Raw genomic sequence first — 72,089 nt, forward strand, 5'->3', positions numbered from 1 at the left:
ATGGAGGAATTCATTGTAAAAGTCGCTGTTTAGGCAACTCCTCGCTGAGGACACACAAGTCGCAGTCGGGGTATGTTGAAGCTGGATTTTGTTATCAATAACCCGCAAAAAATTGGTGAGTCAACTTGAATTAAGTTATAACGGCTTGAAACTCAATTTAGGGAGTGGAAATACCGATTTATGAAATATTGAACCAAAATCGCACTATCGACTTATTAAAACGACTTTAGCACACCGCCTAAAAGTGTGTTTAAAATCAGAGAGATCTTGTTGACATATAATTTTACTTTTAAATGGCATTCCATTTGGATTATTATGAGCTGAAAAAAAACGATAGTGGTATAAAATGCTATCGCTTAGTTCTACTAACTTAACTATTTTCATACATAATAGCTACTGTTTGATTGTAAATAACATTAGAGAATAAACGGCAATGACAAGTTCATTTGCTGACCTGTGAAAAGAAGGGACAAAGAGTTTGTCTCTTTATGTTTATTTATGTTACGCTTATATTGAAAAAGACTTTTACTATGTTCAGAGTAGTCATTAGCAATTCATTGTTACATATAGGTTGAACATCTGATTAATTGAAAACTTATAGTGGCATTTAAATATTGTCCATCAAGTTAAATATAAAGTTCAACATAATTAAATACCGTCAGTGACTCTGTGTTGTGGGTTGAAAGATCTCAAATAAGCTGGGAAATAAATTTGGTAATTAAATATAAAAAAAGTATAAGTCTTGACTTTTGAAACCTTCATTCAATAGAAAATATAACATCTTTGAAGGAGAAGAAACATTAAATTGTTAACATAGTAAGTTAGTCATTTTCAGGTTATGTATTAGAAAAAGAAAATTACCATTGACTATTCCATAATATAGGGACAGAACATTCTTATTGATGCGTGGGTGGCTTCATCTGTCTGTCTGTCTATCTGACCTTCTTTCAAGCGGGAACTGCTGGGCCAATTTGGTTGAGGTTTGGTACATTGATGGATAGGAGCCTGGGACCATTGTCATGGACTGATTTTGATGTTTTGGAATATGTGAATTTTGTGCGAGTGGGTTTAATATGTTTCAGTATAAAACTTAGTAATATTAAGTGATTAGCCTAAGTGATTGAAATGCTATCCAAGTCAGTATTTCGTGCGAGCGAAGTATCGGGCACAGTTACATCAGTTACAGCTTTTGGTGTTCCAACCAACTAGTACTGTGTCTACGGTGGATAACATTCATAGTAGAGAGTAAAATTTTATTATTACTACTAGCGTAAATTATCACGTCTAGGATACATTCAAACTGTTAAGTACTTTTAAGTACTGTTAATTATTGAACATATCTTTTTAGCAAAATATTTGGCTTCGACATTAATAATTTACACAAAGATAACAAAGTAAGCGTCAATTAAAATCCTGCTTCCCATACGGTAGAGACAGGTATTGATGGCGATATTGAAGTTTATTTAAAAAGAATTGAGGGACACTGGCGCGTTCTAAATAACAAATGGAAGGAAGTAGAGCATATATAGAAGGAAGAAATAATGGAAACATGGAAGATAAGTATAGGATGGTAACAAATATCTATGCAGTTGTTGTGAAAATAATTAGTAAGTGAATTTATAGAAAATTGTTATTGAATCTAAGTTTATTAAACTTACAAAATGGATATACATGTAGAAGTGTAGAGAAACTAAGGATATCGAATTTCATGTATACTTGTATTCCATTATTGATAGTTTTAGAATACAAGTACCTATACTTATCAATATTAAAAATATTAAAAAAGGAAGGGATGTAGTGTATGCGTAAACGTAGTGTTGTTTGTCTCGAGCGTACACGCCATAAGTACATGCCGGAGAGAGGGGACGTCAGTCGATGTCAGACCTTTGAGCCGGCAACACGTGTCGGTACGTGAACGAGCCAAATATAGCACAACGAATGCTACAGAGACGAAGCAAGTGGGTGGTTTTCAATGGAATAAATAGATTTACAATACGTTATTCATAAGATTTACGTCCTATTTATGTTCAATTGAGTCATTTTTGTGTGTATTATGTACTTATTTTCGAAACGTTTCTTCAATAGACCAGACAGATGTGATATTCTATTGAATTTTATATTTAACAAGAAGTCGCATCGCGGATGACTGTTATCAAAAAATCTTATTTTCTCTTAGTTTCAATATTTTATAAACACACAGTAAGAAAATTTCCTTATTTTCCTTTATGAACAATTTTGCACAAATCTTAAAACTTGAGATAAGTCTTAAGAGACTACCAGTGCTTAATTAAATTACAAAGTTATGTAAACAAAATTCGAATGAAGCTGCGTGTACCTAAGTAATTAAAGTTTTAACTTATGACGTTGACCACATACCGCGGAAGGGTTGTGGAAAACTTTTAAGTGATTCCAAGAAATTTCCGCCTGGAATGTACTACATATACATGCCGGGCTCAATTAAGCTGTTCTACTTTCGCAAATTGGTGGCACCGAAGCGTTGTCCCCACGCAATACAGCGCGGTATAAATTTAAGCAAGCGTAAACTAAAGTGTCATTACAATATATTTTAACCAACGTCGTTTCACGCCTGTAACGCAACTTACAACTTTGCCCGTCTAGACTGAAACTATTCTGATATAACCCTCAATTACTTCAACTTTATCGCGTGTCCCTCTCTCGCTAGTTATAGTGTCGTAAGTTCGAAAGGGACGTATAGTTTTAGTGTAAAGGGTGCGCTGCTGAAATCCAGCCGATTTTCCATGCAATTGAATAGAATACGTTACGGTGTGTTGACGTCACAATGGGGTTTTTGACGTCCCTTTTAAATAATGATGTATAGTCACTTTTCAATTTACTATATCTCCTTAAATGAGCTTAAATGAACTAAGCTCCTACTTTTTTCTTAGAGCAACTCTTTTTGTTATATAATGAGGTCAATCATATTTTAAATTGACTCCTTTTATGTAATAAGTTATTGAATACCGTCAATATATCTTACCCAGACATACTTGGAATATCTTATAGGTAACTTACTATGCCCTCGACTGCCCTTATTTTGCATATATCTTGTTCATTTTTTACGGCAGCGACGAGATTTCGTTAGATTCTGTTACGTCATGGCTACATACAATTTAAATTTACATCAAGCATGTTGAACAAAGTACAAGCATATGCGGGAATACAAAACATGTAATTCAATTCGCTCATAAACACGTAGCGAGGGGAAATGGACAAGTGAAATATATTCCTGATTCAATTTCTTAAGAGCTGAATGCGAAAGAGTGAACACGGTACTTGGATGGACCGTTCATTTAATTTATTACATTACACTCAGATTGATTTCGTTTTTTTTAGTGTAAATTTTTATTTCTTTACCGTACTAGAAAAAAATCTTGTAAAATTATATTATTTAAGTTGGAATATACTAGATTTGAACATCTTTTACTGTAATGAAAATTTATTTGTTTAAAAACATATGTTGTAATTTTTCCAACAATAAACAGAGAGAACAGCACAACGATAAATGAAATTAAAGAGCAGGCACTATGCGTACGGCAGTGTACAATGTACCCGAAAGCTTTCAAGAGTCGAAAGCTCCGCCGAATTTTCGGTAATGACGTCTGAAATGAGCTTCATCGCCGTAAACCGACGAAATTTGCATTATCGCGATATTAATACTAGGGCAACACAAAAATTCCGAGCTTTTTGTAACGCCCGCGAAATGTATGCGGGGTTACTTCCCTTTGAGGGAGCTTTGGAAAAATTGCTCACGCCGTATGATAGCTTTAACAATGAAATAGAGAATATGTAAAATATGTTTTTAATGTTATTTTTATAAGTACTTTGCAGCAAAATTGATTTAGATGTCTGTCTGTCTAGTGTTTATTGAAAATGTACTTGACAAAGCTACCTAGTATAAGATCAAATTATTTTTATCGCTTAGTTTCTTATACCAAGTGTTTTAATATAGGTTATAAAATAAATTCTTGAAACAATTAATTTTAGCATATTTATGGGCTATTAGATTGTCGCTGCTATTCGAAATTTAATTAGCAACTCTTCTAATTAGCATTCAAAATGGAAGCTCACGCAGACGCTTATATAAATACTGTCTATAGCGCAGCAGAGAGCCGTCCGAATACACCGTTATTTTAATACCCTTATCAAAAAACAAGGCACATTACAAAATGGCCGCCATTTTCATGAGTTTGCGCGGGAAAACGCTCGTGAGGCAGCCTGGAAAATTATAACAAAAGGCATCTACCGCTATCTTTGTAATTATAGTAAATCACCTTGCTACAGGCGAGATAAGGCTGTATCTTTTCGGTCCTGAAAAGTCCTATAAGCTGCAACCAGACCGCGACTTGTGACGTTTCTCTTTCACCAATGGAGATTTTCCTAAACCAAAAGCAAAAAGGGTTTTAAGGAATTGTTGTTCATAGCAAATACTAACATATTCTAAGACTTTTTAAGGTTTATATTCCTCCACAAGTTATACCCTCATGTTACGTTTTAGTTCTGAATTTGGGACGCGTTCGATGAACGGACCCTTGTTCCGTACAATCCGACCGAAAAGTTGTTAAATTAATGGTTGTTTTATATGTAGATAAATAAGAAGGTGTTTATGTGTCTATCGTGATGCTTACCTTGCAGATTATATTCAATCAGATAAGAACAACAAATCTTGTCGTACTTTAGGCTTATAAAAACTTTTCGAAAATTACACAGTTAATATCAAATCTTAAAAAAGTTTTTGTTTCCTCATGAATCGTTTGTTCCAAAATTGTGTTTCAGCGGGATTTGGTTATACCATGTACAGTCGAGTACCGAGCGTTTTGACATGTAGTTTACTCAGGAATGGGGCATTTCGCGGCGACTGTACGCGTATTTGCCGCCAGTACTGTACCGGGATGTACCAGCGGACATGAGGGAACGAGCTGGCTAGTCGTAACTTGGCCCGGGATAGTTAAATGTACGAATAACGTCCGATATTGCGCCCGCGGCTCCGACAAACGATCTGCCACGTAACACGATCCAATTAAATTGGTACGAATTTATGAGAACACGTCTGGCTACGGGAGGCGTCTTTAATTTGTTTGCTTTAAGAATAAACGAGACTCTAATTGTATATACGTTGCAACAAATCGATAGTTCACAGTTCTGTTGGGAAGTTGTTTGACGTAATAGTCTTCATTTACTGTTGCTTTAGATAATATTTCAATTAACTTTACGTAAGTAAAACATTGTTAAAGTGTGATCATACAGATCGTTTGTACGGTAAAGTAAAACAAGTAATATGTTTTTAAATTTTAATTAACTGTTCGTCACCAACCAGTACAATTGTTGATGACTAAAAATCTTTTAAGTTTAGCGTTTGGTTTTCCTTAGGTTTATCAAGGAATTACTTTCAGTGCCTGTTCAATTAATATTTAAAAAAATATGTTTGTAGTATTCATTAAAACAAATGCGTTTTTATAATAAATGTATATAATTCAATAAAATGTAAAAATATGTAAATAAATATTATTATTTCTCAAGTAACAAGAAAAAAAATTAAAAGGTGACTCTTGAAGATTATTCTTGACTCTAATATAGCTCGTAATTTTCTGTTCGTTGAATTTGAATTCATTTCACATAACGTGAATTGAGTATAAAAGTACTTTATAAACTATATTCTCGAGTTAACCCACTCAGAATTTCTATTTGGCGGGGCTTAGTAAACAGTTTTGATCAGGTAAGGTTAGTATTGGAATGGACCATTGTTCGCCGTCTATAGCCTCAGTGAAAGCGTAATGAAAGTGTGGATAGAAGTTTAAAAACCCTTTGACTGTAAATGGCTTTCTCGCTCGAGTATAAAAGAAATTAGATTATTTATTTAGAAATTTTACAATTGCAAAATATGTTTTGAAGATAAAGTAAGCTTTAACTATTACATTAAGTTAAGAATAAGCTACGCTAATTAAGCTATGGTAAGAAAAGTTGCACCAGGTTTTTAGGCACATAAAATATTTAGCGAATTAAAAATGTACGATAAATAACTTAGATTTTACAAAGGTGTACAAATATTATAACGAATTAAACATCATAAAAAGTACACTACAATGGAAATTTTAGATCTAGGTTAGGAATTTAGCTTTCACGTAAAGTAAATAATAATATCAAAAGTATAAAGTAAGTAGCTTATCTTGAACATGTTTCGGGCTATTTGAATTGTGTTCGACGATAACAATTCCGTTTTTCCTGTGGCAAATCGTCGCCACCAGCGTAAAGTATAAAAGACAGCTTGATACGAATAGGCTATAATGATATGGTTATTATTATACTTATACTATTGTCTGTCCCTGAATCGAAAATTGTATTATAGTTATGTTTTTCATGCAATACTTACAATGCCGGTCGTGTACCGTGTACATTGAGTTCAGGCTATAGTCAACGTTCATTGGATTTAATGTAAGCGAAGTTGTACTGGGGGTTGGTAGGTAGGTACGCTCGCTCCCAACCTGGCTTCTATCTGCAAAATCAATGTGGCTATTAGCAGGGTTTCGCGCAGTCGCAAAACGCTACCGGTCAACTGCGATCCGGTTGGAACTCGTTTTATATGGAGATGCTATTCACATTTGAATTTAGAACAACTGTTTTCACTGTTATATGTATAATTTTAAACGATTAATTTTTGTTTTTTATATATGATTTCTTCTATATCATGTTACTAGGAAATTAATTTGCAATTTTAAATAAAATAAGATTGATGACATAATTACATAGCTATTGATGTACTATATCGTTAATATGCTTTGGAAATGTTATACGTATCAAAACATTAATTTGAAATGTAAATGCAAAATATACATTTATGTATAACTTAACCTTTAGCAATCGTGTAATGTCATGTAAATCATTACATCTTTACATGAATTTAAGTCGAAACATTGTCAAGAAAGTCTAAATTCGCAGATGAGTGGCGTGGTTCGCAAAAATCGATACTGCAATTGCTAACTATTTGGAACGGAGCTCCGTAGCATTTTAAATAATCCTGGTGAACGATGCGATTTACTGAAGAATTGTAAATTGGTTTCAGGTGATTTAAAATCGAAGTTAAATACATGAAAATTTATTAAAAAATCATAGAAGAAAGGTAATAAATTGCTTAGGACGAATGATATATTAAAAACATACTTTATTTTTTGTGTATATTTTTAAAACAAACATCCAAAAGTTCATTTTGCTGATCACTCATAGTCAGTATTTCTGAGAGGTCAACTTTATAAATTAGGTTTCGTAAAATAGCAGTATTTAATATAAGCACGACTAAGGCAGGTCATAAGTATGTTAACGTATATAATTATAACAATAGAATGTAGAACTAACATAAAATAGAAAATCATCCTCTTAGTAATATTTCAATGGTTTTTAACTTTCTCTTTAAGTTTTTGTTTGGTCGTATGTATCATTACCACGAGAATGTTTTACGATGCTCAAAGTTATAGCATGTTCTCTAATACAAACTGCCCATAAACAAAAGAGCCCTAGGATTGGTCTAACATATATTTTAAGACCATAAAACTTGAAGACGATCGTGCGAAATTGTAAAGACTATGTATTGAATACCATTGATTATGTCGGAATGTTGCAGACATAAATTTTTACGATTAAACACTGACATAAACGTTTAAAGTATTGCCAGGTATGTAATGTACTCTTATACATAATGATCTTCATATTTTTTTCTCATCAATGACAATGTCAGTCAGTCAACATTTTGACATACATTATCTATATAAAATATATTATGTTATGTACTTAATATCTTTATATATTTGATATTTCCGATTCTACTCCTAAGTCATTCAAAAATATTCACGTATTTTATATAAATGAAAATTGGTACACCTTATATATTAGTTATATGATGTTAAAAGTAAGTCCTAGTACGGGCAGGTTTTGTAATGCCATGGGTACGATACAATAGCTAGAGGATTTGAATATATATATTTGTAGGTGTACATAAAATTCGTCGTTTCTCAATTCCCAATCAAAACTTTACATAGAGAAACGAAACAATTTCCTCGAAAGAATAAAAACAAAACCGAAATAAAATAAAAGGATGGAGTTTTCTATCGTATCCGGGATAGTTTGCGAGCGGTTTGCAGTCGCCATGTTCAATTCAGACGGATTCAATTACGTATTATATTCTTTTACCAGAATATTACTTTTAAGCTTAATAAAGGTTTTAACTATTTTCCATTTCAATTATTGAAACTAACTACTAAAATTATGTAGAGGTGATGTAATTATCTACAAGAAACGATTAAATTATCTTGGAACTACATTCTGAGGAAATGGTATGAGGTAGAGCGGAGTACCTTAACCGAATAGTATTGCTTTAAGGAAGAGCAGTCATTACCATTTGTTTGAAGTGACTTATCTATCAAATAATTGAAAAGGCTTTAATTACGTACTCTGTTATTTCAAAGGAACTCTATCTCTTAAGTAATAATAAGTATCTCCTAACAATAGCAATAGGAATAGACTTTGGAAAATGTTTGTTACGTATTAAGGCATTCGAGTGCAGGGCGGGAGCGTCAGACCATGAAATTGGCTCGGGCTATGGCATTGGAACAATGCATCGCCGCTTAATAGTTGACACGCAAATGGGATTTTTACTGTAGATATAAATTAACAAACTTTTGTGAAATGAAAATTCAAATTTTATTGTAGAGAAGTATATGACATTGAAGTTTTGTATCTTTTAAGGGCAAAATGATTAAACTTTACGTACAGTAAACGATTCTTGTTTCTGTCATATTTTGCTATTTCCAAAAGGCTTTTGAAGCTTTTTTCGCTATGGGATTACCCCGCTATGTACTCTAGACTATGGGTACCAAATGTTTTCTTTTTAGTATGTAGGTAGGTATATTGGACCCTTCATAAACATAATTTTACTTACGTATGGAGATTCTGAACATGTAAGACTGACGATTCAACATTTTACAATATTTGTAGGTACTTAAGTACGTTTACTATGTAGTTAGGAAACGGGAGAAGCAAAATGAAAAATTAAATGTCTGACCACTAAATCATAAGACTGTCTGGACAACAATAGTACTAAATTAGCAAAATATGTATACAGGTAAAATGTATGCGCTTTACACTTTAAGACGATCAATGTGAATCACCACTCGTGCATTTTATGAGCTATAAATACTAGGTGGTCTTGAGTAATGGAAATTTACTAGGTATAAGTAAAACTTGTGCTACTTCAATATAAGAAATGAGAATGAAACTAGAAACTACTGACTTTTAATTGAATTTGTTTTGCCTCTAAAATAAATATTAACAACTTATAACGGCCATTCGATAACTCTGTGAGATATCAGGCGCCATAAAGGTAATGTCAAACGATGGGGGATACTCAAAAAAACTATCAACAAAAAATATAAGCCAAAAAGTATTAGACGAAAGGTCGAAACAAAAAATTGTTTATAGATTTAAGTGCAAAACCGCTTGGGGCGTTCGATCGTTTCGTATACATTTTGCTTTAAGGGCGAGCAGGTTTGCTGAGCGATTTTCAGTTTAATGTCGTATAAGACTTCCTATTGTGAATTCCGTACGAGTGAAATTTATTAGACAGCGCCAGTGTCTGTGGAGAATGGAAAATGGCGGAATGGCAGAATACATTATTTTTTGAATATAACTCATGGTTTGTTTTTGGCGGGGATCCGACAAACGTTATTGGTATTTAGGGACATTTAACTATTAGGGGCAATGGCTTTTTCTTTTTTATCATGATATATGAGACAGTGAACGCAATAAGAATGACTTGCCGACAGTGAGGTCGTTAGTCACGGTGGGAATTAATATTATTTTAAATATGTTCGGGCATGTAGCTCATGTAAAAAATATGCTTATCAGGAGTCAAGTGTGATGCCACTTTTCGTAAATATTGAAAAAAGTTGGTACTAAAGTGTAAAAATTAGATGCTGATTTATATTGCGACTTAGTTTTTTTTATATATTTGATATAATAATAGAGTTAGTTGTTTTATAATATGGAAATAGGATATAACGGCACTTTGATATGTTTTCCAGTGGCCGTAGATGGCTATTATATAAATTATAAGATTTGATATTTAAAGCCTTATTATTAACTTCTTCGACACGAGTCTCTTTATCTTTTAAAACTCTATATACTAGAAAAACAATAGAATTAGATTTATTTGACACGGTAGCATATATTAGTCTTACTTCGTGCTTTCAATACCCAGCATAAGGTTGTGAGTAATTATTTCATGGAAAAGTAAATTGTCCTCGATTCAAATTTAATTAGTCGACATAAAGATGTCAATTTTAAGTGTCATTAAAACATTATATACATAAAAATAAATTTAATTTTAATTAATGAATGCCCATTAACATATTTTTTTAAAAACAAAATAGATTCTCATAATATTATATCTCAACATATAATATTATATAGCTATGATGCTAACCTTTACAATGGTATATTAATGTCTCTTACCTCATACCCTGTCAACATTTTTCGCCTCTTTTTTCTTGAAGATTTCTGTCACTAAAATTTCTTTGCTTTCGGCAATGTATCTTTTTTTGCAAGAATAATGTATAAATAAATTAAGACTGTTTATTTATTCTTTACTATTGAGTCTTTTCTCTTATTTAAGTTATGCTGTTCTTGAGACTAATCTATAAAATCAATCGATGACTGCTTTAAATTTATTAAACAAATAAGCTCATGTTTTGAAGTCTTGTGTATATTATAATATTTAATTTTCATCATCATCATCATCAGCTCACTATACGTCCCCACCGAATTTCGTCTTTGAATTTCTTCTCAGATATGTGCAGTTTGCATCACGATGTTTTCCTTCACCGTAAGAACGTCGGATAAATGTAGATATGTAAATCGGAAATCGAAAAACACATTGGTACATGGCGGGATTCGAACCCAGGACCGTGCAGATTACAAGCCAAGTGCTGAAACCACTGAGCCCACCCACGCTCTAATAATAAATAATAATTTATCGTTGTTAATAAATGAAAATTAAGTTGAATCAGTATTCAGTTTATTATTGTATTTTAAAAGTAAAGGATAACTTAGAAGACGATGTCGATGTCTCATCTTGCAAACAAACGATTCATTAGAATATATATGCTAAGAGTATAAATTAGTTATTAACCGCTTACAATCTTATCACGTACACAAACTCACCCTCTTATCATTCATCAGAGCATTCAGTATTGCGCAGGAAGTAAAAGCTACGAAGCACTTGAATTGTACTGTATTATAACAAACTAATAGATAAAATCATTCAAATTTTTACGTTAGTAAAGTTTTAATGCAGCATTAAATATTTCATTGTTTGTGTTGAAATTGATTAAATGAGGGAAATTGAAATGAAGGAGTTTATTTCATTTTTTTTAAACTACGACCCTTTGTTGAAGTTTAAGTAAATCTTTATTTTATTTCTAGAACAGATTAGGATAACATGTCATTAGGATGGAATGCTGAGAATCACAAAGTTTAAATCCTTTTTAGTATTTTTTTTTATATCGATAGTTACCACTCCAGTGCAAAAGGAAGGACCGTGGATTTTGTGACCAAATTATATGTAAAACTTATTTAATATAAGACGGAATAATATCTAATAATTAAATGTACAATTTCAAAACATACTGTATACTATGAAATTGTATATTTAATTATAATAAGCAGGGTAGACAATAAAAAATAACTATAATAGCCTTAGTATTATTAACTCTTTATTCTCTTGAATTGTCAAAATTAATATTACAATATTGAATGCGGGCTTCATATACAATCACCCAACTATTTTGCTTAACTTTACCACGACACAGTCACATTAGCCGAATACGGTAACGCGATCGATACCATGGACACATTGCACAAACAGCTTGAAAGGTACAGATTAAAAAGAAATTGAATAAAAATATTTTTTAAAATTATTTGATTTGTAACATTGATTTACTTTGTAAAACCAAAGCTAAAATATATGTATTAAAAAGTGTCCAATACACGTCACGTTTACCGTAATACGACATCTCGATACATAAATACATAACGTGAAAACAAAAAAAATAATATAAACAAAATAATGCGCCACATAAATTTTCCACGACTATTTACAGTTGCTTATTTAAAGACAATTTAATTTCTATCTTCAAAAATATAGATATACGTACATACATACAATAGCTACATTTATATTAAGATAAAAATTGATCGTTTTTTTTTTAACGACGTAACCTAAAAGAACTGAAGTCTTATATGCATAATGTTAGCACATTAAAATAATGGCCAGGTTTTTGATTAATCAATGAATATAAACAAACTTATATGGCAATATTTGACGGATAATTATTACTATTTAGTGTTTAATATAAAAAAAAATCATGATTATTGAATAAATATGGATGAATATTTAGGTGTTTAGTACCTTTAGTCTACAAAATACTAGCAATATGGCAAGACAGCGTTGCAAAATGGAAAATGTTTATAATATATTTAGCAAATTGCTCATTGTTTCATTTGATTTATCTATGGTTGTTACAGACAGGGGAATAATTATGAAAACATGACATAAATCAATAGGTGTGCTTACGCTGAACTACAAACAATAAAGAAAAATCGTTTACAAATTAAACAAGAAAAAAATAAATTCAACAATGAAAATCATATTTGATTTGCACAGACCCATATTAAAAAAATGTCGTCGATAACAAAACATTAAAACGAAATTAATTAATTGAATTCAAATAACAATTAAATTTCGTATACACACATAAATTTTAACATTACACCTTAATGCAATAGAGTGTGTGTGTTCTAATTTCATGAACATCTTCAATTCATTTTCCCATAGACAATAATCACGAACAATACTAATTAAGCGTTTCCAAACAAATACTTTATCGGATTTAACACGCTTAACTTTTCTCTACGTTTATTTATTACCTACGCATTATAATTTATAAAGTCTACTTACACCGATTACTTAAGTACATTTTGTTCGATTATCTTTATTCTCGATTCGTATTTAAAAATTAAGATGGGATTAATAATTTATTACTAGAGACAACCTTATTCCGTAAGCATTCTACGACCATTATGTAGATTTTCTTTATGAAGACATCTAATTTATTATTGCACATACCAGACGGTAGCCGATACATTCAATGTAAAGTTACGTGACACCGTATCATCATAAATAAACATAATATATTTTTAATTTTATTTTTTCATTCCAATCAAAGAGAATTGAGAAATGTGTTGTTGATAGAATAAAAATTGTGTATTACAAAAAATTATAATATGTAAAATTTTCGTGTTTGAATGAGTTAGCGATGAAAACTATTTCAAAGATTTGATTAACTGCCGATGAAATATTAAGCACGCTTATAAATTTATACTCATACTTTCACTCTCTCGCTTCATGACTGGACCTTTATGGATTATTAATGTAAAGAATTTGTTTACTTTGATGACAACAATAAAAAATTGTCACTCTTAAATCTATTCACTCTCTTATGATATCCCGACATTAACTTTTATAAACATTACGATGCTAGTTTTGTATGACGCGAGTAAAATAATGGACAGAAAGTCTATTGCGATTGTCTTATTAAAAATCAAGCGAAGTTTCCAATTTTATATACGAGTTTTAATTAATTTTCCAATTACTCTACCCTGACATTAATTTACGTATAATGGGTGACTATCAACACTAATATTAGAATACTAATTTTTTTTGTTTAGAAATTACGTATAAAAGAAAATACCTTGCACAAAGAACTGCTTTAGTCTGACGCAATACTATTAATACCAGTGTTTATAAATTATAATTTTCATTTATAATGCTAAATTATTATTTTTAAACATATTTTGGCACAACATTGCATTGAAAGCGAATTGAAATTCCAGACGCGTTTACCAATCGATTCTGTAAAGTGAAAAGAAATGTCGTGTGAGCGGCATCGACTTGAAATTAAGAAACATATTTTGATGACAACAGGTTAAAGTTTTAATTTGTAGCACTTACAATATAAGAAAGAATATTATAAATAAGCATTTGTTTATTCTTAGAATTTGTCTCATAAAGCTATAAGATTCGAAGCATTGAAACGATAGAGGTGATACAAGCAAATGATCAAGTTAAAACTATTCGAAGGTACACAAAGTGTAACTAATTTCTTAGGAAATACTTCATACAAAGTCCATTTTATATTACCTATAATGTATATTACACTTAAACTACTCAATGTTTAAAATTACTTGTAAAATTTAAAATTTAGTCACATTATTGTTTATTATATGTATTGTTACGTATATAATTTTTGAACATCGGATGTTTTAAGAACTTTTGAACGACGCACCGTTCACGTTTTGCACAAAATGCATCAAATATGTTCAAATCCATTTGCAGTTTTTCGATCATTATATGTATAACTGGACATGGTGCTATTAATCTAGAATTGATATCAAAAAATATCGAGTAATTTTAAATATTTACCATTTGTTCTGAAGACAGAAATACAAAATTAAGATTTGTTTAAAACGTAGACTTATCAGCGATTGTACTTCGATACGTATTTTTGTTACAAATATACATTTAACGTTCTTATGGAATAATTATGTAATGTCTCATTCATGTATGTTTCGATACAAAAAAAAATTATAATTAAAACTAAAATGTGTAAAGCGAATCAACAATTTATGAAATTAACGTCGGAAGGAAATCACTGATGAAAATAATAAAGCAACTCTTTCGAAATCAACGGACAATAATACAACAAACTTTACAATCATAAAAAATGTGACCCTTCAAAACATAACTGGTCCGCTAACAGCAGACAAATAATAAAATATACATCAAAATGTACATAATATAATAATAATAATCTAATAGTAAAAAAAATATAACGTAATGAATTAGAGTAAGTGGTAGCAATAAATACTATGAGATTCACAGATTTAAAATCTTAACTAACAATACCGAAATCCACTCGGAATTTATACGTAATCCTTAGGGCGACACTAACGCGTTTGTATATTTTAGATAAAATATTATTGCAATACATAGTGTGGTTATGGCAACAAAATAAATGCTTAAAGCACATCACCAGCCGTCCACTAGCGAACACAGAGGCGAGTCTTTCGCACTAAAGGAACATTTATACGAAGTCAAAATGCCTCCACAACGAGACGACACTCAAATTAAACCAGCCGCAAAACATAAAGAACTAGTGGATACGAAACGACAACCGTTGCGCGCTGCTCCACGTGGACGCAACACTTCAGGTAATCACACTATGATACAGTATCAGTCAAGATTGCCTAGTGCTTTGGCCAGACGGCTTACGTCGGCACCTTATTCACTTTCAGAAGGTCGTTGGAGCCCTTATCGATGGGCATCTTCATTGGGTCGTGATGGTGGGTCACGTGGTGGCCGTGATGCTGCCCCTCCAGCTTCGCCTGCTTCTCTTGCTGCTGTTGCTTCATTCTGTCCTGTTCCTCGCGCTCCCTGCGCGCCTGCTCGTTGATCTCTTTCACTGCGCGCAACTCTTTCTTGAGTTTCATGCGTCGATTTTGGAACCAAATCTTGATCTGCCTCTCTGTGAGGCACAAGGCGTGCGCGATCTCTATCCTGCGTCGACGCGTCAGGTAGTGGTTGAAATGGAATTCCTTTTCCAGTTCTAATGTCTGGAACCTTGTGTACGTTTGTCGGCCTCGTCGTCGTGGGCAGCCATTCGGACCTGAAAGCAAAAAATAAATTTAATTAAATTACCATTCAAATATTTAATATGAATTAAACTTAATGATGTAATCGTAAACAACCTTCACAAAATGGTTGTTAGTAATTAAAGTAAGTTTAATTTCACTTTTACGTTCCATATATCATTCAAAGAGACACATGTTTTGAATTCGCAGCGCAAAACCTCCATGCATGCCATTAAATTTCACTTTATATCATCTAAGATTTTAATGGGCCATTAAAATTTTATTGCGGTACTAAAGTTAATTTTAAATCCCTTTTGCTACTGACAATACATTTTCTAAATCTATAACTGTATCGAATACATGAACACATATATTTGATTACAATACCACGAAGACAATCTTAAGCATTTTTGACTTGGTTACTGAAAAAGACTTAACTTTCTTTAGCGCTATTTAAAAAAACAAAATTCCGTACTGAATAAAAAAGTAACAGAATGGGTTAAGGCCCGTTAATAGCTTTCGCTGTAACAATGAAACGTTTTCTAAAAAAAATCACAAAAAAGGGTTGAGTAAGGAAGGGTTGCGCAACTTTCTAATGCTTTGTAAGGTGACTCTATTATGTTCATCGAGGCATTTTCGAGGAATTCGTGAAAGTTGAACCTCTATTTCAATTAACTTAAAAATACAATAGGTCAAATAACATTCGGACCCATTAAAAATACGTGTTTTAAATCGAAAGTTTATCTAAGGCTCTAGAATGTGATCTTGTTTCACACATACAGCGAGGACGTGTTTATGTGGGACGGGTAAATGCCGTGATGGTGGCTCAGACGCCGGACCCAGGACTGGTTTTCGAGCCAGGTAATAAATAAGGTAAGATAAATAGCCTTCCCGACGTGTATAAAATTGATAGCGGACCAACGGCGACCGCGGGAATGTAGCCGTGTAGACTTGCCCTTAGTTACCTGGACCCCGCTTTTAGTATACCTACATACGAGTATGTATCTCTTGAACAGATGTAAATGTTAGTATTTTGTTTTCTACGTCTATAAACGATTGGCCTTATTGCGATAAAACAGCAGCGATTGTTTTTGGTTGAATATATTTTTTAATATAATGACATTGTAAGCAGCTGTTATTTATTTCTAAAATGCAATTACATTCTTTATTATAGACAGTTATGTTATAAAATTTAATACGAAATAACATTTTTACATGTTATAGTATTTAAATTACTTGAATACAAAAAAAAACAAAGCAGTGAATTACGAGCGACGTTGATGGCTACCTTTAAAATATACTCATTAGGAACAGACATTTGTCTGTGCATAAAATAACATGTATTAAAATATAATTCGCGTACTAAGCGTAAATCTAATTGGAGTAATAAATCGATTTCCTATTCAGATTGCTTACAAGGTTATAGTTGTTTTATGGATGTAAAGCCGCACTATTAATGTCTAATGCTGGATAAAAAGGATTAGTATACATAAAGCCATCTTAACGATGTTTAATCGGGATAAGAATAAAATATTTCGGTCACATTGAGCTTTAAAATTGATTCGCAATTCGCCTAATTTACAACGTTGCTAACATGTTAACTAAATTTAAATTTTAGTGTCCTAAACGATTTGAGCGGCTCGTACGAAAGCTACTCTGAAATTTTATATCGGCCATAAATTACTATAACTGCATTTTATAGCGGCACTATTTTTACAGTTGGCGCTAATTTCGACAAAAACTTAAAACTGCTTAAAATGTCATAAATAGGAAATGATGTAATTATGTGACTGAGATTAGAAGAGAGCGAACATTGCGGATGGTGTGCGTGAAAGAGATAGACATAGCTATTCTAATTTTAAAAAGCAAAGATGGAACCCAAAATACAATACACGAGTCCCGATAGTGCAATCAAGGAGAAAGATCGTAAATAGTATTGTGTGTCATTTGAAAGTGATCCTTCCGCCTATCCAAATAAAGACTAAATGGGAATATCATAGGAGTGACATCAGTTGTTTCCTGACGGTGGCAGCAATATGTTAGCGAAGCAGGTTGGCCACCCTTCACACGGTTGCCATGACAACGGGCGTTAAAGCACCTCCCGTCAGCTGGGTTCCATTATTCTTTGTTGTATTGTTGAGACGGGGCGGTTTGTCACTGATACGATACGTCGTACCTGTAAAAGCTGTTATCTTCGACAAAGTTTTTCGTGATACGAATCTCAAAGTACTCCAAATACGACATGATAATTTGCATTTGATTTTAAACGTTTTCTTTGTATGCATTGAGTTAATTGTTATGATGTCTAATTAAGTTTGTCTTAATTGTAGAAAACTCACTTAAAAGTAGATACCAATGACTTTATTTTGTTCTTGACTCGGACACAAAAAAACTATAAATATACGATGGTTCGAGTGTAATATATCTCGAAAAAGAACGACATAGCATTAATTAAGGGCGTACATTGTGAGCCGACTTGAGGCCGACTATAAACACACTGCGACAAGCTCTGGCTCTTAACTTACCTCGCTTTTTTCTCCGAAATAAATCTCACGGAATGTTCTTGTTTATTTATTATTTTATTTAACTTTGTATTAAACCTGCCCGCCTTTGTAAGAAACCAGTTCCACAGTGCCTTTGATTAATGTGGCCCCAGTGGATTGGAATATTAAAAAGGTGCGTTTGTGAATTATAAGAGATACTGACAGGTAAGAAGGTAATTTATAGAACAAGTATCATAGCTGCTGGTGGACTGGTCAGAGACTAGTGTTGGTTCAATTGAAAGCTTACAGGGTTTGGTAAGAAATAAATTTAATTGATAATAAATTTTTTGCCCGCATTATGCGTCATAAACAAATTGGGAAACAATAAATAAAGATACTTACTTACAAATTATTGTGGATGAATGTATCGTTATTGTGTAATTTTGATTATGTATATTATGATACAAATTATAAATTACCTACTGTTTGCCCAAAATTCGTGATATTTCAAATATTAATAAATATTTTGCACTTGCATTTTACACTGATTTGTTTTTATTTAATTAAATAAAGTAGCAACACTATGTTATGCGTCATACATTTAACAATTACTTACTGTGTTAAATTTATTTAAAATAAGCAAACAAACTAATTCGTGGTACAAATTGTTTTATTTCCAAAAGATAAGGCCACCGTGATCGTAATCTTTTTTGTTCGCAACCCGTAAGCAAAGGTTTTTAATTTACATTTTAAAGTTTTTAATTGTTCGTACAATCAGATTAGTTTTAAATTTAAACAATGCACGCATAAAAGCATACGCAACTAATTAATATTAATTCTAGGATTAATCTTAGAATTATAGAGTGACAAAATAAAATTAATTATGAAAGGAAAAAAGCTTGCATTTAATACAAACTAATTATTTGTCAAAACAATCATTACATCACTCAGCATATATAGCATACTTAGTTTTTAATAATTTCCTGATTTGGTTATGGAATTCTTTTGAAAAAAAAGGTGTTGTTTTGAAGTTTTTTTCAAAAAAGCTTTTGTTCCTTATACTGTAAAATTAATTAAGTATTTGATTAACAATCGACAAATGACGATGTTATCGATTTCTACGACATTTTGTATAGAGATCAACTACGTTATGAAGTATTAAGTTGATATCAATTAAATCGCCATTACGCCTCTTAAGGGCTCCGTAACCTCACGTCAGCGACAGTGGAGTTTATTGCGTCGTAACTCGTCGTTTGTCGTGAATGCTCGGCTATGTTCGGGCGGCCATTTTAAAATAGAACTTGTAATCTGGAAAGTGTATATTGTTGAATTGTTTTTGGATCTTTATAGATCTCTGGATAATTAGGCACCAAAAAAATTGTGATTTCATGCCCTTATAGTAAAAAGTAACTTAAGTGACTCAAAGTCTTACTTAATTTGTTGTTATTGTCAAATTATTTTTTAATTATGATAACCAAATATTTTCTAAGATATATAGCACGAAAAATTTTCTTTCTTAGTCTTTATTCTTCTTGTACTTCTTTGAATTTCAAATTTACTAATTATACTATTTTATATTAAATTAAATATAATATTTCTGACTGAAGCTTTTAATAATTCATTTTTTTCAGTTAGGCTTTTCAATCTACTGCATTTATGTTTGTACGCAATATGCAACAGTAACAAAACAAAACTTTGTAACAGTAAAGCTAAGCCAAGTAAAAAGCTAATATTCCAAGCATACCCGAGACGGAAAGAGGCATTTTCGCTGGTTGCAAATGCCAGATAAATCATCACAATGTTGTTCTGTGCTCCGTTCTACAAAGGACATTGCCTTCGGCACAGGGCTGCTAAGTTTCTAAGAATACACAAGGAAAACGTTATAAAAACCTAAATATCTTAAAATCACTGTGAACATATTTCTTCGAAACTGTATTTTAATCTGATTGTTGTAAATTGGTCATACCTTCGTATATTATTATTCTGATGATTTAGTGTAGTGAACGAAAAAATATGCTGAAATAATAAGTAAATCCTGTAACTTATTAATATAAGAGTAGAGCGAAATATTAGTTATATATATTATATATATTCAATCACATAGTACAAAAATAAAGATAAGACTTAATTTATTAATAATAAAATTAATTTTTAATTTGTTTGTTGTGGCAACCCTCGTAGTGGTATAACATATACATATAAACATAGGAACAGTGAGTTGGAGCAAGGCGATCTTTGATCCGCGCCTCACTGACGTCACGATTTATTCATCCCGCCTCAACAGCGAGGGATTGAGATGGAGACTAACGAATTTACAAGTTGATATATAGTTATATACTATAAGTGTCTTGTTGACTAAGATTTCTTATCTTGGAAATGAAATATTGTCTCAATTGATTTGCGTTTGACATAAAATACGATCTTCATATTATTAACAGGATGCTAAAAGATCCTAAAAAGTACTAGTGAAAACCTAACAGCATCAGAATACTTTAATTCTTGTGTTTTGCAATATTTGATTTCTTATTTAATATGCTGATAACTTCTAATAAAAGATATTCATCAAAGATAACGGGTCGATGTATCTGTAATACATAATATATGAGTTTTGACTACATAATGTAGCTACGGTTGTATATGGACGAACAAACGAACTAAGAGTTGGACAACTTGATTTAGAGCGCGAGGGGTTAACGCCCTCAGCATCCTTACTTGTTTAACAACCTAAAACAATATAATGACTTCCATCCTTGTCAGCTTTTTCGCCTAAAATCTACTAGATATAGCTTAATATTTATTTAATGTGTTAAAAATAACAATTCTCATAGTAATTTCAATTTTAAATTACCAAAATATTTTAATTAAAGTTTAAAATTTGTATTAAAAATAGATTATTTTTTATGAACGTAGTTTTTACGATTCTTCGTAAATGAACGTTATGTTAATTTAAAAGTTTTTTTTTCTAAATTTATTTAATAGTATCTGGAAGCTTGTAACAATTTACTGCGTACAGAAAACTTATTGAATACGTAAACTAAGAGTGAAATTATGTTCGGATATAATTTCGTTCGATATCCGATGTGTTCGTATTGCGAGATTTATTTTATGGTTAGATATCAACATCGTTTACTCGATTCCTAATCCCATTTGCCGCATACAGACGATTTATGGGCGCGAAAGGAACGCGTAAATACCCGTTGGATCTTCTTAGATGGAGCCACTTACTGCGATAAAATAAGAATTATCGCTTTTAATTTTGTTAGCGGCCCTCGCTCAGACTTTGTTCATTTCCAGAGTAGTTTTACGTAAGATTAATTCAAATAGAAAATATAAATAAACTTATACTGAATAAAACCACTCACGTCCGCTACTTGATAGGCGTAAGCTGGTATATTGTGTGCGTGATTGCATAAAATGGACCTTTTTTTTCAAAAAGTACTAATTTAAAAAAAGACAGGATTATGTAAGATTGTAACTTAAACCTTCTTTTGGCCTTTAAGGACGTATATTGATGTAAGACATGTGCTTTTATAGGACGCACCGCACCAAGGGAGATTGGCATTTTATGTCTTCTAGAATAATCATTGGTTGGTAGGTCCATAACTTCGCATCATATTCATATTATTTTATATTATCATCCATGTACCAAGTAAAATGAATCCTTGTGTATACTAAATTGATGTTATTGAATAATCAATCCTTTTAAATACAAACAGAGGCTCACAGAAATGCAGATCAGTGCACATTTACAGTCGGCAATAAAACGCTATTTACTGCCAAACGACCATTATACATTGTGCGTTACGCCAACTATTATTGAAATTGATGACTTTATCCAAGATAAATGGGTCGCACGATATCTCGCTCGACACGTAATACTCGATTTAATTAGCCTGAATGTTTCCATTATTGATATGCCCACATATCAGTTGCGAAGTTCATTCCTTTATGCATCGTAATATAATGGAATAAACAATTAAGTACCTGTGTGTAGAAGAAAATAAAATGTTTAAAACTATGTTTTTTGGAGACATACGCAAATAAAAACAGAAACATTTAAAGTTATTTCCAACTACGTCGCGGCCACATCCGATAATTTCGTTTTCAACGTACAAAAAAGGATTGCGGTAAGCTTGAAGCGCTGATATCGCTCAAAAAGCGTCGTAGATCACTGTCATGGGTCGTAAAGGCGTTCTCAGTAGCGGAGAGAACTCGTTTGCAACGTGCGGAATGGCGGCACACGCTACGAGGCAATGCAGTACGACAAATTGCAATCGCAACTTCAACCTACTCCCATGTTGCAAGAATTAGCAGAATTTTATACATTTAATTTTACATGATTTAATATTCACTTTTAATAATTTATTAAATTACCAACTACCAACCAAATTTTGTTTTCAATTAAAACTATTTTTACAGTAGCTACGTATACATTTGATTTCTAAATCAAAAATAAAGTTTTAAAACCTTGGTGACTGACTGGCATTTGTATAGTAATTATGTTGTACACTGTAAAATACCAAGACATTAGACGTAGTGTATAGACATGTGAACAAACAAATCTCCCTGCGTGGTAATAAATGTTGGTTATAATTAAACATATTGTAGGTATGTACTAGCCGCCAAGTCCCAGAAATTGTAATTATACAAAGTCAGCACAGGATGTATAGTTACGACAAAATTGCATAAATGATTTCAAGGAACACAAAACTGAGCTTTTTGTAGCGATTATAAAGTTCAATTTAGTAAAGCATCTATTGCGTATTTTCACAAAGGTTTTCCTTTTAAGCAACATCTGAAATAGGTATACACACGCTAGTAAGTGCACTCTGTCTGCCGCCAACCGCTGCACTCAAATTAATTAATTTCTTCCCCTGATATTTTAATTAAGGAAAGCAAACATTTTTTGAATTAAAAATGAGTTATGCTAATTCTGAAAATCTAGGCAAGTTTGCGACACAATCAAATGATAAAATAAATTCAATCTCTTCATATTTTTACTCTTTTAAAAGGCACGTAATCATAGTAAATGCCTACCTGAAATTATTTATGTTATTTCGGAAATCGTTGAGCTTACTCTGCATTTATTTTGCGTCGTCAATATTTATAAAAGGCCCACGTGTTAAGGCTCGAACAGGATGTTTAAAATTCCCAATTGCTATGCTAAATAGGCAATTCATTTCATATTAATTATTATTTGTGTGTCGAGATAAGCCATTCTAAGGTGCGCGCTTACGGCTTAGAGAGCGTTATTTTTGATAATAATATTGTGAACCGATCGTAAGTCGTTGGGAGTGGAGAGGGCCGTTTTATTTTCGAAAATGGCTCCATCAATCACCGATAACGTTTTCGAGTGTCTTGACAGAAAAAAAACTGTAATGCTCAGTATAATGTGTCGCGTACGATCTTGGAGTAACTAAATATTGTCGCGACGTTTTCAATGGGTATTTCTCTGACATTATTGCCCGTTACAAGTTATGAAGTGAAGGATAGTCGATTTAAGAGCTTTATTCCCGGTATTATCTTAATGCTTGACTTCACATTCGCTTATTTAATTTTGATTTTCCTTAATATATTTTTTTAATTCTGAATAAATGAAAAATTAAGAATCATCGATTTAATCGGTACTAAATAATGAACAAAATTTCTCAATTTAATATCTCAAACACAAGGAATTTAATGAGAAATTTCAGGTCTCAGCTGGAGGTTACCTGTTTAATATGAATGCTTTATGTAGAGAGTTAAGTTATTAAGCTAATCTGGCTCGCAGTAAAGTTGCAACTCGTAGTCCCGTGGAACAACTCTCACAGCACTTTAGCGAACGGCCTGTCAATTAAGGCATCCGTTTGGAGTATTATTTAGTATCAAGTATGTGACAAATGCTAATGTATGTAAGATTTCAATATTAAATCTTGTTTTTATTTATAGCTGAAGAATTATACAAGTTTCAAAATATGATAAACCACAATAAATTGATATGACATACATATTTTATAAAAAGTATTTCTAAATGTCAGTAAATCATCAAATGGATCAAAAAAGACAAAAGTATTGTGACTTTAAAATCGCGATGTAAACAATTATATCATCAATGCATTTTAAATGTGAACACCGCAAAGGTAATACCGTAATGTCAAGCTAAATTAATTAAAGTAAAAAATATTTGTATAATAACGTAAATATATTTACATTTTATTGCGCATGAGATAAGATTGAGTATATTATATTTATTCTGTACTTTACAATGCCTTATCAATTCAATACGACATTAAAATATATTATTGAAGTTTTTGATAATGTAATTCAAGTATAAACGAGAGAGATCTGTTAGGTCAACACCAAATGGAAATCCGTAGTCTCTGCCTACCCCTCTGGGTTACGGTCGTGGGAGTTACATACTTATTGTAACAAAACAAACATTTGTAATACTTACATTGGCTTCTGTATTTTTTTTTTAGATTCAATTTCTAGTTGAGTTTCAGTACTTTGCGATAATCGGTCGAATCGAATTGTTGAAGTGATCTCGATCAAAATACTTGTACCGCTATTTGACTTTACTGAACGAGTTCTCTGACGTATAGGAATAATTTAAATAAAAAAATTATATTATTCTGACATTTATCACTTGAGAATTTATTTAAGTAGCCTTAAATGTAGCCGAGAAATATTGCATTATAAAGTGTAATAATATAAAAATAAGTAGCACGTTGTTAGTGTAAGTGTGAAAAACTTCAATTAAAAATAAGTGTTTATTTTTATTATTTAAAACATTTAAACGTAGTTCTGAATATTATAAAGATCCTACTTTCATTGTTTGTTTTCAACGGTTAATATTGAATTAAACAATGTGTCATACAACTCGACATAGTTTGCCAAAATTGTACCGTAATGCACTGAATTAACAATGAAAATCGAATGAAGTCAGTGGGCGTACGCAATCGCTTTGCTTAGACACACGTCGGTCTCACAATAAAAGAGCTTTTAAAAACATCGAGGCTATCTCAAACGCTCGCGTTACGCGTTGTTTTGAAAGCACATAGACCGTTCACGACTACGTTTCCGACGAAGTGTCGACTTCGGGTTACGTTTAACACCGTCACATGAATCTCCCGCTCGGATGTTTGGACCGAACGAGCGTTCATTAACATTTTATGACTGATACGAGCGATAAAAGTGGAATAAGACGCATTCAACGGGTCATACGGTGTGATAGACGGCGGCTGGCACACACTGTAGGAAGCGTTCCGTTATAGCATAAACTCATTCATATCCACGCATTTTGATCCATCGAATGGCGGTTATTGCACATTTACAAAGTTATATCGATTTTGTTTGGATAACGCACACGGGAGCAAATATGAGCCAATATTGTTTTTCAACGGTACTTCATTTGCGCATATAAACATCACAATGTTCAAATATAAGATAAGCTTACGTAAAATACTCGCGTGAGTCAAAAAATTAGCAATGTAAACAAATATGAAGTTTAAAATTGGAGTCCATTCGCACGCTGCTTCGATAAGTCGACGCAGCGTCATAATTACTTCATCGTGTTGTATTTGAAAAACGTGAGCTTTATGTTATACCAACACGCGTGCTTCTAATGCGACTATAGATTAATTTGTAGGTAGTTTTATCTATGCAATTAAGATATAAAAAATACAGACATAGTCTTTATTGGTTGACAATGTTTCGTCTATATCGTAATTCCTTTTATTTTTCATAACACAACTATTAAATTGTAAAAGGCAGGTGATGATGTGTTTGGTGCCATCTGCCAGTAATTGTGATTGTCCTAAGCATGAACCCGGTGGCACCCGCTCATAGATAATATAAAGTTGAACAGATCAGGGGCGCGGAAGATCGTAAACTTTTTTAGAACATCTCCCAACAAAACGCGAATCGTAAAAGTAATTGGAGCCCATTCATATTAATAGACATTTACGAGGTCTCCATCATAAAATAGAGATTGTCGTTGCTCTTACGCAATACTACTAGCAACTGTAGGCAATCTGTGATTTCTGTATTATTAATTCGTTTCGTGACTGGCACATTCGAGTCATATTGACTTTAGAGATAAACTTTATAGAAATGTTCGGACAGCTGTCCCTGTTAACTCATGTTATCCCTTTAAACTTTGAATATGCTAGTTGCCTAAATATTTTGTACGCATCTGCGTAAAAATGGCTGGTAACTATACTTTTACTAAAATAAGCAATGCAGTATAACAGTAGTTGTTGGATCACGCGAAATTAAAACAGCTTTGCAAAAATAAGTAGCAATTTATTTTATCATAACTACATATTTTATGTTTGTGCACAATATTTTTATTATATAGGTAGTCTTATCTCCATTAGCATCGGAACACATTAAACGAATTAAGAAAAATGGAACATCTGCCACATTTACAACGCGGGGCTGTAAGTACGCCTTATTGGGGATTACAAGTAATATACGATATGACTTATCTATCTATACAACGCCTTCAAAATGACAGATAAATGGAGGGGGCATTAGGCAGCGCAGATGGCGCCTCCACACCTCCTCCGGGATGCGAGCAATTTTCCAACCCTTAGCTTGATTCGATTCCCGAAAGGTTTTCCCGGGGATATTTATTATAACATCTTTATTAACGTTTCGAAACGTTTGCTGTGAATTAGATTCGGACATTTTTTTTACGTACGTGACAGCTTTAATTTTTTCTTTTTTGAAACATATGACACTTTTATAATATAATACGTACTCGTATAATTTTATAATATTACACGAACAAAGTATAATTGTTAAAGAATTCTTTAATGATTGTGACTTAAGCAAATTTTATCTCAAACGTTTTCTTTAGATACACATAACTCTACTTTTATAAATAAGGTGAAAAGTAGATAAGTTTTCAGAGTAAATATACAGGTTTCTCTCCTCTAACTAATTCTAGCCTCCCCGCCTTTGTTTATGTTCGTAATATTTTAACGCGCAACGCAATATCGTAACGTAATTTAAAACGAATTAGTGCCCCCTCTGAATTTCAAATTTGTATGCTCTCGCGCCCCGCGCTTAATGTTCCTACCTATATTTTAAAAAACAAAGGGTGCTACGTGTACTATTTTATAATCTCAGCCCCCTTTCCTCCCTCACCGTTGCTTTGTGCAAATGTTACAGAACAAACCCTCTAATGTAACGGTAGAGAGCTTTCTCGTAAAAATGGCTGCTTTATATTTACTAAAACGGCGTTTACCTTCCAGTTAGCTACTGCTATTTTAAAAACAAACATTTAAGCTGCGAACTCGGAGAATCTTGTAGTTCTAATCTGTTTTAATTAAGTTTAGGCATACGCGATGGATCGTGGAAATTAAACGTTTCAAGTGCACGTTGTATTATATTAAATAATCACGTAAATTAAATAACATTGTTAAATCATTATTAGGTTACATGAAAGTTCTAAATAAGCATTCTGAGTCAAATATTAATTTGCCTGGTAAATGTAGAGTGGACATAGAGATAAAGATAGATAGATGTATAGAGCAGCGCTTAATTTCGTAAACGGGTGCAGGAGGCATTATGTTCATAAGTCCCTTTCTGCAAACACTTGGCTAGACCAACATAGCTCTGGCTTTGTCTTTTTTTGTACGTGTAATCTATGTTTAGGGATAATTATGTGTTATCCGTAATATATTATAATTAAGTGTCAATAACCTTTTAGAAATAATGTAATTTTTTTTTCACATATATACTTTGGTAAAACATTTTTTTTATTCCGTGACAAAAAGTAATCTTAAAGTAAGTACTTCTTAAAAAAAACTTAGTTGAATGTTTATTGAAACACCTAAAACTAACGATTATGTTACGATATGCTAGAGGTAGCCTTTAAATTTAAACATTAAAAGATCCTTATCTTTCTTATTATATTAAATAAAGTGGTAGAAAACGCGTAAGTTATAGTTATTGCTGTGAACACAAATTCCCTTTTAATTAAAAATTTCTTTTGTAAGAACGAAACTGGTTTTTGTCGAACTGGTTTAGTGGTCAAGTAACATTACTCCCCGTATATATTTATCTAGCTATATAAAGAGAAGATTCCTCCGGACTAGAAATGTTTGGATGAGGCGTGGTCAATTGTATCATGGGGTTGTATGCAAATTAAAAGCGCTATGCAGGCGGCGGTCTCCAACCGTGCTCGTTAGTCTCTCTATTCTGCATTCATTAATTCAACTGCGTAATTTATGTCGGTCCATCGGTTGGACGCATAAATTCCCTTAATTGAAACTTAATGCGGGCTGACGGATTTAGGAACGCAGCGAGAATTTACCTACAGATGATTCGGTTTATTGAGGCAAGGCAGTTAGAAATTATGTGCATTGTTATAGGGTGACGGAGATATCGATTCAACTTAGGGGTGGCACTATCAAGATATTTACAAATAAACAAAAAAAAAACATTATATTAAATAATAAAACCAATACCCAAGATATATCAAAATAAAAAAAAAAGTTTAATTTTACCGCACAATTTTATTTAATTAAGTTGAATCTGGATGAGGAAAAATGTACTCTTAAATTGTGTAGTTTTAACGTAAAAGTAATGTAATGTAGGTATCATATTTAAATGTTTTTTTTCTCATAATTTCTCAACAAATGACTCTAGAATAGTTCTAGATATAAGTTTGAAAATCGAATGCCAGTTCATCAAAACTGTAGATTAAAAACGTAAGTAATAAACAATGCACATTGCTTATTAGGGAGGTGACACACACAGACAACGTAATAGTTTGGCTGGTTTTAATTACTAAAGCCGGGTAGCTGGGGTGCGATGCTCCCTTAAGTATCGCGCTGCAGTCGGGCTAACGCGCTACTAAACTATGACTCAGCCACTTTACGCTGTACGCAGGCGTTAGCGATTAACTAAGCTAGTTTTCTCATTACAACGCAGTTTTCCTTATCATTTAATTTTTAGTATGTACAACATGATAAACGTGTATATTTTTGCAGACTAAATAAGTGACAAATATTATTTTTGTACGTGATAGGAATTAATATGATAATTTTTTATAAATAGAATTACACGTATTTGCGAAGTGATTTTTTTTGTTTACTTAACTTTTAATTAAAAATAATTCACCATCGCATATAAGAAACTTCTAGTTGTCTGATTGTGTTCTGCATTTTATGTTGCAATAAAATTAGGAATTCAAAAAGAGTAGGCATAAATAGAAAATGTTTGAGCACAATTAAGGCACCCTTATAATTCTAGAATGCCAGTCACATCCCCTCTTCTCCCCCAAACCCTCGTTAAAGGCCAGTGATTAAATATCGCCTCTCACGCATTCAGGCCGCATCTTTATTAAGCGCTCGCCATTTGCGACTCAGCAATTATAATTAAAAATTAATCCGACAAGGAAAGTTTCATTTCGTCTCGTTAGAGGATTAAATATTCCGCTGCTTTGTAATAAAAACTAGATATAATAATAACAAATAATAAATTAAAATTATATTAAGTCTATAATTAACGATTGTCATCAATTTAGATAAAAAATATCGTAGGTTTTTTAAAATATCCAATTTATATAATTTATTTGGCTTAATTAAAATATATATAAAAGGTGAACTATTCAACATAACATTATGTTCATATTTCCCTTAAGCGCCTGGAAAAGATAGAATTGCAAATCGTTAGCTAAATTTTATGGTAACCTTGTACTTCTACTGCTCCCTGCGGGCGCTGACTGAAATAAGCCTATTGACTATTTGGTTAAGCTAGCCGTACTCGTTGTTGGTCAAAACGACCCTAAACATTTTATTTGCTAGTATCGCTCGTCATGTTACGCGGTCGAATAGCTCTGACTAATCTTGAGAGAACATTCAAGGGATGTTTTCACGCCCGGTCTCCTATAAACATACCTAAAAACAGCTTCGCATAGTTTGAAAACATTCCAGAACTTGTTTCCTCTCACTGCGCACCCTACCATCGCATACATCTAACACGTACGCTTCCGCACGCTACGTGAATATTTATAGACGTAATGAACGTAACATATAAGTTCGCAAATGTTACGGATCCGAATTTATTGCCAATCGATTAGCACCCTAGCGTACCCTCTGCTGCTTTATTTAATTGAAGCATTCCCGTGATTGGATTTGTAGACGCAACCAATGAGATCCCGAAAATGTAATTATCGAAAAAGGTCTGGCTGCTTACGTGAATTTAAGAGCGATGCTTTACCATATTAGATGTGTTTTATAAATCCTTGAAAGAAGTTCGCGCGTAATACAGCTAGTGTTGTAATAAACGACAAAATAGGCAACTACCTATGTCCAAATTCCCATGTCGACATCCTCACGCATGTAAATATGACACCCCATAAACTGAATGTTTTATAGGCTTCCACTACCATTCCAATTTATTCTGGACACTTTTTGTCTACTTCGAGGGTGTTCGATTTTTAGGGGTGAATTTATAGCTTTTATTATGTCTCTTTTGGGTGCTAATAGCAGTATCACCTTTAAATGATACTTATAAAGAAACGGTTTATACGCATTTAAATTCTAATATTTTTATGGAAGCTATTCACGCTTATTATAAAGATTTCTGTTAAATTGAAACACAGGTAGTGTGATTTAAAGACAATGAGTCGCTACATAGAGCGACAGTAAACGTTGTAAATTAGTCGTTGGATGCCACGTAAACTCGATAAATTTGCGCAGAATTTGCAATGTATCAAGCACGCACAGATCGATATCGGGCGGGAGCCGCCTTCCCGCATTGTAATCCGTTGTTTGGGCCGCGATATCGAGCGAACTAACAAAATATTCTGATCTCGTAGCGATGTAACGCCCTCTGCCGCCGGCCCCCGCTATTTATACCTCTGTTATTGGCACTTCTTCAATGTCAGACGCACCCTGCGACTATCCCCTGATCCTCTTAGCCCCACGGATGCCCCCTGGTATCCCTAAACATACATTACGACACACCGCTCGAATACTAAAGGCGACAATGGCCAACATAAAATTATATCAATTGCTTGGATTTTATTCTTGGATTATAATTTCGAATTTAACACCTCCCTTGTGAAGGGTTGATTGAACTTACATAGTTAGAAAAAGAAAATCTACGCTTACGTTGGTAACAGAAATATAATACAATGCTAGTTTAATTAAATATTTTTTATGCAAGATAAATAAGAATTAAGAGGCATGTTAGTTGTATTGAACGGTTTTAATTGCTAACTGGGTTTGCCGGTTGAGAAAATACGCGTTGGCAGGACTATTCATATATTAAACTGTTTATTTAACTGATCAACGTTCATGTTAATATGATTCTTGAATATAAAGACTATTAACATTATTATATTTGCTACAGAAAAAGATTTTATCTTCAACAAATTATTACATTCATTATCTGTAGTTTAATAATTCTACAACACAACTCAATCCTTGTTTGCCTTGATTCATTAATACCTAGAAAAATTGCAAATGACAAGTCAAAGTTTTGAAGGAACAAGATAAGAATTTAGTGGAAAGAAAATATAATAATTTATAATATGCTAAAGCAACATTTAATTGATTAGAGATATTTTTCATTTTAATCACGGTCATTTTTTTTGTTTGTAAGTGATATTAAGTGAAAGAGAAAAAACTTATGACTGAATTGACATGTTGTAAATAAAGTTAAATCATAAAATTCATGTTAATTAAGTTCGCTGCTATAGCACAATATTTGAAAATATAAATGAATTCTCCAACTCTATGGGTGGTTGGAGCAGTAATTAAACAGTTCTTGATTATAATTTCCCAACGGTTAATTACCATAAAACCTATGCGTTACGAGCAAAGTCCGGATAAATTTCATAATTCATGTATACCTGCCGAGACGTTGTTAAAGATATTGCAAACACCGTTTAGATAAAGTCATTAAGTAAACTTTATATTAACATCGGCTTAAAAAAACATTCTTGCGTCGCAAGAAACGAAGTCGGCTGATCAAAAGTAAAACGCGTCAAAAATTCTCGGATTGTAACAATTAAACTTGTCTATAATAAAAATTAATTTTCATTTCTCAATGCGAACGATTAAGCGTCAACGCTGTATTAATTGAACGCAAATCTCATTATTATCCGGTTTGCGTTTCGTTGTCGAGAAAAAGAAAGAAACAGATTTATTTAAATCTTTTCCTTTATACTGTGTAAGTGGGCGCATGTTAATTTCTGCGTCACACGAAACTTTGTTAATTATAGAAGCGTTTGTAATTACAATGGGCGAGCTTGGGGACTATAAAACAGCGTTAGGTCGTTAAAAAATACTGTTTTACATTATAATAGGAATACCGAGTAGTTTTAGGAAGTGAATATTGAAATTATTCCTTGTACACACCTTTTAATTCACCATATTCATTTAATAAATGAGCTAATGGTTGTTTTAATAGCACTTCAAATATTTAAATAATTTAAGCAGCCATCAAATCGACTTTATGAGAGATTTTGGTGTTAAGCTTAAGAATGTAAATAGGAAATACAAAACGCTTCCATTAAATAATTATCAACTACGGATATACGGTGTGATTAATTTAAAAAGTAAATTTGTTTGAAAACATAGAAAATATTACAGAGAAGGCAGCTTACGTCCCTAGACAGTTTTACACGAACGATACTCACAGTTGCATGAAAAGCTCTATCGACCCGATCAAATAGCAATATTTATGCAATGTTATTCAAACGGAAATTTAATTTATTTCATTGTTTGATATCATTTCGCACCATATATTATCTGTTAGAATAAACCAAACAGAATTAATTTACTTTTAGTGTCATTTACAACGTACAGCAACAATATAAAGGCATGTAAACAGGATATTTTCTTTAAACATTTATTATCCAAGTGTACGTCATTCCATTCCGCAAATGTGGTACTCCAGGTGAAAACGTCCCCCACTGGTTATATATCAAGATGTGTATCTCAGATTTACGCGGCGAGGCTGTTCGCGATTGTATCTCTCAGATTAATGCACGCGAGCCGCATAGAGCCTACGGCCTACCCACCGCTCGTAATATAATTCCATCCCCTTTATCTTGTAATTTATTCACCTTAACGACGCGCGGCTTTATTTTTTATTGTTTTACGTTTGATTGGAGCGCCTGAGTATTTTAAGTAAGCCGAGATGTCGACCATTTATCTGTTGTAAGGTATTCGAATTCTTGGAGCACTGTTAATGAAGAAACATTGTGACCGCCTTAATTGGCTCGAAACCATCAATAGGTGTCTTTTATAGAATAATTTGGTTTAAAAAGGTTTCTTAATGTTACGAAATCTTATATTAATGTATACAGGGTCCTAAAATTTCCGAGAAAGACATGGTTACGTTTGAGTTGAATTGTTGCAGTTAAGTTGCAAGTGTCATAGTTCAGCGCGCGTTTATTTTCTTTGTGGCCCGCATTGCAAGTCGCTCGAAAGCTCGTAAATCACCTTCGAGCCTGTCGCCCGGCTTCCTCGAACGTGTGTAAGTGCCCAACTCTGGTCAGCGAGCCAATTTGTTTTTATTGAGACTACCCTCCAGTTATGCAAACTGGTCGGAAACGCTGAGCTCGCTGTAAACAAACTCAAAAGTGTCCAGTCACCGCTGACCTGCGAACGTATAAAGCTATCGTGCGCCGGTTTCCAAAGTTCGCTTACAACGTAACCAGGTCTCGATAAAATGGCCGATACGACCACGTCCACCTTTAATCTCGGCGCGAATGTTTTCACAAGCGCCTGCGTTCGGCCTCCGGAGCCGTGATCAGACGCCTGTAAACAATACTTAACGTTAATAGAGATATAAATTGTACACATTTCATTTAATCCCTTTGAGAGCAATCGACACCTAATACATTAGAAGATTGCCCGCTATCGGCGCGAGCACGCGCCCATAATCAAATTTTGCGGACTTTCGTAGTTTGCCCTTCGCTTTGTTTGCGTCTTAACGTTATATCAAACTTCACAAACAACGATCCTAAGTTAACATTACCACGATATACGTTCGACCTTATAAATTTAAATGTTTATACGTTCTCTTGGAACATTTTAACTAATGTTGCGTCGAATTTCATATAATAAATTGTCTCGAGCGTAGCATTAGTAGATATTAGAATACCTACGATTCAGCTTGTGATAGACTAATAAAATAAATTCGAAGTGGCGCTTTGGCAGACTACATGGTGATACTGAAATTAACATAACGTAGTCGGCGTAAGCGTAGTAAACTGAACGACGCGGCGCGGCGCTTACAAACTTTGTCGGTCTGTTGAACAATGCCTCCGCTCACATTCAAAAGCGATAGAATCTCATCTCAGACAATATTATAAACATAAAATTACGTAGCGTATTTGTAGCAAATGTACTAAAGAATATTTTTTTTTCAATCAACTGTAAGATTTTCCAACAACTTAATACCAATCTAGCGCGATCCGACTTGGAATATTCAATTACTTTTTATTTTGGGTCAAAGTAACGCGCCGCTGTCCCTTTCAATATGCATGTTATTCGGCAACCTCTTACATGTCTATGTTGGCATTTAGACATGTATTTAAATTGGTAATTTGGTGAATAATTTAGTAAATTTATTGCAAAAATTAAATCATTAGATGTAATTAATTTTAACAATTATCAAGTAATGTAAGTATGGCAGCTTATTTAAACCTTGTAAAATTAAAAAATTCAATGCTTCAATTATTTAAAAACTGAATTACCTTTTATAACATAAAGATAATAAATTGATATTGACCGAAAATCTTTATTGCAATTTTTCATAAAAAGCTTGTAGTTTTTTTTGGAGCTAAGCCAATTTCATCTCCGTGTTATTTTCTTATTTACATCTTTTGCTTAATTTTGTTTGAATTTCTTCTGAACATTAATTTGCTTCCTTGCATTTTTATTTCCTGTTAGCTCTGATGAACATTTACTATTCCAACTTAATATTTAATATTTTATAGCATCTTCAGCCTCTGAGCTTAAATAACTTTTGATGACCTTAAATTCAGGTACATAGAGATTTGATAACAATGGATTTTTTCTTACATTATTACATTCAAGCTTCATTCTCGGCAATACTACGAGATGTGAGTAACAATCTCATGCAAATTTCCCCTGCATTCGTATAAATCACTTTCAATTTATGTATCTATCATTTTTTTTATTTTACCAAGAAATCTATGTGTCATTTTATTGTTAATCCAAGCATGAGAGCTAATCCCGCAATGTAAATTCCAAACGCATTGACCATTCAAGTCAAACGTTTAAACAATTTACTATATACAGTCGTTTGAAGGAAATTATGTTGGTACAAATGATTGGCTATACAAAGCTGTATGTAAATCTAGGCGCAGGCGCATTAAAATATTGATGTATTCATAGGACAAGGCAACAGTCGCGGCATTACAAGTTAAGTGAAACCGTCAGCCGTGCTATCTTATGACTGCTCACAGATAATCAAAATGACTTTGATAAATATTTTGCCACGAAATATTTATTATGTTTCTCCTGTTTTTAATGAAGATATTATTGAATTCGCAAGAATTGATAACAATATTAAATTTATAGTATACTGTTCTATAATAAAAAAAAGTTGTTTAGCTGTTTGCATAAAAATAAACATTAACAGTTATTTTATATTCTATACTTTGTGTAAAAAATTATTAATGCTTTGAATTTTAATATTACTATAAAAGAAGCCTAATTTTGAATGAACTTTGTAATAAAAATTGATTTTTGCATATTTTTGCCTTTAAAAGTAAATCAGAATGTCGTTTTGTGGACATTGATAAAGTTTATTTAAAATTTTACAGTCTTATTTGAACACTATTAATATACATTATTACAAATGTATGTTATTTCACACTTAATGTCCTTTTATAGAAAAAAAAAACTTTTTATAGTCTTTAATGAACTAAAAATATATATCAGTTTAATTTGGTACTTTTATTTGAGCTATTACCAAACCTACAGCCGGTAATATAAACGCAGTACAAACTACACGCGTTTTATATTTTGGAGTTTTTAAATTATAAGTATTTGAATATATTTATAATCTGTGGATGGGGAGTGTTTTATACAAGTTTGACGTCTAATCTTAAAAATCTTAGGCAATTTTATTTTGTAAATAAAACTGAGGGCATTTATCATAACAAAATGCATCCAGATGCCTTTTGTTGCCTCACTTTTGTGGTCTGCATTATATATCTATGTGTATTCGTTTTAGCTAGAATTAGTGTAGGTTTTGATCTAGACTTATGTATATTTTCGTAGTCAAAGTGCCTTGAAGCATTATTATATACTTTTAGAAACACATTTTCTCGCCTACACTTAAGTAATCATTTTCTTAATATAAAGAAAAAGAAAATTTTATTTAATAAATGTTTTTTTTTCTACTTAATGGTTTCTTTCTTTTTTTGGTACTTAATGCGCTTTAAATTGTACAACTGGCTAGTGATAATTAAATCTAATTAAATTATTTGAAATAAAATAATTGAAAAAGATGTGAAGAACGTTAAATATAACAAAAAAGATTGGGATTAATAGATTTATAGATAGTATATTTTTTTAATCGGTTTATAGGTTAAATTGTGATTCATTTCAACTATGACAAAGTAGATGTTATCTAGTTCTAGAATAACGTAACCGCAATTAAAATATAAAGGTTATGCTGTCAACATAAAATGATATTTCGTCTTCGTCGTCGAGTCATAAACATGTTGGTTTTATGTTAACAGGATACGAATTAAAATTGCAAAGCACCGGCTGTTTCTCCTTAGGTCACTGAAGTTTTCTTTGTTTTTAAGCTTTTAACCTTAGTATAACCATATTTGTTAATTTAATTTTTGCTTAATTCATTAAGGAGGTTACCAAATCTATTCTTTGAAAAAAAAAACAGTATAATTTATTAACATATTAATTGATATCTTAACTTAATATTTATACTTAAAGTTGAAGTTAGGTTTATTTTAAGTTTCAGACTGAACTTGAAAATTTACTGTGAGCTATTAAAAGAAATTAAAAAATGGAATTTGAATCTTGGTCGAATACCTGCGATGTAATTTAATTATTATTACATAACAAAGATGAATAATAAGTCGAACAGTCCTGTATTTTACGTGCCAAATGCATACGTTACGGATATTACAAGAGCTGACGTTGTAAATTGCATTACAAATAACAAATGCACGTATTGCGAACAAAATACTAGTGATGAGATCACTATATGAATCATGTTTCACTCCGCCAGTTCTCTCACAAGCGATCCAATAACATTTCATAGTGAGAAGTGATATAAATGTTTTACGTCAGTTACGTTAGTTTTACGCGATGCCGACTTAAAAAGCGCCGAAATGTTACGGTCACAAGAGGAAGCGTGCAAGTATTTTTCATAGAACAACTATAAAAAATTTACACTAAACATTTGCTATTTCATGTGTTTAAATCACTTCAACTAGTTTCATTGCCCGCTATAAAAACTATATAAGTTTCTATGCCTTCTCTAGGAATTCACAGGAAGCGGCGAAACGACCGGATTAAATAAATTACTGTAACGAATTAACACTCGTGGTCAGATACAGCGATTTGTAATTATCTGAAACGAGACGAATCGTTTAAAATGTTTAAATGCAATACCAATACTATGAGCATAACGTCTATATGGCGCCGTGCATAACCAATTGCATTTGATTGAAATGTAGAACGATAAACGAAAAAAAAAAGTAAAAAAAAACTACTATGAATGAAATGAAATAAAAATTGTGATAAAATAAAATGATACAAAGATCCACACGAAGATAATATTTTGAGAGCGCACGTGTTCTTTATTCCAATTATTGTCTATTCACAACAATTGCATCGCCGCAATCCACTCACGCGCAGGCCAACGAACCTATTGCACATTTTCGTCACGATGCTAAATAAAGCGAGTTACGTAATACACTAAATAGCAACAATTGTGGCCTTGAACGACAAAAAGTATGTGTTCTTTGACGCCATAACCATTCTCATACATATTGCCTGATGGCAGACGTGCGGCGTGCGACGTGCGGCCTAACATATGGTACTCTAATACAGGCTATAACCGTTGACATTGACATTATTTACTGTATAGTAACGGAAGCATATTGCTTTTTACGGTCACTCTAAGTTCATTATCAAAATCACTTACTACGTAATGCCGAGGAAAGTAGGACAAAATGATAGATAAACTATTAGTTTAAACATTGGAATATTACGTAGCAACAAAATCAAATAATAAAAACGCTTCTATTTTATGCTTAGGCAAATTGCTTTTGCATTAATGTCTCGAATGGATACTATTACCATTTTTAAATATTAACTTTTAATGATCGACTATTATTTTCTATTACCACTAAAATTTAATATCATAAAGTTAAATTTGGCGCCAACACGTACAGATGTCGGCCGGCTTCTCTATGACAGTCACGTTCACAAATCTGGCACACTGTTTATACAACTCTACGCCACGGGCTTGCCTCGTTAAATTTTTATTGCCACAAGGTCGCCACTTTATGGTCAATTCTCAGCTGTTATTGTTCGCGGGCGGAGTTTTTTTTCCACTAGCCTCAAACGCCTTGTAACGGTGAAGTTACGATTGACAGCGATTATCTCATAATTGTTATGGAGCCATAAAACGATTTTTATAAGCTCTAAAAGCATAATCTGTTCTGTTTGGTCGATTACTAAAATATATTGATGATAAAGGTGTATTAATGCGGCACTATACAGTTGAGCGTATGGCCGCTATAAATTTGCGTATGCGACTGTTTTATATCGCGAATTTATCTAAAATACTGTGGGAATACGACGCGAGTATAGTTTTAGCGGGCGCGGATGCAAGTAAAAACGTTCGGCCAATGAGCCGGCGCCAACGAACCAATCTCCATTGGGGCATGTGATAGCAATACGATGTTTTGACTGCGAATTTGGTGATATCGAGTTTTGTAAAACGACCGCACGGCGTTGAGTAATAAAGCAATTTGCGAGCGTGCCAACAAAACAATGGGCCCGTTCTTAGTTTGTTTTAACAGCTTTCGACACCGTGATTTAAAACCCTTTGACTTATACCTTATTTGTAAACATCTTGTTAGCACAAAGGAAGGCAGTTTTAACAATATAAGAATTTGCACAACCCTATTGCCGTGAACTCTTTGTTGTCCTTTTTTCTCTAAATCCTGTGAAAGTAGAAAGCATAGAGCCATATAACAATAAAGGGTTGTATTTTGAAAACAACAACTTAGTCAACCAGTTATAAAGTAATTTACCAATTGTTTTATGTTAATTATTCAATGACATTGGTCCTAAAGTTATTAAGACCTTTTTAAAAATATATCCTTGACCATAACTTTTCATATATCAAATGCGTGATTCTGTATAGCATGTCTACTGTCTTTTGTTTTCGCTGTAAAACAAAATATCAACTCTTATGGCCTGGTTCATGAATGGTGGAAAGCAAATTAAATTTCGTGACTGTGTTGTGCAATCTGAACAATTTGTTAAACCCAGTGTCTATTACCTTTGTTGCATAAAAAAACTGCTGATACTATCAATGACTACTGTAGCGCTTTCTAAACGATTTCTTTTTAAATGTTCAGTTCTACTCCTTGCCTGTTGTCTATGGAGAAAGTTTTCATACAATGCTACCTTTATCAACCCTTTATTTGCTTTTTGTATTTTTTCTGTAGGAATAGGTAACTGTTCGCTGCTATTGTGCGTAGCTTTTTATTGCAAAAGGTAAAAAAGGTAGCTTAAATTGCCGACATTTAAGTTTTTAGCGACTGATTTTTTCCTGTTATATTTAACACTACTATAGTGTAGTTAAAAAGTAAAATAAAACATATTTAAATAGGTAATGCTGTTAATTTTATATACGCAAAAGTCTTTATTTTGATTGTTTATAGTTGCTACTTAAAGTCTACCTATTTTACTTACCTTTTACCTAATCCAAGGTAGGCAGTATAATTGAATCATCATAGTGTATATAAACTAAAAATAACCAAGAAAATGTTATTTTTACTTCATAAATTCTCTCATAAAACATTTATTGACAATGAAACATCTATCTATGTAGCTCCAATAACTTAAAATAATATAAATAAGTTCTCATTCATTAGAACATAATTTTACTTATGTGTGTCTTAGTTTATTAAAAATTAAAAAAGAATAGGTTGAATTGTACTGTTAATATACTTATTATATACCTAAATACATATACGGAACGTAAAAGTTGGTTGTAATTAACAAGTGCTCATATATTATACGATATTCTGTAAACATTAAACACATTAAGTACAATAAATAAAAATAAACACATAAACACCTCCTCAGTATTATTAAACAACCTTTTTTAATTAACAGCGTTTTTTAAGTTCCGGAATGATGTTTGTGATGTTAATTGCAATGATTCAACTAAGCCATGTCAAATGAATAATTGCAACAGAACATTACGGAAGGCATGGATGAAAGGATTGTCTGCCTCTGCACATGATCTTCAAATGTCCCTATAAATATATACGTGATTTTATCAGTTCGTTCACGTTACCAAGTTGTGCCTTATACCATTATATTTGAAATTTGAATTTCGAACGCCACGTAGTTTCCAAGAATGCTACAATAAAGGAGGTTGTATGTGGAATATTTATGAGAGTCGTAGTCCCATAGAATGTTGTAGAATTTGTGAAGGTAATTTACACGAGTTTTCAAATTCTCTAATGCAAATATAGCGGAATATTAAAAGACCATACTTTTTTCAGAAAAATTGTGCAAAAGTAAAATAAAATGTATAAGATAATTAAATTTTTACATAAATACAAATCATAATTAATTTTGAGTCAATTATTTTATTAAGACACGTTATTAAGAAGATTATAATCGCATAAACAATTTTAATTTAATTTTTTTGCAATATTTTTAAATGGCAAAAAATGAATACTTTTGCAAGTAGTTAGGTACAACTACTCCGAAAGTCAGAAACTTAGCTTTCTGGTGAACTAGATTTATATTTCGAATGCTCGTAAGATAGAATAGTTGACGATAACGACGCCTCGTATCGTTATTTATGTATAGTGCCTTCACATACACCTGGGTGGTCCCTTTGTAATGTAAAAGTTCTTAGGAATCTCGAACGAACTGTTAGAACGATTGAAGATCATGTGTAGGGATTGTAGATCTTTATTTCTATATACATAAGACTTAAAACTAAAAGAAAATAAAATTGAAACGATAAATACCATTAAACTCACCGCAGACCACGCGGTCGAAGGGGCTCATCCAATCTGGAAATGGAAAATCTATTATCAATCGTATTGAATGTTCATTGTTTCGGCAGAATTACATGCACAACGTTAGAAATTAAAATTACATAGTAATCTAGAAAAAAAAAACTAAACTAAGTACAAAAACACTTATTTTATAAAACGCGAAAAGCTTACAAATGAAATAGTTGAATTATTACCATAGCTACATTTATTGGTTTAAAATAAGATATTTAAGGTTTGTTCTGTTTTATCTAATTCATCGTTGCTTTTTGAGACCAAAAACCCTATGAACAACTTATACTTATCTCTGTTTATTGTCAAAGATAATGATAGGTGGTGATGGTATGGTATCTATAGAGATTTTGGTATCTGAAACCAACGATTAGTTAGTGAACTAGTCAATTCGATAGTTGTTGAACTTAACATCAAGCGCAAAAATTACTCGACACTAAATTTAGCAAAATGCAAATTTTGATTGGTTTTTATTCTACTGTGATGTTTACAACATAATGGAAAGTAGCAATTAACATTAAAATAGCTTATTTTATACAAATTTATTAAAACATTAACAACAGAGACATATATCAATGCGGCTATAACGTAGGCGGGTTTGAACTCCTGACAGAATTGAATATATTAATTACTATAGAAATAGGAATTAGGTATATATATGAGAAATTGATATATAAATAAAATATATATATATTAAGTAAAAAATCTACAATGTCTTCGAATATGCATTGGAAAGGCGGTAAGTATAAAAGGAAATTAATATATCTATAATTTTATTAGAGAAAACATTTTTTTATTCATGTAGTAATTATTAATTTCTGAAAAGTTTTTCTCAGGTTAAAAAACTGAAGGTTAAAAATCATAATAATTAAAATTGTCTAAAGCCTGTGTAATGTTTAATTTTGAAATAAGTTTAAGATCCGATTAAATGTATTTTATTTAATTTTTGTTAGGTATGATTTATACGATTTAGTGATAGAGAATGAAAAATAACTAAATTAACCTAACTTAAAATCATCATCAGTTTACTATACGTCACCACTGAGGTATTCAGAAATTACCCTAAGTTAGGGTTGACTAAATATATGCAGCAAAATAATTAAGGTATAAACCATCATCAGCTCACTATACGTCCCCACCGAGGGGCTCGGACCATACCCTAAATTAAGGGTGATTAGGCCATAGTCAACCACGCTGGCTAAGTGCGGGTTGGTTGACTTCACACATATCTTTGAATTTCTTCTCACATATGTGCAGGTTGCATCACGATGTTTTCCTTCACCGTAAGAACGTCGGATAAATGTACATATGTAAATCGGAAATCGAAAAACACATTCGTACTTGGCGGGACTCGAATCCAGGACCTGCAGATTGCAAGTCAAGTGCTTGACTCCTGAGCCACCGACGCTCAGGTATATACCGAATGTTACTATATATGTATAGGTATATACTACGTGTCAATGTGACTTTGATAAAGATGTTTGATTACATGTTATCATATCAGCCCTATATTCAGGTAATGTCTGACGATTATGCAGTCTTTAATTAAGCCAGGTTCCTCACCACTTAATTTAGTGTTATCCCACTATCAATCGGAAACGTAAAATGTCGTAAGCGAATATAATCGTTAATTACCTTTAAGTGCACACAAACTCGATTATGTCTTAAGCGATGCATCGATATCTAACATAAATAATTCTCTCTTAATGATAAAACTGTCTTTTAAACCGATATTTTTGAGCGCTAATTTTTCGTCGTGACAACTCTAAGAAGGTTTAATACCTACAACCAGGCGTCATATTTCACAAGTCAAGATAGTCGAAGTTAATAATGTTGTTCCACAATTCATGTTTTTATTTATTTATGTTTTATGCTTATTCTTATTTTAATTTTGAATTTCAATAAATAACATAGATAAGGTAGGTAGTATGATAAAATAACTCTATCAAGCGACGTAATATCCCCCAGATTCCGTTTCTTTTTAAATAATTAAGAATGTTAATTGACTTTTGATGTCCATAATTAATTGCAATGGTAGAGGAGATTCGAATATCAAAAAAATTCCAATGATGTCGACCTTTTTTAGTATGGAAAAAGAACTGTACCCCTTTGTAATGTACTGTACCTACTCGGGTGTCTAAAAAGTTCAAATATCTTAGCTTAAACATACTATAGTGGTTGATATAGTGTTTCTAAAGTAATTAATAGCAATCAGAAGCCTGCAGGGCATTACATGCCGAGTTCGGGTGCATTGCGATTGGTTGTCGGCGGCCATGTTGGGTCGGCGCATGCGCCCCGCGCGCTGGCCCACACGTGACTGGCTCCCTTGCAACCGATAGGGTTCACATTATCTGCGGCCATTGTTGATTTTATGCTTTGATTGATACCCAAAGTAGTTCATAGAAACTTGTTTTAGTGCCTCCAGCTATTTCTTTTTTAAATTATAATTGATTCTCACTTAATTATAACCTTAAACCTTTGTTAATTTTAAAATGTATAAAATCCAGCTATATTATGTTTCGGTGTTGAAATAAATGCAAAAAAAAAGATTTATGGATACGACTTCAAACTATTAATAAATTACAAATTAACTATTAACCAATAACCGCGCTAAAAATTACAATTTAAAATTTAAAATTTTAAATTAACTTTGTTTAAAAGTCACTTAATAAATTTAATTGAAACGCGATAGTAAAGCAGTTGAATATGACGCATTTTACAACTGGCAATACCACGAGTCGGTAGCGAGTCCGCCATCTTATTTTCGAGCACGTGGTGTCGCAAGCACCTGCCGCTGTATTTTCGTCCCGAATCAGCGCGAGACGGATACATCGCCCCAATGCTCCGGTCATTTTTATAATCTAACATTAGCAACAAATCACATAAATAGTCGTTTATGAAACAAAAACAAGTCGGTTATAGGCCATTCTAAATAATTCGAGTGAGCTACGAGCCAGTTACGATGGCACATCGGCTTTGATTATGAGGTTCTTTACGCGTTGCGTTATTGACGACGGACATGTGCCAGGAAGGTCGATCTCCGATGCGGACGCAAAAATCTTTATGATTCACACGTTGCTACATGAGGAAATAGTTATTTTCACGTATAATTCATCTCACAGCTACTATAAGGGTTGTGTTTTAAAATATTTATGTAATTTAAATATTACATTTAATAATTATAAAGTCTGAAACAGTTTCATAACATAAAATAATAACATAATATAACATAAATTTTAAGATTATAGACGTCAATTATGTTTATGTTTACAACTTTCATTTGATTGAAATGAATTGTTTACTTACTTAAATTTTTAAGAAATATTTCGATTAATAGTATAATCTAGTAATAGACATTTTTAAAAGAAATCAATATTTTTCATCACATTGAAATTAGTGTGCGTAGCGACTTTTATTATATTAAATGTTATTAAATACTAATAAATATAAGAAAAACGTCTTGTACAATTTTCTTTATAAGTAAATTTTGAATGATATCTCTGAGGAGGCTTCCCGAGGTCTTTTTCTTGCCTCTCTTTTTTGCTTCAGATTAGATGTAGTTTATCTGTATGTCACTACCTATGCTTAGACAAATAACCACTTTGTCTAGTACAAAATTACCCACACAACTACTACAAGTCATCTTAAACAAAACTTTACAAAATATAAATGTTGAATACCATTAAAAAGTTTTAATTTAATATTAAGTTAACTGTTTAACAAACAAAGATGTTAATCTATATTTTAATCACATCGACAACACATCAGAAGGAATATAAGGATGCATAAGTATTGGAACTTTGCCATTGTAATACCTTGCCCTCGCGCATGCTAAATGTCTGCGGCATTCTGATACTATTGCGACATTCACAGTGAACTCCACTAGGTATATTCTGTACTAGATTATCTGACAACTACATAATAATTTAAAAACAAACAATTAACTCGAGCATCGGTGGCTCAGGGGTTAAGCACTTGACTTGCAATCTGCAGGTTCTAAGTTCGAAACCCGCCATGTAACAATGTGTTTTTCGATTTCCGATTTACATAACTATATTTATTCGATGTTCTTACAGTGACGAAAAACATCTTGATGCAACCTGCACTTATCAAAATCAACCAACCTGCTCTTGCCCAGCGTGGTTGACTATGGCCTAGTCACCCCTAACTTGGGTAGACTCAGTGGGGACGAATAGTGAGTTGATGATGAAACAATTAAGTATATAAGTTCACCTCACACTTTAAATGGATCATTTAAGCTTTCGAAGCTATAAACTTTAACATTATATATTTGTCAGTCAGTTTTAAAATATTTGTTGGTACTGCAAGCTCTAATTGCTACGCGACATCACGATCTAGTAATGCGATAAAAGATAATAAAATCGCGAATAAAACTAATTGTTCCATTGTATTCAAAGCGTACAGACTGTTAAATACAGTAATGGGCGGCCGTTTTTGAGTACAAAGTGGACCTCACATGTGTGCTGATATGCGAAATGCAACTACCTACGTAGTTTACAAAATGTGTTGATTGTCCTAGGTTAGTTTTGTTTGTTACTATTTAAGGTCAAATGATAATACTAGTGACGAGATAGAGACGAATGGTAGAGTTCATTTGTTATCTTTATTTTTATAATTGTAAAAAAAACATGAGGTTTGTATCAAAATTATTGTCTACTATGTTGCAGTCGCTTTAGACATGGTAACTTGTAAGTCAATGAGATTCTAGTCATTATCCAATAGAGATAAGTTCTTGACCTGAAGATTAAAATAAGAAGAGAGATTTTATAAATGTATATTTGCTATAGTAATAATATAAATAAGCAGATAAATAGTTTTATATTGAATACTTTTCATCCTCAAATTTAGTATAAGTTCAGGAATGATTAATTCATATTAGAAATTTTTAAAAGTTAGTATTACTCTTTGTGTATTGGTTAATGTTATATAACCAACAATTAGTAAATAGAACATATCTGTTTACTTTCAATTTTGAAATATAATAGATAAGAAATATTTTTTATTTATTTGAATTACTATCAGGAAGAGTCGAAAGTACTTTTATGATTCATGTAATATTTATTTTGGATTATTCTTCATAATTATGTAGTAGATAATTAACTCACGTAAAAGAGTTTATGATAATTAACATTATAATTGAATTCCATATAAATTTAAATAGAAACTGTTAGCTTAATTGATCCGATAAAAGTTTGAGCGCTTTTTAAACATGGCATTTAATTTTATTATAAAAGGCGCGAAAATATTTAAGATTTATTGTAAAATACATTTATTTATTGTAATATTTATAAATTGAAATAATTAATCGATCAAAATAATAATTTATTGCTTGATTGTATAAAATATCAAAACTGTAAGTGAATTTAGAAATTAATTTCATTTATAATTTTTACGATCCAAAATTTTATAAACCAGTGTATTTATATTCAAGATTGAAATCCAAACAATGAGATTCTTTGTATTTAAATCGTTTTGTTCCTGGTAATTGAAATAAATGTTGGAATAATTCGTTCGGGTATAAAACATTCCGCCGTCGGCGTCGGCGGGAAAATATCTGGGCGTTGTTAACGACTGCGATACGGAACATGAAACTTTACAATTACCTTCTGATCTACATTTTTAATTATGAATGTGTGTAATTAAACAGGTAATTAAAGACAGTGACGCGTCGACATAATTTTTGTTTTCAAATATGAAGTCTTTTTAACATAAATATACCTATAAAATAACACTTAATGGTCAAGTTTATAGCATTTATATGAGTTTAACTCGTATCTACTCCGATTGATATTATTTAATAAACAATCAATGGCAATAACCAATTAATAAAATAGTTAATATATCTTATTGGTTTTAATCTGTTATTGTTAATGTTTGGTGATACCATTTATACATACGTAGATATCTTTTACAGTATTTTGGATATGTATTTAACAAATAAATAGTATAGTTATTTAGTCAATCTTAGCATAAGTATACACACCGAAGTGTAGAATTTACCGCCCTTCGGATGCCGACGAATACAATATATATAAACCAGAATAAATAACTAATAACAACTACATTCTTATTAAGCACGTTTAGCAATGTATTGACAAGAAGGCGCGAAAACATAAGTGATAGTAATATTCGGAAACTACATTCATTAAACTATTGTTTCTAATATAAATGATTTCAACGCGTCTGACAACAGAAAACAAAGCCTTAAACTGAAATAAAACTGTAACTGTCTACAGAATTCACGAGGACATGCAATGAAGGGAACATACCAGTGATAGACATCCACGGGTAGCGCGGGATGTCAGGCAGCGGCTGGGCAGAGGGCTGCGCGCAGGTAGCTCCCATGGCGTCCACCGAGGCGGCTGAAGCGGCTGAGGCGGCGGAGGCAGCCGCCTGGTGGTAGAACTGCGCCGCCGCCGCCATGCTGGCAGAAGCCGCCGACACCGCCGCTCCACCGTTATGCTGCGTCAGCGCGTAGTTCATCATAGGGTCGGCGCCCACCGCCGCGGGGTACCGGCAACTCTTGTCGTCCGCCCCGACGCCGGTGAAGGGCACCGAGCCCCCAAACTGCTGGTGGTGCGATACGTAGGGGTACATCCTGGTAGGAGCGCCGGGCGACGCCGATGACGAGGACGACGACCGCTGCGGGCTGCCGGCTCCCGGCGAGCCCGCGCCCAGAGCCGCCGCGCCCGACAGCGAAGACGACAGCGACGACGACAACGACGATGACAGCGACGACGACAACGAAGATGACAGCGACGCCTCTATAGGCGACGCCCCCGCACCCGCGAATAGGTTCTGGTGGTGAAACTGCTGGTGGTACTTCGGGAGCATGCTATCGATGATGAACTTGGAACTCATCGCTCGGCGGCGACGCGGCGCGCGACGTACGCCTCGCGGGAGGATGCGTTTATCGCCGGCGATTCGGATCGATTCGCGCGCGTGCACCTCTAGTATGGCCGCGGATCGTTTATGACCCGCGTATGAGGCTCTACGACTCTGAATTCCCCGTCGCGGCGAGCGTTACCGCCGCCGCGCTCTGAGAGCGGGAAGGCGAATCGGACGCACCGAGTGCGAGAGGGATAGAATTTATGTAACGCGCCGGGACGGAAACCTCTCCGTCTCATTAATTCCTACCTGCGTAGCGCATATTAGAAAGAGATAAAAGCTATTCGCTAACGAGTTTCCCGCCGGCCATTGTTGGCGATGGCGGGAGGCCCGCGCACCCCGCACGCCCCGCCGCTACGCCAATAGTGCCTCGCTGCAGATCATTCGCCGCCAATCACAAACCATTCCGGCACTTCTAGCTGTCAAACTGAATGGTTTTAAACCAAACTGCAACAGTTTTTCAAATATTCGTTTCGAGCTCAGACAACTTAAAAACTAAAGATTTAAATGTTTTAAATGAAATGAACATTCAATTATTAGCTTTTTACATATTGCTTTTAGAAAATACAATATTTATAAAAATATAAAATAAAATGTTATCTATATAATTTACAGTGTATACTCATTACCATCCCTCGATTTCATATTTTACCTTGACCATGAAATATATCACCAATAATAAAAACTTATAATCTAACACTAAGTTAATGAAACCTGGAGAAACATCTTGGTAATCGTTTACATATAAACATTTAAAAACATTTTTCACAATATTTCTATGTCTATACATATATGTGACTGTGTTTAAATCGAAAATAATTCAAAAAAATTATAAATAAGTTACACCTCTAGTAATACATCAATGATTTTTGTATATTGTATGTCGATTAAATATATACATATTTATTAGGTCACAAAATAAATCAATACGGTAACATATATTTAAGCGAAGTAAAGTTTACAATGAGTTTAAATAGTATTTAGGTTTGTGGAAAAAATGAATTATTTTTGCGAGAGATGTAACAAAAGTAGAAAATTACATATTAAAAGTGTATTATCTTTAAAACTTTTATATTATTTATAAGGGATAAATAAAAAAAATCTTGTGCTAAATATTTTAATAATGGACATTTTTCAACAATTTCTAATAAGAAACTTATGCGAAATAAATCTTCAAATAAAGCACTTATTTTCACGGGGCAGAATTATACGAAGTTGTTTTACACCGACCACGTGGCCAACCGGTATAGTCTGTCCTTTTTCGGCATACTACTTGTCTCTCTCGCGCATTTCATTCATCCCCGTAAGTCGTAACCGCGGCGAGCACGTGCGCAATAACAAACTTTACGACGATTTAAATAAAACCGTTTATTGTGTGAGAAATTTATTTATTTACATCGCTTTCGATTGTTGACCGCGTTTAGTGCATGGTTTTTATGGGCTTAAGTTGCCTTTTCAGCTTTATCAGGTCGCTAGTACGACGGTGAGGCAGTAGAACATTGCATAAGTATAGGTTTTATGTTGTTATTGTGATCTTTATGCCACAAATGTATAGGGAGCAATGATATGGCCAGTTAGGGTCATTCGTTTTACGATAGGTGCAATTTTTTTATGACAATTTAATTGTTTTGAATTGTAAATACGGAAATTAATGTCTATTTACGTCCTTATCTATTATTTATTGTGTAGGAATATGATTTTTATTGCTTCATCACAATGTAGTTATTATTGCAATTAAGATTAACCTTTAAGTTTATTTACATTATTGTGATACAATGTAGCTTGACGAAGCTTTTGACGTGATCATTTTATTGAATTTTAATCTAAATTGCGCTATTAAAATAAGTACGCAAAGTAATACATTATTTACAATAAGCAATATAAGAATAAAATATTTAAAAACATTTTACGTCAAATACTTATATAGGTACAGTCACATTCTTTCGCGGTATTCCAGTTAAACAAAATATGTGTTCCATATTGCAAAGAGTATAAACTACCTCGTCTTACTAAGATCTAATGAGTATACTGGTGACGAATTTAGTACTGTCTTCTTATTAATAAAAAAAAATTAACTGTTGTCTTTTCAGAGGTAGTATACCGCGAGCAAAGACCACTGTACTTGTAAATTAATTTAATTATTAGATACCAAACCAGTGTAAAAAAATATTTTTTATTTGACGAGTGTTGTTACTACAAATATGTTATGTCAGCTTCATACATATCTGACATAGTAACTCACGGCTTTATTAAAACTCGATACCAATAAACCAAAAGTTACTAATAGCTGAATAAGTTGCTAAAAGATAGTTTTCTATCCGTAGTAGGATTTGTTGACACATAAGGAACTCAATGCTGGGTACAATGGGTGAGTCTTATAACTTCCAATTGGAAACCCATAAGGCAATTACGTATGTGTCTTATTAGAATTTTATATATTATTTTTATATATTAATTAAACAATTATCCTTTCTGATTATAAAAATGTACAAGATCTCATAATATGGAGATGGACTGTTATTATTCAATGAAGAAAGGTACCTTGGATCCTAAAGGTACCTTTTTATAAACATAACAGTTTTAGTTTTTATAACTATTTATATGAACATCTAACGAACTAGATCATTCACAAACTATATTGCTGCAGGAAAGCTGTGAATTAACGAGTAATATCGCATTCACGACGATATAGAAGACTCAATGTATTTTAACATCTCAATAACATTAAAATTTTTACAGGCCATAACAATCCATATTTTACTCATATGAAGTTTACGATACACAATAGTGGTTCACGTGCATCGATATAATAGCATAACACGTAAAATGTAACTAAATGCGAGTGCAGGCTTTCGCAGCAAAGAGACCGGTGTACCATCACGCCCCATTTTATAGGGGATCGATGGGCAAGAGGCAATCGAGAGAGCCACAAAGTCCCAGGTGGGTGGGGCGAACGTCCATCGTAAAAGTTCTCGACTCCTGAGAAAATTTACAACTATCGGTCCGCGAGATTTAACGATCAGTTTATAGATCCGACGGTTTCCAATTCGATATAAAGTCAGTCTGTCAGTGTGACGCCCATCTGGACGCGATACGAGACAGTTATTGCCATCTCGCCGATCACTGTCTCCTTGTGTTACTTACCATTTGTTTGTAATTTGCATACCATTATTAATTTCGATTGGATTGACTATTAATTAATACATATCTCTGATTTGTCAAAGAGTATAAAAGGTATGTCGTGAAGTAAAGTTCAAGGATTACTCTTTGACTCTCGAAGCTTTTAAATAGCACCTAAAAGTTTAATTTTATTAAATTAGTAAAATAAGGATACGCCGAATAGCTTCAAATAAAACTTCATATAAAAATATTTTTTTTATTTTTTAACTTATAGGGGACTTTTCAAAACAGTATGAATTTATTACATTAGGAAACAATATAAAGTTATAGGCGACGTCTATTAAGATCCTTTATTCAGTATAAAATGTAAGTAACTCACCATTTAATCAGCATCAAAACCTGTAATCAAAGAACAACAGTATAAGTTAAAACCAAAAAATGTTTCATGCGTTTTAACCTATGCTAATATTCCAATTCGATACGATAGTAAAGAAGAACATATATTTAAAGAAGATTCCTATCGACCCATCCGATGAAAAGAGTTACATCTATTATGAGATCTCTTCAACCATGCAACTGTTTTCGTCACGAGAACGTGAGTGATTGACTAATTCATAAAAAAAACTTTAAAAGATTTAACCAATGTGTGTGTGTCGTTTTTTGTTTTAGTGATATCTCCCGATGAAACAATCTTGAAGTAGCCTTTATGTTTTTTAATCTATGAATTACTATGTATAATAAATATCTAGAGAAAAAATATATTGATAAAAAAGTTATATACTGTGGCGTGGTGATGATCGAAGGCATATATCATTTTGTTTCTATCTAATCGATAAACGTAACCCTGTAGAGCGGGCGTAGTTGGTATATAGGATATTTATTAAGCCATTCCGGCGGTGTACAAGCCGGAGGGTAAGTAGAAAATTTTAATTTCACGTCTAGAGGCGGCCGGGGGCGCGGAAATTTGTGTGGCATAATAAGTGAGATTGTTGCGAAATTTGCTACAAGAAAAAGAAAGAGGGCTCGCAACATACTAGCGCGATATAATAATGTGGATACACCTAAGTATAACGCAGTTACTTTACCGCGAAAAAGTCTATGTGTATTTGCTTTGTACTTTTCAAAAGTGATAAGTTCTCTCAAAGTATGGGTAGTAATGTCAAATAATTGTATTTACTACTGCAATGATTATTGTTGAATAATCTAAAAATAGGAGATGGCAGCGAAAACAGGGTTTTATCTGTTTTTGCGTAATACTGTGATGTTCCTTAAGTATGTCTGACTTCCACAATAATGGATACAGTTACTTGAAACTAGAAATAATTGTAAACTATAGATGCTTAAGTAAATAGTGTAATTATTTTTCTTATTTTTGGTTTTAGAATATTTTATCTTGTAGTAAGATAAGTAATAGAGGTCTTTTCAATCTTTGATGCATGTATAAATTATTAATTTAAAACTTTGTCAATAATTATTATTTTTTGTATGTAAAAGTATGTCCATACTAAGTCTGGCAGGCGCACGTGTAAGTGGCAGCTTCAATATTTATGTGCAATTTTTGGAGCGCCGCCGCCCGCCCTGCCTCCGCCCGCGCCCCGCGCGCCCTCTATAAAGGATGCATCGCTCCATCTTTTCAGTTCGAGCACGCCCAAACTGGCTATAAATGAGCCCAGTTATGAATATACGCTGCAATTATTAATAACCTATCTACTCGCTGTTGAAAAACTTCGACGTATTAAATGAATTATTCTTATCTTCTCACCATGAACTTGGTCGGCTTGATCGCGATTCGTAATTTCGTTTTTTTATTTAGAACTTCTTCATTTAATAAGATAACTTCTTTGTATTTTTGTCTGTATTTGAATAATTATGGTCTAAGTTTAGATATAGACCTGATTAATCTAAGCGATTTCTTATTAGAGATAAATCCCATAAGAAAATGTACAAGCTTTTAGCAACGTTGTGTTCTGAAAATATTGCGAAGTCGTGTTGAGGCTACTGATTAGAAGGATATTGTGCCGAACTGTACAATGGCCCTCGGCATGCTTATAATCTGGGTTAGTATCATGTGACCTTTTCAAACCATTCAACCTAAGTTCAAATAGTAGTCGCATCATTACTGGCATTTACTCATTTTAAAATCCTAGAATTTAGTGTAATTCAAAATTCTTTTAAAGTTATCAGTTTTCTACGAACACTTAAATTTTTACTTTGTTAGTCAACAGAAAAAAAACTTTAAGAAGCTTTCAAAACCTTTGGAGGTATACCTGAATCACTATTGAACTTGCAATGATTACGTAGTCATAAATTACAATAAAATAAAAGTAAGGTGTTATTTGTTAAAATATTCAAAATATAAATAACAGCTTACGACGTAATTGAAAATGTAGTTATGGGAAAAGCATGCAATGTAATGTAAATGCAATCTATTCAACAAAGTTATTCATCAATCCAACAGTAAAAATAACAGAAGCAAAATAATTCCATAACTATCATTTCTCAATCTACGCAGCGAGTGCTCGAGTAATATTATTCAAATAAAAACAATTTCAATTTGTTCCCAAATTGAAACAGAGAGCAGGCGGCGTGTTATTACATTTTGGGCGGAGGTTAGCAGCGGCAGAGCGTGTAAAGTGCCGATAGAGTTCCCTCCCGGCCCGCTCATTGCCTATAACACAAGCTTCGGGCTTCCCTCAAAAGCCTCCGAGAACGCCTCGAATTTAGCGACTTTTCGCTCTCTATGCTTTCACGCGACATTTAGGCGTTATACGTCGTGTTGTGTCATTTCTCCACACGCTTTTATGAAGAATGTAGTTCTTGATGGCTCGCCCTTTGAAATTATTAAGACGTTTAGAATTGATTTGAAATAAAATTCCCTTACACTTTAAGATTGGTATGGTTATGTGTGGAGCTTTACATTTTTAATAAGGGGGTATTTAAAGTAGTGACAAAAGGTTTAAAATAATCCACCATTTTTTATTGCAATTGCATTTTTGCAAAGTGTTGCATTAGAAAAATGATCATTGTTATTTCTGAATAAAATAATATCAGAAATAATTAAAATTAAATTAGTTTACACACATAGTTACAAAGTATCTCTAATACTTTTTTTTTAAATTTGAGAAATAATATTTAAGTGCATAGATACAACTAAAATAAAAAAAATTGTAAGTAGGGTAAAGAGAGCTTTTAGAGATATTTTTAATTTTATGTCCACGGCTATTATAATCTAAAAACTCGGAAAAAATAAAATACAAATCGATTACTTTCACAGTGTAACGTTTGACGCGTCTAATATGCTGCTGGGGTCACAGTAGAGCCATCTGTGTCGTAGTGTTCAGACTAGAGATCGTCTCACGCTTCCAGTCCCAGCATCCCTGCAAATTTCGCCAATGAAGATAGCAAATGCACCGAAAACAACACCTGTTATGAAATCTTGTAATTGTCTATTCTTATCTTATAATGTTAATGTATTTTTGGTACTTTAAAATTAAAAGTTATTAGTAACTCTTTTATCAATTTTATTTAAAATTTTGTTTCATTTTAGCGCCATCTTTCGGGTGGTGAAGGAACTCTTTCGCCATACATTCATGCAGAAATGCATTGTAGTTGCCGCGGTGCATGCACCTGCCCTTTGCGTTTCTAGTTAGTTAATAATTTTAAGTTTCAATCTCGTACAAAGCAAAATTCAAAAAACAGTTTGGACAAAATAAAATTAATCAAAAGTGATTGTTTTATTCGTAAACAATTTATTACAGGAGATTGATAAATCATTTAATTTCATTTTCCATTATTAATTTTTTCGAATATGCTTAATTTTTTAAAATTGATATAGAGATAATAAAAAATCAAAGATAAAGTAGAGATACATTACATTATTAATACACACACAGGGTTGAATTAATTACTTGTTTTGCTGCCAAACTTATATTTTTATACAATATTTGAAAGAAAAGCTAAGAAGTAGGTACACAAAATTATAGCCTGAGTAAGTTTGACGTTGGTAAGACAAAAAAAAAGCTTAGAACAGTGTTTTATTTCATCAACGTATGAAAATTTTATAACTTGAAGGGGAAACGGATAACTGAAAGGCGAAGAGGTTATATCAGTGAAGACGGTTCCTCGTGACATTAATGCTCTTTTGCGTTGCGCGTTTATTTATTTTCTTATGAACTTTGAGCTTTCTTGTATGAAAAGTATTTTTCTTTTGTGTATACATTTTATATCAAAAGAGATTTCGATGTGTTTGATATTTAGATATGTATGATGAATACTTGTTGTTCAATGAATAACAATAATTGAGTTGTGTCGTGTATAATTTTGTATGTTCACAAGTTAATAGGTTTTAATACCACTACCTGTAAAGTTTAACCATCTTTTCTTCGATAAAGAAAACAGTTTAAACTTCCAGATTACTTTAATTACATTTAATATTCTTGGCATTCATTTTAGGCTTCCTTTTAATGGTACTTTTTACATTCTTTACAAAGCTCTTATAACCTTGTAGACTAGTAGACAAAAGCTTTGACATTAACCATTTATTTTTGCAGTTGTCAGCCTTTCATTCATATTTGTGCGATGTTTTTCACGCGACTATTAAATTCATAATCTGCATTCCAGTGCTTCCTCGTCTCAGTTTTATCACCGAGCGATAAGACGTAAGGATTCCACTTTTATGTGGTAAAAGCGTTATGATGCATACAAAACATCTTGCTCGTTTTGTGCACATGAATGAAACTTATCGGATAATTTCTCACATAATAATAGGTATATAGGACGGTAATTTTAAGATATACGATTTATGTAAACGGCTAAATAGTAAATTTTTCAGTTAGTTGTTATTGTATAGGTGCGTACCAAAAGGTATTTCACAGTGAGACTGCAGAATATAATAGCGTAATGAAAGTATTTACCATTTTATGTTATGATAATATTACATTTATTTAAATGCAAAACCATAGTAATAATGGTTCATGATTGCCTTTATTATATTGCAAAGTTGCAGATAAAGCTTGTATATTAGGCAATTTGCCCCCGCCTCCGCCCCCGCCTATGTTCAGGCAGGGCGTGATCGCGGTCGTGTATATCGCACATTGTCTAAATAATGAATCCATCCGCACGTTCTCGGCTGATTTACAACCGCACACAAAACCGCTATAAGACTCTGTAATGACACCTACCGCAGCCACTTTATTTTTTGGACCTTATACAATTTTTTTTCACACGCGACTATTTAGAATTTTTATCACGTAAATTTCTTGTTCGAAAGGGAAACCCCTATTGTCATTCTGAACGCACCGGCTGTTTCCTCGCGAACACGTGTTCGATGTTTATGTAGTATATAGATACTGAAGTTATTTCAGTCACGCAATTTCGGTTCGACTCAGTTTTGAATTTTGGAGCTTCGCAGTAGCGACGCGAAAGACAACATCGGCACAATTAAGAGGTATTTATTGCGTATTGACATGAAAATGTTACACATTGTCATTGGATTTATGTCGACTACGACTTTTATACATATATTACACGTTTTCACCACTTTATAAAGGTAAAAATGCTGCAACGTTCAGACAACTATCTTATGTTTGATCTGCAATTTCTATTTATAGAGAAGACATTAAGGAGATTCCAATGAGAGAATTTATATATTTGCAGATGGTTTTTGAATTGACTAATATAAAATTCTTATAACATTTTTGAGGTTCTTTATCACTTTGAGCTTCATGAATATATCTAAATATATAAAATTACTTAACAAGGTTATAATTATCATAAAAGAGTGTTAGATCGAATACGTTGATAAAATATTGTTTGGGAAATAGACATAATAAATCACGTTTGCGAGGTTTTATTAACATGAATCAGATTACCATTTTGTTGTTTATTCATGGTCGTAAATGTCGTAAAAAGTAGAATTCGAAAGCTAAAATATGTATTTAAAATCAAAGAAAAATGTTGGCCAATGTTATTTTGTACTAAGTTAGGTATACCTAATGCAATTTCTAATAAAATTATAATTTAAACTACTTAAAAAGTTCAATACTCTCAGATTATCAAGGAAAATAACATAAGAAGATCCAAAAAAATATGCTATAATTTTACTACCGGTTCTTTAAATAATTAATTACCAATTTGTAAGGAGTTATTATTTCTTGCGAATATCATTTGCAATCATTTCTAGCCACATAATGGCACAAGTGACATGGATACCTTTACTGACAATACAGTAAGTCTTTTATATATTACATTTAATTAGATGCAGCTGTGGTTAAATATAAACAATATTCGAGCGGCTGGACGAGTCGTTACTTCAAGAATTTATAATTAAACGCGCTTCTATCGATAAGAAAACCTATTTTAATACATGTTAAGGGAATAGATTACTTATTGCTACATTGAAATCTGTACCTTATCACGATGGAATAGATTTTATATTATATTAACAAAAGGAGGAAGAAAATATTTTTTTATTTATATTTTTCTTAATACATTCTTCGAGGTCAAATCGCCGGACGTGGTCGCGTAGCAGCAATATGAGTAATTCTGATTATTGCGGTCGTTGCAATTATTGGCATTCGTAACTTGAAACAATTCAAAGAGCTATCGAAAATTTACAAATCGTGGAACTGGATCACATCAAATGCTAAGGTTGATATAAAAGAAATCGATTTTGCCATTATACGTAATTCCACGCTTCGATAAAAAGCGTTCATAATTTTTTGGCATATTTTGTATTCACGTATAACTGTCTATAAAGATCCTACTGGGTGAGAAGGAAGCCTATTATTTTTGACACGTTATTGAAATAAACTGCATATGTGTTTCAGAAAAAAATGAGTAGCCATTTTGTAAACCGCAATTGATAAGCTGGTATAAAATAAAACTGAAAAAATACTTGTTTCTCATATCTAAATGTGGGACTTTATTATCTATATCTTCATGAAGGCATACTTAGTAGTTAGGTTAAGTTACCTTTATGTTAATTAATCATATGTAATTTAAGTTATGTGGATCCTGGACAAAATTGTAGCGGGACGTAGTGAATTTAAGACATCATTGTAGTAGCGTCATCTACGAACAAGAAATTGCACTGGCATTGTTACCACTATTTTTGCGTTACGAAAAATGGATAGTGTTATATAAAATAAAAATAGTTATCATTATAGAATCTATCTATCCAAGGCTTAAATATAACCTTTTGATATCATACTTTAAGTATCTTGAGTATAAGCAAATTCATAATAATGAAACATAGACGGTGTAGATGGAAGAGAACTGCATTGATAAATCAATTAAACACATTTATGACCTTTAAGGACTTTTAATGTTGTATTCGACATCGTTAATATGTAAAATAGATCATGATAACTGAACATTTTTGTTCTCCTAGTTGCACATAAAACATTGCACGGTACAAGGCACAGGCGCATTAAAAGCAATTGGAACGTTTAATAAACTTTTAAAATTAATTTTCTTCTTTTGATGTCTAAAAATATGTTTTAACACGCACGTAAATAAAGGTACATGTACACTTATCGTAGAATAATAAAAGATATTAATGTCACTAAAATCTTTTCTTTTTACAATAAATAATCTATCGATCGAACCACCTGATATTAAGAGTAATTATGGCCGTTATAATCTTTAAAAATTATTAAAATTAAAGATATGTAATTTATAGAATTAGTTATAATGTAAATTAAATAAAAATACTGATTAATAAGGATTGTACCAACAAAAATGTCAGACGCAGTGTGTAAGCACCCTTATTTGTACTGTTTGTCACCCTCCTGATTGCGCGCAGGGTTGACAAGGGTAGGCCCATAGCTTTGCAAATAATGGTAGTACCAACAGATGGTGCTACTGTATTTTGCACTATACAATTTAGTTCTGCTTTTGATGTGCAGATGGAGCTTCGCTAATAGTGTCCACATTCAGACAAATTACGAGAGACCTAGGATTTAAAATAGAATTTTACCCATATCTTTACTTCTCGTGCTGATGCTAAGCTTAATTGCATGTATCTTCAACAATTTCCTCAAAAATGTATTTATTTCTTCTAAAGAAATTGTACAATTCAATACGTAAAGATAAAATTTACAAAAAACATCTTTTATCTGAACAAACGTTCAAATGATTGGCATATTAACGCAATTATCGTTAACGCAGGTACCGTATTGTTTATTTTTACAAATCACCTTTGCGCAAACAAAGCCTGCATTCAAACTCGCCACGTCAAAGACGCATCTTATTACGTGTACACCGCGGAAGGGTTGACGAAAGTAAATACTTTTTGTTCATACCTCCTAACAATTTATTGACTCTACGGTTAATTGTAAGTCAAAACATAGTTGTTCGACGCAATAGATTTGATACTTTACTTCTCAAATGTATTAGATTATAGATTTTATAAAGACGAATAGTAGGTTATTTAGGTACTTAGCTGTGCATGTCTATTTATTATAATTTATATCGTCATATAATACTATTTATTAAAAACAATAATCCATCGTTGGGATATCCAATTACTTTTGTATCTGCGAAACTGCGCATAAACTTTAATAAATACATCATAATTTTATTAATTTGCTAATTAATAGAAGACATTTAGTACATATACATAAACAAGGTGACAGATATTGTAAATTTATGACGTAAACGAAAATGGTACAGTCAGATGGGAATATTATAAGTAAAAATATAATGGAAAAATAAATATACCTTTATTACAGTAAATAGTGGTGAAATTGTGAAAAGTTATATAAAGAATAAATCCCGTGTAACTGTCGAAATTTTTTTTGCCAATAGAAAGTTCTTTCCATCTTTAAACTGTCGTCTACCTGGAAAAGTAACAATTATGATATAGGTATATAGGTAGTCTAGATAAGGCTCCCAAATTTATTATTTTGAAAATTTAAATAATTTAAATATTATCTTAGATATAGCGTGTTTTTAAAATCCTATTGATTGGAATGTCCTGATGTAACTATATTTATTGCAGTATTCTGTTAACCTTAAATATAAATAGGATATTTCGATGTATTAAAATTATTCTCGCCAGTACAGTTAAAGTATACGCAATCAATGTATACAATGTAAGAAAATTGCACAACGAAAAACCATAAAACCATTACTCGATTACCCAACCCTTTGAGGTGCAATAAATATTACTGTCACACGGCAAAAGTAATAAAACTTGAACAATTTCAACTTTATACCAATGTGATACGACTTAAATTTGAATAACAATTGAATGAATAAAGGTGTTTTACCTTTGTTAAAAAATTACTGGAAAGATAATTGGTAGAGAAGGGATTTTAACTGTAGGTTATAATCACAGGTATTAGGGGACGAAAGCGCGAAAGTCACGCAGTCTCTATTTGGTTGCAAAACAGAGAGTTATAAGTAAGATTGTGGTTTAAATATGTTGTGAAAACTATGAAATTTTTATCGGCTTATTACCCAAGTGACAAGTGGATGTTAAAGCAAAAGGTACAAATATGAAGGCATATTGTAAAATTAAGGCAATTAACGTTTTGATAATCTACAAAGTGCAGGTAAGATATGTAATAAAATCAAATAATTAATAGCCGTGTAAATTAACTTCATGCAACATATTACTATATTTATTGCATATTACTAGATTCGACGTTTCTCGATTATACTTAGGGTAGATTAGTATAAATTAGTTACTTTATATGTTTGTGTTAATTCCCGTCTCAAAATATTCTTTAAAGCTCTTTCAAATTATATTTAGTATTACGAAAATTTACAGTTAATTTTCAAATGAAAGGTGAAATTAGTAAAATATTAAAAGGTCTCAAACAAGATTTTACTCCCACTATCTATCAGAGTATAATCTAATTTAGAAAGCTGAAGTCCAAATTCCTGAAATAAGTTGCAGAATTAGTCGGATACCATTTGTTCTCTTTAACTATATATTAGTTAATGTCATCGTGAAAGTAAAACAAAAAGCAAGTTTAGTTTTCGGTATATCGTTGATCAATTTGCATTAGTTTTTGAATACCGTAAATTCAAAACACTCGACTACAAACAACATTCATTTTAATATGGCGCTTAGATATCAATAAAAGCATTTCCGAGGTTTCAACGCCGTAAACTGTCCCATAAAACGGTTTATGGTCCATACGTACACACATTAAAGAGATAGGTACAACAATAAATCATTATAAATATACGTTATAAACAAAACTCGCGGCAAAGGTTCGAGAGTAAATAATTTTATGACATTTACGACCTTGGTTTCTCTCGCGAATTATTGATATATTAAATCAAATATGATTTAAAGTTTCCTTTCTATTTTACGCCAAGAGAATTGTTATCAGTTATTAATAAATAGTCTAGTAGCGAATGCAGATAGCATTTTGTACGTCGTAGAAAACGTTATTATCAATGATGTGTAGCTACATGTAAAAGTAGTTGGGGAAGTTTGACAGAGATTGTAACTGCGCGATGTCGTGCGCTTGGTCAGTAAGTGCGGTGCGATGGAGCGAATGTTTCTATCTGCCACTATTAACTGTTAGGTATACGCATTAGGCGTTATTTCCTCCCCTAATGTTGGTGAATTTTGAACGTTACTTCTAAGTTTCTTTTCCTACTGAATTGTTATTTCATGTTGAAAAAAATACATTCGTATTGGGAAATTTCTTTATTACTGTGACAGCAAATATTTCATTTATTCTGTTTGGGAAAAACGAAAAAGGAATACTAGTTTAACATGACTACTAATTGTAAGACTTACTGTCATATTAACAAACTTACGTTATGAACTAATTAATGGATTTGAATAAATATTTTTTTTATTGCAGTTTGATTACGATTACATTTAATTATAAATAAACGTATTAATGATGGCGCATAGAATTTTTGAAGAAAATTATTATTAAGGAAACGATGTGGTTATTATGATAATTTATGAAAACATTGTAAGTAAAACAACATTACAAAATAACATTAATATATTTTATTGAAGTAAAATGAATTTAAATATATTTAATGTTAGTAATTTGAATAGCCGTCTGAATGGAAAATATACCAGTGAAGTATGGCATGTGGTCACGCGGGACCATCGTAAGTAGGTACCAGTCAAACTGGCCGCCACTGACTCTATATACGTATGTATATAATATATATGTTAAACAACCGCGTTTAACAAGTCATCACGAACTGACGAAATAACGGGAAATCATCAACATATTTAATTAGTTGAAAACAGTCTTTAAAATTTCATTATCTATTTATAGCTGGCAAAACACTTCATTACAAATTGTAATAATCGAAATAAGTAATTTAATCCTAATTAATGTTTGTAATTTAAAATAAATAAATATGTAGCGAAATGTCGTATTTTGTTTAACTGCTTACCATATAAAATAATTAGGTGTCAGTTTTGTCTAACATTTTATACGTAAAAATGCTCTTCAACGAATGAAGAAATCCCGGACCACTCTAAACAATCCTTATATACGGATTGTTTAGAGCGAACATAATATGGTGATACTTCCCCTACAATATATAGCAAAATAAGAGAAGTTCGAAACAAAGCAGTGTCTACTAACAAGTAAACCCGTTCAGAGTATAGGTAGGTAGGTAAGTAACAAAGTTCCAGTAGTTCGCTCGACCTCCCCGACGAGGGTCTGAGACGGTGGAAACCAATTTAAAGTTGCCGTCCGGCTGGTTAAAAAGCAAAAGTTTCGTCCCAACTTTACTCGAAACTAAGCCCTTTATTTCTGCTTATTTTATAAGACAAGTATTTCGTGAACATGTTCTGTTCTTACGTTACATATAAATGCCATTAAAGGAATTCGTATTCGACTTTATCAATACAATTTACTTGACAAATATTTCTTAAATACGAATTAACTTCTAATAATATGAGGCATTTAATTGATAAGCTTAAAGATTAAAATTCGAATTTGAAACAATTTATAATTAAGTTCTTATGATAATTTACTATCCATAATCATATAAGTAAAGATAATATCATTCACAAGAAAATTTTAAGAATTCATCTTTATAAAACTGAAATTATGGCTGATTTCATTTCAATCGTAGAAGATCACTAAGTTGAAAAATATTATTGGGTAAGTTCTAAGAAAAAACTAAATTAATTACGGTATTACAAAATAAGATCGCACTTAAAGTATTTGTTTATGATATAATTTTATCCCGTACGTTAGGGAACGTTAATCCGCTGTAATATATCGGATCAGACACTAAATTAACCTGACTTTATTGTCGACTCTTGCCTTATTCAAAGATAAAGGCTTAAATAAGTTACAAAGTTTTAAAAGTATACGTAGCTCCAACGTTATCTATCCCTTATATCACCGATAGTCGATAATGATGTTAAAAGCTACTTTGTGAGCTAATTAAGTATAACAAAAAGAAAAAAAAATATAGTCTTAGCTGTGTGGCTTATCTTATATAAAAATGTTACTAATTAGAATTAAACTAGCATTGATTAGTGATGATCTAAATAAGTATTATAATATATTAAGTTCACTTTCAATAAAATATTTAGACAGTGTTATGTAAAATTGCTTATAATAAGAATAAGCAAAGAAACACAATAAAATTATAAATTTATTTCTACTGGAAGTTTTCCAAATTCGTATCGTGACATTAAAAGGGCAAAAACTTAGTATAGTCGTCCAAATTTCTTTGCAAACTAATGTAGATTCGTGTAACTGAATACCAATAGTTACTTTCTTGATAAATATTTCGAAACTAAAACTGTTAAAACGCGACTCGACTGTTGAAAATTGGAAAAGTTCCTATACAGGGTAATGTCTTTTACGTGATAGTGTGTAGTGGTCTTAATTAGTGCGCCTTGATTAAATCGACAATTAAATGACATTCGCTTGTTCAGGCCCTTAATTAGAGAAATTTCATACGGACATTCCATACGCGTAGCATTCTAGTATCTTCGTGTTTCAAATAGAAACAAACATAACACTATTACAGCAGCTTCATTATAAAGTAAAATATCTACATACTTATGTGTTAATTCAATTAACAGTCAATTTATTCAGCTGCAATTACAATTCGATTGAGTTGAATATGTGACCGTACAAAGTATAAGTCAATCGACTACATTTTAATTGTTATGAATAACGTTATTTAAATATACGACTCATTTTGATAATTGTTACACTGGCAATTAAACGATTATGTTCTATACAATGTGTATGATAATTATATGTAATAAAACCAGTGGCTTGCTCACAGCTTTCGTACATGTACTCTTTGTTTGCTGTGATAAGTTATGTATTTATCTATACGAATTTACACACAAACTAAAGAGGGATAACAAACATAATTTTCGCAATAAACACAAATTAACATTAATTACTCCGCATACTAACTATGGAAATAAAACTGTATTGTTTGAAGGCGTTCAAATGTTTAATAAACTGCCAGACGAGATAAAGAACTGTGAAAGTGTTAAAGTTTTTAAAAACAAACTTAAATCATATCTCATCGCTGTAATGTCATAATCTTTTCTTAATATTATATGTAGATATAATTTCTGTTCAATTTAACTTCTTACAGTTGTATACTAAGGTCTGTTTTTGATTTATACTAATTTTATATATGGTTACTATATTTTGTATTAGCCCGCAAGCCCTTATATTATATTTTACATTTATACTCATTGTAAGCGAAACTTTGTGTTTTTTATGCGTAAATAAAGATCTTTAAACCGAACTACTCGAATAGGCTACTATGTTCAATAATATATAGATTGTGCAATATAAATAAGTCTATGTCGTTCTAAATTCCATGCACGTTAAGTGTTTATTATAATTTTAAGAAATGCAGACAACGCGTTCGCTGGCGATGCAGTGTCGCAGTCAGCCAACTTAGCGCAGACGCGATAAGCTCCGAACAAAGTTTCAATTACTCTGCTGTAATTAAGTGTCGGCAGAGACGGCGGCGAACTTCTCTTCTATCAAACCGATTCACTTTTATCGAGCATGGGATCGACTTAATTTTTGTAGACGTCCTTTCCTACGACACTCCGCTTTGTGCTCTGCTGCCTTCCAATTTCAATTTGGAACGGAATTTTAATGGAGAGACTGCGACGTTCCACGTAGGATGCGAAATGTTCGCTTATCGGAAATTATTTTGTGAGCCAAAAGGGCAGACTTTTCATAATCAACTTGGTGACGTCTGGCATTACGCGCCGTTTTTTTTTTAGTTAATCTGGTATGTTAATATACGGACGTTGATAACTTTTTTTATTTCTTTAGTAACAACATTATTACGTTTATATGTTTGATAAATATGGGTACTGAGTACTATCTATCAGTTTTATAGTAACATAGTAATTGCAATTTGTCTACCTGCAAATCGTATCGTTTGTACAATTCTTGATTTATTTATAGTATTAAGGTTAGTTAAATTGTTTAACAGCAAAGCAAATTTTGCGTACAAAATATTCAAGTGTGACGTACCACCTACCAGCAACACGAAATACATGGACGCATTATCGAGATTTGAAAGCGCTTTTTAATTAAGCAAAGTGTTCATTATTGCTTCACTAATTGTGTATTACGGAATGGATTTTTGACAGAAGCTGTATTTTTTTTACACTGCGCTTTTATATTTAATCTTTTCACTTCATAATATAATCAAAGTAATATCGAATAAACAATACTTTTATTTATTTTTTGGTTTTAAAAGAATAACGTGTTTTATTTTACTTATTTTGTTTCGATTCGGTTTTTAATAATTGTACCCATTATTTTTTACTAATTTGATACGCAATAACTCATCAGGATATTCATTTTATTGTTCGTTGATTTCTGAATATTTAAAGAGACAAAAAATAACAACTTTGCTTTAAAAAGTTATGCAGATCTTTTATATCAAAAAAGCTTAAAAGAAATAGAAAAAAAACTTTCAATTGTTAACCTTGAATTATATTCGATGTATATGTAAAATCAATCGTTTCCAAAGCAATTATAAAATAATAAGCGTTTCGTCATAGTAGCGGTTGTCGTTTGAAGTACGGACCGATACGAATTTTACATCTTAATACGTAGATACGTTTGCATTTCACACCTAACTAATTAAGTTATTAGAGATTGACGACCATTAAAAGCAATTGTCGATTCGACAGGCTACAAATGTGTGGTTCATGGCCGGACGGTTTGATCGCGCTGTACGAGTAGGTGCGCAATAGTTTCGGATTGGATAATTTAAACGTTGCTGCCGACATAGGGCAAGTCTCCCCTAATTTGTTACATGCCTAAGTTTGGAGTTGAAAGGCGGGTCAGGCTTGTGTCGAGCGTCATATTGCTCTGACAACTTAAAATATCCCTACAACTATTTACTCGTAGCTGCCCTGTTGTTTACAATTTAAACTCTGTACATTACATCGTAAATTAAGCACTAATAATATAAAAGATGTTTTTTTTAAATTACATATTATAGAAATTCGTTAAGCATTTTGAACGAATTGGACATGTGAAGAAAATTTACTTTAAAGTTATGTTTGAAAAAATACTAATATTACTTTTGTTAAAATATTCAACAAAATGAGGATATATCGGATTGGGTTATTTAGTAAGCTAAGCTAACGACTTAATTGTTTTTATATCAGACGAACTGATGCTTAAAAACTTTTCGACAAGGCATTGTTAAAATCAAGATAATAGTTGCATTTATATGCATAACGAAGTTGACTAAAAACTTACCATTTTAGAATTGTTATGTTTCAATTAATTTCGTCTGAACATGTCGTTTTTTTAGCCGAATCCATTAACAATAGAATAGACAAGTCTTAAGTTTTATGTACTACCGCATTCATTTAAAAATGTGAATTTGGCTATAAACGATTTTATAGAAGAATTATAATCGGAGATGTCGTGTTATATGTATTTAATAAATAATAAAAAACAAAGCAAATATATGTATAACTTATGATCTATTGGATTAAAAAAAACAAAACTTAACTTACCTTAAAATCGATGATTTGGTTTTTAATAATCTATGTTCATTAATTCATGGATTGATTATTTTAATGTACTTTTTTCAATGTTTTTTTGCTGCGATGGCAACTGCTAGAATGAACCACTTACAACTACTGACTTACGCGACATTGCTCTTAAAAATTAAACTCCGTTTGAGAATTTGAGACGGTTGACAAAAATATTTCCCTAAAAAAAGTTATTGTCTCAACTTTTGTATGGCGCTTGTTAAATTTATGAGGCAATAAGGAAGTGTCAATTCGACGATATTTTGACGAAAGGGTTGAATGGTTCATTGTGCAAGCATCTTTGTTACTTTTTTAAGGTTTTGTGATGTCCAAGTTAATGCCCGTTATTGTTGTACGGGCCCATTGTTTTTCTTGTAATGTTTTATTATTTGTTTTTATAATTTTTGGAGTGTCGTTTGTCTAGATTTACAATATATGGGTTGAGGTAAAACGTCAAGCTTTGATTCTTAACTTCTAAATCTTTTCTAAAAGATTCTTGGGTAAATAGTATAATTTTTAATTTATTGCACATTTTACAACGTTTAGAAAAACATATTTGTACTTTTAAGTTGAAGTCTGATTCACATTACGTACAGTGTAACCAACATGAATAAAATATCTAATGCATTAGGCATCATAACATACATCAAGAGTAGATCTACCTAAAGCAATCCACATAATAAGATTACTATAACACTGATATGAATATAATATGAAAATGAGTTGTACGGGCGAGCACTTCTCATCGAACCCACGTCCATTTGCGGAGGGGCATTGCGCATTGCATCCGCATCGCAGAGGCGTGTGCATTGTCTGCATTCATTGTAGGTGCATTACAGTGCAACAGGGCCATATATCAGTCCATTACGTCTGATTGTGGACGCCGTCTGCATTGATTAAGGAAGGTCGCTTGATACACTCCTCGACTGGAGCCAGATGCGCCTACTTGAGTATCTTTTAACATGCCACAATTGAACGTGATCATTGCTAATGTTTTTATAATTATTTTTGAAGGTTTCTTGTCCGGTTAATATCAAATTACATGTATTTTTTTTTGTATTATACATTAACTTTATATGAAAATGATGCCCTATAAAAATACTCGTTGTACGCATGGTATTGTAAAAGAAAATTGAAGATATTTCTTTAGTAAATTCGACGAAGGAAATGGTTTTTTGCATGGAAATTGATGTAAAGAAGTCTACACTAATTTAAAGTCTCGTGACAAACATGATTATTTTGACACTAATGATTTCAGATTAGGAAAATTTTCAACGCCTCATGGTTATAATTTAGATAGGTTAGTGTAACGTTACAAAGTAATTCAATTTCCGTTGAAACGACATTAATTATCTGTAATAATATTTCTTCTTCGATCTCGTATATTTATTGCTTGTCTCTGACAGTACATTATTTAGAATAATTGATATTTCTGGCACATTGCGATATTGTGGCGCCATTTAAAGACATACGCACACATACAACAATACGTTGGAATACAATCATGTTGGAATACGTGATGTATTTAATTTATATCTTTTAAATTGTTTTTCCCACAGTTAACTTGGACATTTTGTGTTTGGAGTCAAGTGCCAAATGTTTCAGAGCTTGGGACAAATGATATTATTCTGGTATTGCTCGATTCTTTTTTTTTCCAAATTTGTTCTTGATTATTATGTTGATTGATTTAAATATACTTCAACATACAATCGACTGTTTAATTACTGACTAGCCCTTGTGTTAATAATAGGTTATTTTTAAGCAGAATTTGCAGGTTAAAAATTTGCAGGTTGGAATCCTATTGGTCATAGGAGGTCCTGCTTTGCTTCAATCCCGGTAGTAAATGAAAATATATTTTGATCATAGTTTTATATCTCTGCAAAAATGTATTACATGAGAAAATATCTTTAATATTTTTTACAAAAGAAGGAAGAATAGCGATTCTTATTCTGCACAAAAGTTTTTCCGATGGCAATTTAAACGAAATAGAGAAGCAAAAATTGAATTTTCTGTGCTTCCGCGAGTCCAGATGTTACACTGCTGAACATCTAAAATGGACAAGAAATTTAATTTCGTAAAATAAAATATAAACATGAAAATGTGGAACATAAATCTAATTAATATCTTTTAAATTTATATGCGTTCTAATTAACTACAACCATTAATAAGTGCGATTATATTCTTGCTCGTGTTTTATTTTTTCTTAATATAATTACCATTTTAAATACGAATTAACTGTTTATTCAGAAAAAATAACAAACTGTTTGAAAATTATAAAACTTATTGTTAAAGATTACATTTGTTTGTATTCATAATTATTAGGTTGTCTTATAAAATGTTCTATTAAAGGATAGATGAATAATCCAGAAATTTTTGTTAAAATTTTCATAAGCCAACGTTGTCTTAGGCATCGTTGAAAGTTGATGTAAATTATCTATTTCAAATTTTTAAGCTATAGATTTCGTATGCCCATTGAAAATTTAAACACATCATATATTATATGTTGCTGTTTAGAGATGCTTTTCACACCGTTGAGAACTAAGTTAAGATATGTAGGTATATATTTTTAGACCACTATTTTTGTCTGGTACGTCTTTTATTTACTTACTATTCCTAAACAAACCAAGCATTTACTTATCCCTAGTGTAGTAATATAAAGTTATATTAATTCGGGCTTGAATAACTTTATAATTTTAATATATTTAAGTTTGTGACTCAATACAAATCACTTTTAGGTGTCTACATTGCCAGCTAACCCCGGACGGAAGAGCACAACGTCCCGGGATACGTCTGTCATTGTAATGCAAATGTGTATGCCGTCTGCCTCACAATTACCCCTACGGTCAAGCGGGAGCCGACCGATGACCGAGCATAGCAACCCTCCCATTTAAAGCGATATCGACCCCACAACTGACCCTCGATCTGCAATTTTCACCTTTATTACATCGATGTAACTGCGCTTCTCCTGTGAAACTAAAATAGGACAGTTAAAGATATATTTCATGGAGATATGTTTATGAGTGTCGCTAATGCGGTGAAGTAGTGTGAAGGAATGGCGTAGCAATTGTGTGGACAGCCATTAAGACCGCTGCGTGTAACGCCGATCGTTACGAGACAAGGATATCTAGCGATATCGTTGATAATTATGTATTATGTTACTACCCAGCTACCCTACTAGCCAAAAATGTAAGAATATTTGAAATTTTGATGACAAAAATAGTATAAAACAATTGGGGCAAATCATATTTAATTTTTAGACGTCATACAGTCTGTAAAATAGGGTTTTACGGCGTATGTTAAATCTGTCCTCTTCAGATAGCAAAATTATCTTTGGAAAGTAGTATTAAATACTTAACGGGCGTGGTTCGTTCTTACATATTTTATGAAAGTAAATCATTTTAAAGTCAGAGTGGAATGAAAAATATATCTGGTTCAAAAACATAAAACATTTGACCCTGCAATTTTTGTACGCAATAAAATAGTCCATGACAAGTAATAAAGTAACCGCTCCTTATTTAAATTTATAGAACTGGTTACAATAATTCTGTTCGCCGCAGAATATATTCGGTTTACATTACAATATATGAATAAGAAAGGTTTAATGACCGCTGAAAACCGGTCGTTAATGGAGACTTTCTTTTTGCTTTTTGCAAACGTAAACCTCTTTGTTATATTCTGTTATAAACGCGAGGCCTATAAACCTTTCTTGCTTTATAAAATCTGTGCCCTGATTTTTTTAAACTTTGCATATTATTAAAATGATTCCAAAAGTTCTCGCGTATCAAAAAATTAATAGGTCTTGTAGTAAAATGTTTAAGACATTTTTTTCTTTGAACTTGACTAAAGACGTAAAAAATACGTAAATCCAAATTGATTTGCCGCGAGCTGATGGTGGCTGAGCCTGACTTTAAGATACTTGGCCGTTCGACTGAAAGGAAAAAGGCCCTCTGTAATTTTATAGCTTCCTTTGTAGGTAAATGAGGCATAAAAGTTTCTAGTCAAAGACGACGCACAGTACGTATACGCAATTTATATACAAAGGTTTATAAAATGAGAATAAAAGTAAAACAAAGATACGAGGTGTTTAGACCAGACTATCCCCTGGGCACGTTGGAAATGTTCTCGTCTTCCTCGCAATTTCACAAACTCTGCACACACGGTACCATTGTCTACCCATGTACCGCACATAACCAGTTTAAAATAACCACCCCGCCTCCCTAGTCGCCATTATTACAAGGGAAAAGAGGAGGAAATACACCTCTGGCGCGGGTTCATATTAAACTGGTCCTACTTAAGACGGAAATAACAAGACAGACTAGAGACTAAATTAGAATACACGTTTTCTAGAGTCGTTTTAAAATATTTTCTTATTTCCTATTTTGTTTGGGTAAAGATTCAAAATTGATTCAAATAGACCCTTAGACATAGAACGCTGCCTATGTTCAAATTTAGGGTTATTAATATTAAAGTTCCATTAAACATCCATTTACTTGTAGCATTTGGAAGTTACACTTATAAATACCAAATTGACAGGTTA

At 32.4% G+C, this 72,089-nt stretch overlaps 1 protein-coding gene across 4 annotated transcripts; it reads right to left on the reverse strand.

The window, feature by feature from the left end:
• Positions 1–12,763: 12,763 nt before the first annotated feature.
• On the reverse strand, positions 12,764–48,901 carry abd-A (abdominal A). Of its 4 annotated transcripts, none has more exons than XM_013318418.1 (3): positions 47,808–48,901; positions 41,491–41,523; positions 12,764–15,788 (listed from the first exon to the last, which is right to left on the reverse strand). In XM_013318418.1, the coding sequence occupies exons 1-3, from the start codon at positions 48,397–48,399 to the stop codon at positions 15,391–15,393; spliced, it is 1,023 nt and encodes a 340-aa protein (XP_013173872.1). In that variant the 5' UTR covers positions 48,400–48,901; the 3' UTR covers positions 12,764–15,390. The 4 variants fall into 4 exon arrangements, with proteins under 4 accessions (XP_013173872.1, XP_013173870.1, XP_013173871.1 ...); XM_013318416.1 differs by having other exon boundaries at positions 41,491–41,538; XM_013318417.1 differs by having other exon boundaries at positions 41,479–41,523; positions 47,808–48,900.
• Positions 48,902–72,089: the final 23,188 nt, after the last annotated feature.

Source organism: Papilio xuthus, unplaced genomic scaffold, assembly GCF_000836235.2.
Source record: "Papilio xuthus unplaced genomic scaffold, Pxut_1.1 DF826923.1, whole genome shotgun sequence".
In the NCBI taxonomy this organism is placed as follows: Eukaryota; Metazoa; Arthropoda; class Insecta; order Lepidoptera; family Papilionidae; genus Papilio; species Papilio xuthus.

Coding starts and splice junctions, on each gene's coding strand:
- abd-A (XM_013318415.1), bottom strand. CDS start 48,399: ATGAGTTCCAAGTTCATCATCGATAGCATGCTCCCGAAGTACCACCAG. Junction 41,539..47,807: donor CCCGTGGATGTCTATCACTG/GTATGTTCCCTT, acceptor GATTGATAATAG/ATTTTCCATTTCCAGATTGG. Junction 15,789..41,478: donor GGTCTGCGGTGAGTTTAATG/GTATTTATCGTT, acceptor TTTTGCTTTCAG/GTCCGAATGGCTGCCCACGA.